The sequence below is a fragment of the Zea mays genome, chromosome 8 (assembly GCF_902167145.1).
Source record: "Zea mays cultivar B73 chromosome 8, Zm-B73-REFERENCE-NAM-5.0, whole genome shotgun sequence".
NCBI classification, from domain to species: domain Eukaryota; kingdom Viridiplantae; phylum Streptophyta; class Magnoliopsida; order Poales; family Poaceae; genus Zea; species Zea mays.
Genome location: NC_050103.1, coordinates 114,914,132 through 114,986,220, shown reverse-complemented (window position 1 = coordinate 114,986,220; position 72,089 = coordinate 114,914,132). Strand labels below are relative to the sequence as shown.

Genomic DNA, 72,089 nt, shown 5'->3' with positions numbered 1-72,089 from the left:
AGACAATAATGTTTTGCGAAGACTTCCACAGAGGGCTGCCCGCCATACGAAGTTGTCACCCATACATACTTTGCCAGGGCCACCACAACATTCGGCGTCAGCTGGTGGACCTGGACCTCGAATCTACGAAGGACCTCCACCACGAATCGATGCGCAGGCAGACGAAGGCCAGCAGCGAAAAAGGCTTCAAAGACGACCAACTCCCCTTCCGGCTCGAGGACCTCCTCCGCCCCTGGGACATGCCCCACTCCGCCGCCAAAATATCCAAGCTATTGCATGTCTTGCACGTGGACCGAGGACATCCGCGACACGCCGAATTCCACTGTGTCACCAGGATGCAACTCCTCCGCCGCCACGTTGCTCAGTGTATCCTCGGACGATGCGCCGGCCGGCGGTGTCGGCAGCAGAAGAGGACGACATGGCTACGTACCGTCGGCGGCGGCGGGCGGTCTGCTTCACACGAGCCAGATCTCCGACGAGCAGGAGCAAGGAGGGCAGGCGAGCGATCAAACGGCTTCAAAAGGAGGCTAGGGTTTTGCGGCGCGCAGAAAGAGTACCTAACCCACGCCGCACCGCCCCCTTTTATACACAGGACGCGATGCTTCGGGAAACCCGCAATCCAACAGTGTCGCGGCCGTCAACGGTCACATCAAAAACCCCCGCGGAACCACTTCGAGCGAGGGCAGCGTCTCCACCATCTAGCGACGCCTTCGGCACCAAATGACTTAGTCGAACTGGTCCCTCGGAGGGAAAATGTTGGGGCGAAGGCGAAGACGCCACCCTTCGCTCGATGCCTTCGCCGATCTCGCCGAACCAACGGAGGCAAAGCGGCCGGCAGTTTCCACCCTTCGTCCAACACGCTGCAAGACGAAGGCCTACGACGAGGTCGCTCCGCCTCGCGCCCTCGTCCGACACGAAGGCCCATGTAGAATTCGGCCCATTGTAACAGGCCCCGCGCGGTTGAGCGCGTTACGGGCCCGATTTGTGAAGGCTTTTCTGTAATGACAGTCTGTAACCCTGCTTTATGGGAATATTTCGGGGATGACCTAGGCGCCTGAGGGCACATGTGTCCTTAATCCATGGCGCTGGGTACTCAGGTACCTATAAATACCCCTGCACAGTGCCCGTGAGAGACTAGATTAACAGAGCAATTGCCTTCTTGAGCTAAAACCTTGTTTGCATTACCTTCACTCCCCCGTTGGATCATCTTGCTCGGGAGAGTAAGTTCCAACAGTTGTCTGGCTCAATCAGAAGTTTTGGGGATTTCCTATTTTCTTGTCTTCGGCCTATGACTTCAATTTGGTGAATAACTTTAGTATGTTCTTGGCCTTCAAGGTCGACAGTAGAGCTGGCAGTGCAAACTGTATCCCTATCACTTCTTAGAGGCATGATAGTGGTGGTTATTGAGTTCACCGATGGTGGACGACAAATGTTGGCTACCTATCAAAGTTCCTATAAAAACAACAACATGGAAATATAATTACATTAAAGACCCCCTCTTTTCACCTTTGAATGTTTAGCAAGGAGAGGAGAGAAAGCAAAAAAGCACGCATGGGAATCATTGCACTTGAGGTGAAAAAACATATACAAAGTGTAGATTTGGTTCACACTGGTTTGTTTGCTTCTTTTGTTTCTTTGTTAAGCACAGGGAAATTGCAAATCACAAGATGACTTGCAGGTCCTTCGAAATGTTATACATTCGAAGGCATCATAAGCTAATTTGGGGGCTGGAAGCTAGCAGATCTTTGAACGTTCTCCTGTACGAAGGTGCTATAGATAATAGACTCAAGTTCTGCTAAATGATCTACCCATGTAGTAGTGACACTATACACCTATTTATAAGGTCGTGAGGGACTACATACGTCTCTATTCGTAGCTACAAGAATGCCCTTTCCTCATACGTAGCCTCTATACAACCAAAGTTGCACACTTAAGTCTTTCTGCAATGGATATGTGTCGTGTACATGTTTTCCTCCTCCTTTGTAGCTTCCTTGTTGTTACGTCCGAAGGTGGTCTGATCCTGGTCAAGCTTCATCGTCTTCTCCTTCTCCTTAGGCTTGACCTTCGCCAATAAAAAACTAGCCAAAGCTTCCGATTCAGATAGATCGAGGGTACGTTCCTGAAAACATGCTAAAACTATAGTTTTCATTAATCATGACTAAAAGCCTTCTTATGTCAACATGCGACAAATGTGTGTTTTGCACGGAACCTGTAGCCTGTAGGTACATTGTCAAAGAGTGCAGATCCTCGTGTCCAACAGGTGCAATAATCCTCTGAAGTTTCGTGCTGATAGAGATGTATTCTTCTGCTCACTACAGGAAACGCCTAAATTTTCGTGGGCCGGGTTATTTTCATCGACCGGCCCACGAAAATACGGAAATAATTTTCGTCGGTCACTAGGCCGACGAAAATAAGACGTATTTTCGTGGGCCCACCAATATTTTCGTCGGCAGGCCCACGAAAATACGGAAATTATTTTCGTTGGTCACTAGGCCGACGAAAATAAGTGTTATTTTCGTGGGCCGAGGCCAAACCGACGAAAACACGTCATTGACCGACCACTATTTTCATCGGTCTCATTGAGGCCGACGAAAATAGTGGACCTACATCGTCGGCCTCGGTCTTCTCTCGCTCGTTTCAAACTATTTCAATCGCCGCGCCGCCGCACGCCACCCGCCGCCCGCAGAGCAGCGCTGCCCCACAGCAGCGCCCGCGCCGCCGCACGCCCGCGCCGCCGCCGAGCCCCACGTCGCACAGCAGCGCCCGTGCCCCCGCCCTTGCACGCCGCCACCGAGCCCCATGCCCACCGCCCGCCCCTCGCCCCTGCACGCCTGCCGAGCCCCACGTCGCCTCACGCCGCACGCGGCCCGCGCGCCCTCGCCCGCCCGCGAAGAAGACAGCCCGCCGTCTGCGTAGGGAGCCCGTGGCCGCCGTCGCGAAGAAGAGAGCCCGCCGTCTGTCCGTCCACGCCGCGCCCGCCGTCTGTCCACGCCGCCCTCGTTCCCCGCGGTGAGCCTCCCCGTCTATAAGATTGTTTGTAAGATTGTTATCACACCACATTTGATGCTCATGGCGGCCGTGGCGTGTTGTGCGCGTGTCGTGCGCATGCCGTGGCGGCCGTGACGAGCCTCTGTCTTATGGTTGTGCCATTGGCGTATAGGGCACTTCTCAGAGATATTTTATAATGTTTAGAGTTTAGTTTTAATCGTTAACCGTAGCGAACCGTATGCGTCACCCATTCGGGAACGGCGAACGTCACATTGGCTTGTGAGGTTCGCCGTTCCGGAATTGTCCACGTATTTTGGACAGCCTGCGAGTGTAAGCCGATGCTTGTGATTTGTGACATGTGCCTTACGATTGACGCGGAATTTCGGTTGTGTAACCCAGTTGTTCTCCAACACACCATGTTCAGGCGTGTGCTTGGAGAGCAGCGGGGTTATGCTGCCGAAATTTCGCGGCAATCGTAGGCTACACGTCACAAATCACAAGCATCGGCCTACACTCTTGGGTGGGTTTAGGGCCTTTACCTAATAGGGAGTTCACCTAAGCAACGGACGATCGTTGATGTTCTTTGTCTTTTGTTTAGCCTTTGAAATGGACGGTGATCGGAGGGTGATGTATGACGGGTGGAGAAAGGATGGGGCACATTCGAATAAATGGATGGGTGTAACAAAGGCTTTTCTTGAGCATGGTTTCAAAGATGCAACTGGTCGTCTAGTGAAGTGTCCTTGCAATCACTGCGAGAACAAGTGGCCTCAGAAGAAGGAAGAAATGGAGAAACACCTTTGCAAAAGTGGGTTTATGCCGAACTACCTTGTATGGTACCGGCATGGAGAGTCTATTAGAACGTTGACACGGAGGTGGAACTTGATGACGATCATGATAGGATGGACGACATTTTGCATGATCTTGGTAGGGATGTTGAAATGAACACTGAGGAGCCGGGGCAGCTTCCACGCGATGCTCAAGAATTCTTCCGGCTACTCGCCGCGGGAGAAGAGAGACTGCACGAGCACACTCAGATGTCAGTTCTTGGGACTCTCACAAGACTAATGGCGATAAAGTCGAAGCACAACATTTCAAACAGTGCTTACAACGACATCGTCCAACTGATGGGCGAGGTTCTCCCGGAGAATCATAAGTTGCCAAAGAATATGTACTTCGCAAAGATGATGTTGGCTGATCTTGGGATGACATATGAGAAGATCGACGTGTGTCCCAACAGTTGCATGCTATTCTTTGAGGAGGATGACAAGCTGGACCGTTGTAAGCATTGCGAAGCTTCTAGATATGTCGAGGTGACAAATGATGAGGGTGAATTGGTAGTTACGAAGGTCGCAGCTAAGCAACTTCGTCGGTTGCCCATCATTCCTCGGCTTTCAAGGTTGTTCCTCAACAAGGAAATAGCTCTGCATATGACATGGCCAAAGAATGGGGTACGTCTCGTCACTGATCCAGACATAATGGTCCATCCGTCGGACGGTGATGCGTGGAAGGCATTTGACGAGTTTGATCTCGAATTTGCAAACGACCCTTGGAGTGTACGACTTGGTCTATCGACAGACGGATTCACACCTTTCAATAGCACTGCAAGCCCTTACTCGTGTTGGCATGTCTTCATTGTGCCATATAATCTTCCTCCTGAGTTGGTCAATAAAGAAGAGTTCATGTTCCTTGCACTAGTCATCCCAGGCCCCGAGCATCCAGGGCCAAAGCTGAATGTGTTTGTTCGCCCTTTAATTGAAGAGCTGAAACAATTGTGGAGAGGTGTGAAGGCTTATGACAGCCATACTGAAAAGGAGTTTACCATGCGCGCTGCTTATTTGTGGTCAGTGCATGATCTGCTGGCATATGGAGATTGGTCTGGATGGTGTGTTCATGGTCGGTTGTGCTGTCCCATATGTATGAATGATACGGATGCATTCAGATTGAAGCATGGTGGGAAAGTGTCATTCTTTGATGCTCATCGACGTTGGACTCCATTCAAGCATGATTTCAGGAGTTCGCTTACTGCATTCAGAAGTGGAGCCAAAATCAGAAATGGGCCACCAAAGAGGCAAACTGCACCGCAGATAATGGCATGGCATGCTTGTCTGAAGCAAGGAGAAAATGATAGGTTCCAAGGCTACGGGGAGGACCACAACTGCCATATTTCATCAATATGGGAGCTTCCGTATGCAAAAGCCTTGATCATGCCGCACAACATAGACTTGATGCACCAAGAGCGTAACGTTGCTGAAAGCATCATAAGCACATGTTTCGATGTGACTGATAAAACGAAAGATAATATGAAGGCAAGAAAAGACATGGCTGAAATTTGTAAGAGGCCGATGCTCGAGTTGAAAGTAAGCGATAAAGGGCATGAGAGTAGGCCGCGAGCTGATTACTGCCTCAAGCCAGATGAAAGGAAAGAAATATTTAAGTGGTTGAAGAATATGAAATTTCCAGATCGATATGCGGCAATTCTGAAATGGGCAGTCAATCTGAAGACCGGTAAATTGATCGGTTTGAAAAGCCATGACTACCATATTATTATGGAGAGGCTGATGCCCATGATGTTTCGAGGCTATTTTAAGGATGAGCTTTGGAGCATATTTGCAGAGCTGAGTTACTTCTATAGGGAAGTATGCGCAAAGACGGTATCGAAGAGGTTGATGCAGAAATTTGAGAAAGAAATTCCAATTCTTATTTGTAAATTTGAAAAGGTTTTTTCCCGCCAGGATTCTTCAATGTGATGCAACATCTAATTGTGCATTTGCCTTGGGAAGCTTTGGTAGGCGGACCAGTGCAATTCAGGTGGATGTATCCTATAGAAAGGGCGTTGAAAAAGCTCAGGGCGTCTGTTCGCAACAAGGCTAGAGTCGAAGGGTGTATTGCGGAGGCTTTTGCCCTTAAGGAGATATCTCAATTCTCAACCAAGTATTTTGCTCGAGCCAACAATGTGTTTGCGCCTTCAATGCGACTTCATGTCGAAAATGAATCACCCCAAAGCACCCTTCAAATTTTTGCGAATCCGGGTAAAGCAGTTGGAAAAGGGAGTGTACGTCACATTGAAGCATCAGATTTGAACACGCTAATGCTATATATGTATAGCAATATTGACAGCACACATGAGGCGTTCGAGTAAGTTTTCCTCATAGTTACGTCCATTTTCTCATCTCATAATTTCTATAGTGTGTAATCTCCATGTTTCTAATATGTCCAGCATGTTTGATGAAGAATGTTGGAAATCTACTAGTAAACCTACGACCATCCAATTAGAAAATCTTCGACGTGATGGGTTGAAAGGTGGCCCAAACTTCGTGCAGTGGTTTCGTAATTATGTTAGTAATTGTCGTTCTCTCATTGTCCATACTTAATCTTTGAATTTTGGACTTGGAAGATATAACACATATACTAATTCCTTGTATAGGTTTCCAAAATCTCTGTGCACCCGGACTTGCAGCAAATGGCACATACCTCTGTGTCCGTCCGGAACTATACTCGCTATGATGTAAATGGATATCGCTTCCGAACCGCGAAATTAGAGAAGAGTCGACCATTGGCAGCCACCACCAATAGTGGTGTGTTGGCAAGTTCATTTGTTGACGATGACAAAGTAGTGGACTATTACGGTGTTCTTCAAAACATTGTAGAGTTGATTTTCGATGGCCCCAAGGAACTTAAAGTCGTGTTTTTCGAGTGCGACTGATTTGATGCTCATAGTGGGACTCGTGTCGACAAGTATGGTAATGTCGAGGTGAAGCATAGCTCTAGGATTCCGAGCAGTATGAGCGATGTTGTCCTTGCAAATCAGGCAAAACAGGTGTACTACCTGCCATATCCTCACCCAAGCCTTAGGGCTTGGTGGGTTGCAATCAAAGTCAACCCACAAGTCATCGCTCCAGAGAGTGCTGACTACGTGAGTACGAGCAGGGACAACGATGATGTTGTTTTTCAACCAGACGCGGCGTCGAATCAAGACATAGCTCACCGATTCCATGTGACCAATGGAGAAGGCCTTGAAAATCTCTGTTGCAATTCAAGCGACTTAATTGAAGAACCTAGGTCAAAGCGCAAACGACCTGTCGTCGTTAGAAGATCAGTAAGGATCCAACAAAATCAAGAGCGTATGAATAAACAACGAGCCAAAGAAGCATCATCGGATGCGGATGACTTTTGATTAGTATGTTTCTTTTAGTTAATCAATTAAGCTATGTATTCCAATTTTCACATTATTAATTTTCATATTATTTGTTTCATATACTGTGGTTTGACATTAATTTATCTACAATTGAACATGTTCAAGCATAGGAGATCAAGGAGGAGTGGGGGCAGCGCGGCCAGCGAGGACAGCTCGGGCAGTGGGCTTTTTCAGGGCACCTCACAGAGCCGACAGAGGCAGCAGCAACTTCTCGACTGTTTAGACGAAGTGCATGGTGAGGAGGGTGAGCAGGAGGCTCCTCAGCAGGATGCTCATGTGCAGGGTGAGGAGGGTGAGCAAGATGAGGAGGGTGAGCAGGATGAGGAGGTTGACCCTATGGGGGTAGGCAGCGCGAGAGACGCGTCAGATGGTTCTACGTCCTTCAGGTATTATTATGCATATTAGTTTAATTGATATTAGTTTTAAATCATTTCATCATATTGAATTTACTTGTATACTTAGGTATAAGAAGAGCAATGCGCTTGGTCCGAGACCTGCCGAGAGGAGGCTCATCCGGACGCATGGAGAATGGTGGGGCTTATTTCTGTTGTGTTAATTTTTTAATATGAACGTGATTTCACTGGTTTACTTGTTTTATTAATGTTTGTAGGTCATGGGAAGACTTGACTTAGGACGGTACAGACAGACGTCCCAAGGTGAACGCGGTGTTGGGTAGCCTCTGTCGCTTCTACTACCCTGGCATGGTGGAGCTCAATGGCGAGAGGTTCGCGGCTATGCAGTGGGCCGACTGGGGTCTGAAGGACTATGTCCAGCCAGGGGAGCCAGGGGAAAGCAGTAGCGGAGGGGGAAGTTCGGAACAAAAACGAAGGACTTGTCAGGTGGCTGTGTGGGACGAGGTCTGGGTGAGTTTACTTTCGTATATAAGCAATTCACTGAATTATTGCTTCTCCTAATCTTACTTTAACTTAACTTCTCCATTGATATGTAGGGGAGGTTCCAATTGCCGGATGACATCGAGGACGATCAGGCTCAGTGGGCACGTGTGAAGAGGCACTTTCGGAAGTGCGCTGATAAGGTCATCAAGGATGCCATGTACAATGCTCGCATCGCGGTCGTCAACTACTACTACAAGAAGATAAAGGGGCAAAAAATGAGCAAAGCATTAGGGGCCAATGAGATCTACCTCACAGAGGAGCAGTACCTGGAGAGCGTTGTGGATTGGCTGGCGAATGACATGGAAGCCTGGAGGTGGTTGGCTAAGAGATGGGCGTCACCTGAGTGGATTGCAGAGTCCAACAAGCACCGTGCCAACCGTGGCACTGAAGGACCGGGGCACAGGTACGGCACCGATGGACACCTTGGTACCGCACACTGTATGGTAAGTATATAAATCAAACTTGTATGTTACATCTATTACAATTCTATGGTTTAACTCTTCTTTTTCATGCAGGAAGCTGAAAGTGGAGTTGCTCCAAGTTTTATGGAGGCTTACGTCCGTGGTCACCGTGGCCCTGATCCGGCGAAACTTGATGAGCTATGCAGCGAGGCGGCAAGGGAGAAAATGGTAAACAAGTTTGTATTTACAAATTAAATTGCATGTTTTGTGTCTAACTCCAACTCTAACTTTCTTTGCAGAATGCATATGGGGAGGAAATGACTCAACGCCATGGGCCTGATTTCGACTGGATGCATTCAGACTTAGATGCCTCGGCGTTGTACCACAGTGGTGGGGGTAGAAAGCATGGCAGGTGAGGTGGTTGTCTTTGATTCGACAATTTCATTAACAAGAATGTGTCCACTTAATGGCTCAACTATGTGTATCATGCAGGTTTGCCTTTGGCACCGGCGTTGTGGAGTACAATAGGACAATAGGTCAAGGGAAGGCATCGTCTTCGGCAGGGAGTTCTCGCTCCTCCAAGTCTGCTCGAGAGGCTCAGCTGGAGGAGGAGACTCGGGCAGCACAGGAGCAGGCTCGAGCAGCACAGGAGCAGGCTTGAGCAGCGCAGGAGCAGGTCGGACAGCTGACGCAGTATATGACTTCTTATTTTCAGGTAATTCATCTATCTCATCACGTGTCATTGAATTCAAAGTATAATGTTGCGATTCTAACGTTTCATCCATTTGCAGGAAATGACTACTCGACTCGGCCCTGATATGAACTTGCCCGCTTTTCGCCCTCCCCAGGTAACACTATCTGAACACTTCAATTCCATAGCAAGTCTTTTTTTATTATCAAAAATGGCTCACAGGCACAAGGATGGGGACAGTGGCCAGGACAAGCTCCAGCGTCGCAGCCACAGTGGACCGGTGTTGGGTGGACGCAAGCACCTCCAGGCACTTGGACGCCTCCACCACCCCAAGGATCGCAGCCATTTCAAGCGTGGATGGCACCGCCACCGACCGGGTGGGTGCCACCACCTCAGGGGTGGCCAGCACAACAGTACCCGTGGATGCATGCACAGCCTTCTCATCACCATGGATCACAGGTGACGTTCCATGTTTAGTTTTATGCAAATAGTGACCAAACATAGCAATGTATAGGTATAGGGATAGCAAAACACAGCCTTATTTGAATGATTGATGAATTGCAGGGTTCAGCGTCACATGCTCATGGATCGGAGGGTGCTGTCAACGTCCAGGACTTCCTCGTCCATGGTTCTGGAGGGAGTGGTCACCTTCCTGGTGGCGGAGGAGGGAGTGGCCAAAACTCCCACAGCCCGCCGGAGTGAGTAGTGAGTAGTGAGTGTGTTTTGTGAATTGTGTATTTGAATGGACTATGGACTTATGGACTATGGACTTATTTGAATGGAGTATTTATATATATGTGAATGTGTTTTGTGAATTGTCTATTTTGCTTGTGAATCTGTATATGTGAATTGTGATATTGTGAATTGTGTATTTTGCTGTCAATTAAAAGGTGCAGAAAAATCTGTTTTGGGGGGTATAATGAATTTTCGTCGGCCTGGTTGGAGGCCGACGAAAATACATGCCCAGCTATTTTCGTGGGCCACCGAGACCGATGAAAATAAACGCCAGCTATTTTCGTGGGCCACCACCGTGGCCGACGAAAATAGTCAGCCGACCAACTATTTTCGTCGGCCTTGGGGAAGCCGACGAATATAGGTTGTTTTCGTCGGTACTGGCGGAAATAGTTGCCTATTTTCGTCGAACTTATTTTCGGCGGCTATTTTCGTCGGTTTAGGCTTATTTTCGTGGGTTTTTTGGCCCACGAAAATTTAGGCGTTTCCTGTAGTGGCTACTACGACGTTAGGACTATATTTGGTTAGTCTGTGGCATATTTAATTGGGAACATATCGAATGTAAACCACGTTTTGGTGTAAACCCCGTGCAAACCTACTAAAAAAGTTTCAAAATTTTTGAAAAAACATAAATGTACATCTAAGGTTACCTTATCTATATACAAAATTTCATGGTCAAATTCATTTTATTCTATCAGTTAAAAAAACAAATTTTCTGACAAACAGTAATATTTTAAATACACCAAAATTTGTCTTTTTTGTAACTGATAGAGTAAGATGAATTTGACCATGAAATTTTGTATATAGATGAGATAAGCTTAGATGTACATTCATGATTTTTAGAATTTTTTGAAACTTATTTTAATAGGTTTATATAGAGTTTACACCAAAATGTGGTTTGCATTCGATATGTTCTCTGTTTAATTTGCATATATAGTGCGTGTACTTGCGATGACGGTTTTCAGGGTCCACGGCTGTCGACCTGTCGTTATGCTAAGCAATGTACGTAGAGTGTGTATGGACCACGCAGCGTGCATGGTGTGCATATATGAGCTGTGTTGTCGTACACAAGCTGCTAGAAGGCGCAGCTGCGAAGAATATCATCTACAGTCCATGGATGCGATCGTCTGGCCCTCCAATGGCGGGCACCAGGTGCTAATGTTCTATGCTTCCCTTTTTTTTTATTCGAAGATGCATGCATCATCTGCGTGATGAATTCTTCGATCTGATCAGTGATTAGGATCCCGATTCCTGTTGATCAGGTGACATATACAGATCGGGAGCACATATATGTCAAATGATTCCTCCGTGTTTAGGAGATGTTTTCTCGGTGGATGGTGACATTGAGCGCTAGTCTTGGATTTTATAGGAATTAATAGGACCATACGAAACTAGCTGGTCTATTTTAATTAACTAGCAAATTTTCTATACCTTGCTACGATTTTCATTTATGTTTACATATGTTCTATTGGCTAGTTATGTGTGAATGTGAGTTTGAAGTCTAGCTTGTGCATAATTTTAGTTTTTTTACCATTTAAATGTAATGGAGGGAGAGGTTAACCGAAGGGAAGGAGATTTGGTGCATAAATCCATACTAGTCTGTTGCCCGTGCGTTACGACGGCTTATAACAATACCTATGTAAACTATCCACCAAAAAAATTTCAAGATTTTTTATTGATTGTCTCCGCTCTCCGTATAATATTTTTTTGATTTGGCTAACTGATGTTATTGTTTACTCTATCAAATATGTTTTGGTACAACACGGCTAATAAAGTGAGCGATTAGAAGAGAGTTCACAACGACTGATTGAACAAACAGAGATTATAAACTAACATAATTCCACCATACAAAGACCAAATAAGAGAAAATTTGTGAGCTCAAGTTTCTAAAATAAGTCATATGAACTCAAACTTATAAAAAAGATAGATCAAAATATGGTGTGATTGCTAAAGTCAGGCATCAATAAAAGCTGGATGCGCTCCATATAAATTATGTTACTTCGTAACAATTACTAACGTTTAAAACCAACAAATAACCTTTCATTTTACTGTTAGTGTGACAAATCATTATTGCTTCATCCAATTCAGCAACCTCAAACACCATTGAGTCCATTGCGCCAATGTGATCTCAGAAACGATCTAATGCTTGCAAGAGCCAAAAACGACGTACCGTGCTTGGGATGTAGCCTCAGCCCGTAGTGCTGGCCTGGCTTGACACAATTATATATTTTTATTCTAAAAAAAATGTACATACATATATACAATTTATATTCAACATTAAAAACATTTGAGCATGATGTTCTACTGCTCACACGACTTCACCTATTGTCTCCTGCCCTTTTTCCATCAAGGCATGGGTTCAAACCCCACCTTTTGCACTATTTTTTGTAAAATTTTACTCTATTTTAATCAAATGGGCCGGCCTAGCACAGTCAGCAGGTCGGAATGACATGCCTGGGTCAGAGTTGTGGCTCGCGGGCGTCTGACCCGTGCTGGACTGCCGTTTAGTCATCTATAGGCGTGCATCAGAAGGGTTATTTGTAAAAAAATGACGCGGGGCGACCGTTGAAACTGGTGCTTTAAGTATTAAATCCATATATGTTTTGTGTACCTAATATTAAGGAACCAAAACTTTATTTTTTGTCCATTTCTCGTAAGTACTAGATAGTGGAGAGCTTGTCTCATCCAGTTTATATCCATATCTGGTACGTGATCCAAAGTCATATAATTTGTACATACAACTTATATAACAACTCAAGTTACCTAGCAATCTCTACTATATAAAGTAATAGTTTCAACTGCCTAAATAGGGATTTGAACCTTGGTTGTTGGCTCCACATTCACACCCAACTAACCAATAGAACATCTATTAAAACAAAGCCAACTCATATGATATATAAAAATCGTGACAATGCACGAGCAACTGACTAGTAATATTACGAAGTTTAAGTTGGAGACATGTATTGGATCGCCTCCTCTATATCTTATATGTAACCTGGTGTCACACCCGGATTTAAGGGATAAAGCCGAGTGCGTCTCATATATGCGCCAAAGAAGAACATCACATATAATGACTAAGTGTATACAGATAAATGTCACAAGTATCATTATTACATAGCCGAAGTATTACAAAAATAAATGATAACAATAAAGCGAACTAAATATTATTCCTTGGCGCCAACAAGCTGACTGGGGGACGTCACCTAGATTAGCTCTGTTGGGGGCATAATCTTCCGAAGGTCCTCAAAAACATGATTTAACAATATCTTCCAAGTGTGACATATGAACAGGTACCTTCGGACTCGGGTTAAAAGTATATACAATGTGAAGAGCATGGTCGTGACGAAGGCTGGTGTTGCTCCGAAGCTACGTGCAAGGGAGTTTCGGCTCAATGGCGGAAAAAGGAACCAACTTAAAGGGGAAAAGGCTATCTAGTCCCCACTGGGTTGTCTATAGGTCAATAGTAAACATGAAGGGCATGAATGTAATTTCACACAGGCTGCGTCCTGTGCCTATAAATAGATGAACAGTACCCTCGTACTGTTCACGCTGACTTTTACTCGTTTATGCGTCACGCTTGTACTTTTATCTTCTATCACGTCGAAGGTACATTTGTAATTCAATATTGTTTCTATCTTTTCATGATAATATAATGAGAATGAATTGATAATGTTATATGATTGTCTATGTTGTCTTTTATATTCCGTATTGTTGGGACCATGCTTCGTCGCCGAAGGTCCTGCAGGAAGAAACAGCTTCGGCTGAAGCTGTCTGCACGTGATGACCGAAGGTTGCTGTTCATGAAGCTTCGGAATTGCAAACCGACTTAAAAGTAGAATGACCCTTTAGTCCACAAGTGTTTGAGTCATTGTTGTAAACTTTTATGAAGGGCATGATTGTAATTCCTCACAGGCTGTGTCTTGTGCCTATAAATAGTGAACAATATTTCTTTACTGTTCACGCATTCCTGTAATTGCAATCGCATCACTCGGGAATTATTCCTTGTCAAGGCAGAGGTATAAATGTATCTAATATTGTATTTGAATACATCAAGTTTATATAATATGAAAATGGTGTTGTTTTCTTATAGTTTACTTGTCTTTAATGCTTTATATCTCACATTATTTTATATAATCTTTGAGAATTTAATTATGAAGATTCAACCTTCGTAATTGTGTCATTTTAACCTTCGTCCGAAGTTCGTTAAATCCTTAAGGAAATAATGCTTCAGCGGACGAAGGATATTAACATTTAACATTTTATGTTGCCTTGTTCTTAATTCATAGCATTTGAGAACAAGTCCCCAACATTGGCGCCCACCTCCGGTGAACTCACTACCACTTTTTCTGAGCTGATGGCTTCGTTCAATATTCAAGCTGGAGCTGCTTCGGTTCCGAAGCTGGTACTCCCGATAACAGGCGGTCCATGTTCAGAACCAGCCAACAAGAAGCAGAAGAAGGAAGCACAGAGAAGGGTACAGCATGTCGGGGTGCAAGGACCCTTCATCAAGTCAAGATGGTCTCACATTCCTATTACCTTCTCCCAAGAGGATCTTCAACTCAAGGATTACCCACACAATGATGCTATGGTTATCTCTTGTGTTATCAAAGGATTTCTGGTCCACAATGTTTTGGTTGATACAGGCAGTGCAGCTGACATCATATTTGCTAAAGCCTTCAGACAGATGCAAGAGCCCGAAGATAAAATTCTTGATGCCACACATCCCCTCTGTGGCTTCGGAGGAAGGCAGATTGTAGCACTCGGCAAAATCTCAATGTCAGTGGCCTTCGGATTCATCAACAACACAAGAACTGAACAAATTATGTTTGATATCGTTGACATGGAGTACCCTTACAATGCAATCATTGGTCGTGGTACTCTTAATGCCTTCGAAGCAATTCTGCATCCAGCTTATCTTTGCATGAAGATACCTTCGGACCAAGGGCCCATTGCTATTCATGGAAGTCAAGAATCTGCCAGAAGGACCGAAGGAAATTGGACAGACTCAAAAGCAATCCATAATATAGATGGAACTGAAGCTTGTGAGCAATACAAGTTCAGAAGGGAAAAAGCTGCTTCGGCTGACCAGCCGAAACCCATGCTCTTATGTGAGGATATAGCAGAGCAGAAGGTGCTATTGGGATCTCAATTGTCCGAAGAGCAGGAGAAAACCTTGATAAGGTTTTTGTTTAACAATAAAGATGTTTTTGCTTGGTCAGCTAATGATCTTTGCGGAGTTAACAGGGATGTTATTGAGCACTCGCTCAATGTTGATCCATCCTTCAGACCCAGGAAATAGAGGCTTCGGAAGATGTCTGATGACAAGGCCGAAGGTGCTCGAAATGAAGTGAAAAGACTCCTCAGTGCCGGAGTTATTAGAGAGGTAAAATATCCAGAATGGTTGGCTAACACTGTTATGGTGAAGAAGGCCAATGGTAAATGGAGAATGTGTATCGATTTTACTGACCTTAATAAAGCCTGTCCGAAGGACGAGTTTCCATTGCCAAGGATAGATTCCTTAGTTGATGCAGCAGCTTCATCAGAGCTCATGAGTTTGTTGGATTGTTATTCAGGCTATCATCAAATATGGATGAAGAAGGAAGATGAACAAAAAACCAGCTTCATAACCCCTAGTGGGACATATTGCTACCTTCAGATGCCTGAGGGGCTTAAAAATGCTGGAGGAAGTTTCAGCAGAATGACAGCAAAGGTTCTCCATTCTCAGATAGGCAGGAATGTACTAACTTATGTTGATGATATCATTGTAAAAAGTACGAAGCAGGATAACCACATTGCTGATTTACAGGAGACCTTCGCCAATTTTAGACAGGCTGGTCTAAAGCTGAATCCAGAAAAATGTGTCTTCGGAGTAAAGAAGGGGAAATTTCTCGGTTGCTTAGTTTCAACAAAGGGAATTGAGGCCAACCCAAGTAAAATCGAAGCTATACTTTGAATGGAGCCACCAAGTACAAAAAAGGGGGCTCAAAGATTGACAGGAAGGCTAGCATCTCTCAACAGATTCATATCTAGATCAGCAGAGAGAAACTTACCATTCTTCGAAGTGCTGAAGACAGCTGAAGTCTTTCAATGGGGACCACTCCAGCAGAAGGCCTTCGAAGAACTGAAGCAGTATTTGATAGATCTAACAACATTAACTCCACCTACGCCAGGGGCTCCTTTGTTATTATATGTGGCAGCTTCGCACTCAGTGGTAAGTGCAGCACTTGTTCAGGAGAAGCTTGAAGGCCAGGTTAAGAGGCAGGCCCCAATATATTTTGTATCCGAGGTTCTTAGTTTATCAAAGAAAAATTATACAGAGTTGGAGAAGGTACTGTATGCTGTCTTGATGGCCTCCAGAAAGCTTCGGCACTATTTTCAAGCTTACAACATAATTGTTCCTTCTTCACAACCTCTGAAGGATATTATGAGGAACCGAGAAGCTACTGGAAGGATTGGAAAATGGGCTGTAGAGCTCAATGAATTTTGTATTGATTATGTTCATAGATCTTCGATTCAGTCCCAGGCATTAGCAGACTTCATTGCTGATTGGACGCCAGGGGCTCAGGAGGAAGAAACAAGTAAAGACGCCGAAGCATGGACAGTGTTTTGCGATGGGTCTTGGGGAACCTTCGGAGCAGGAGCGGCTGCTGTGTTGGTTTCACCTTCCAAAGTTAAAACTTGTTATGCGGCAAGACTTGATTTTAGTTGCACAAATAACATCGCCGAGTATGAAGCTCTGCTTTTGGGTCTTCGGAAATTAAAGGCAATGGGAATCAGAAGGGCCATTCTTAAAACTGATTCTCAAGTTATTTCTGGTCATATTGACAAAAGTTACAAAGCAAGAGACCCGAAGCTTGAAAGGTATCTAGATACAGTCCGAAGGATTGAGGCTTCCTTCGAAGATTTCTCTGTCAAAAATATTCCTCGTGGAGAAAATGAATACGCTGATCTATTGGCTAAGTCAGCAGCCCAGGGCTGCCTATACCTTCGGAAGTATTTTTTGAAACAATAAAAGCACCTTCGGTCGAGCTTCTTGAAAGAGCAATCCTCAACATATCCCCTGTTTATAGTGAAGATTGGAGAACTGAAATCATCTCTTTCCTTCAGGGTAATTTTCTTTCAGACGACGAAGCTTATAACAGGAGAATAGAAGCAAGAGCTCGACCATATGTCATAATAGAAGGGGAGTTATACAAGCGCGGGGTCTGTTCCCCATTGCTCAAGTGCTTATCCAGATCCGAAGGTATAGAATTAATGAAGGACATACATGCAGGTCTGTGTGGATCTCACATTGGATCTAGGCCCTTGCTTGGGAAAGTTTTTCGCCAAGGATTTTATTGCCCAAAGGCAGCTTCGGATGCAACGGATTTAGTTCAAAAATGCGAAGGTTGTCAGAAATGTGCAAGAGATCAAAAACACCCTTCGTCTTTAACTCAATTAATACAGCCCACTTGGCCATTGCAAAGGTGGGGTCTGGATTTGCTAGGTCCATTACCACCTGCACAGGGGAACTTAAGATATGTGGTGGTGGCAGTGGAATATTTTTCCAAATGGATTGAGGCAAAGCCCTTAGCCACAATAACCTCGTTTACTATTCAAAAGTTTTTTCTGGCAAAACATTGTTTGTCGCTTCGGAGTGCCGAAGGCTATAACTGTGGATAACGGGACACAGTTTGATTCTGAAGCCTTCAGAGAATTTTGCAATCAAATCGGCACGAAGATCCATTTTGCATCAGTCCGACACCCAGAATCTAATGGACTTGTTGAAAGAGCCAATGGGATCATAATGACAGGAATAATGAAGTCAATCTTCAATCAGCCAAGGGGAAAGTGGCCAGACGAGTTAATCAAAGTGGTGTGGAGTCATAACACAACCATCTCAAGATCAACAGACTTTACACCCTTTAAACTATTGTTTGGTGACGAAGCAATAACCCAGAAGAGGCTAAAACAGGATCGATAAGGACAGTAGCTTCGGCAGAGGGCGAAAACGAAGCTGATTGCTCTGTGGAAAAAGATGCTATTGAAGGGATTAGACTTCAAGCTGTGGAAAACATCAATAAATACCAAGCTGAAACAATAAAATGGCGTGATAGAAAGGTCAAGCTAAAGAATATTGAACCAGGACACTTGGTACTTCGAAGAGTAGCTAACCCTGAAACAGTAAGCAAATTACAGCTGAAGTGGGAAGGCCCCTTTTTGGTAGTATCTTCGTCAAGACCTAGTTCCTACAGATTGAAGGATATGGACGGCAATGACATTCCTAGATCGTGGAATGCGGATGAGCTTCGGCGATATTATGTTTAGTTTGATGTAATTTTTTATATTCTTTTTTGTGGCACCCTTTTCCTTTCCAAAGGGGGAGAAAGGTTTTTAATGGGGCCACAACATGTAATTTTTCTTTTCCTTATTTCAATTCTATAAGAGCGATATCCCCCAAAATGTAAATGTAAAAGCTGAGAACGCACCTTCGAGTGCAAAGAAAAAAGAAAAGAAAACAGGGAGAAGCTCAAAGGTCGTTCCTAAGGGAATGCAGAGCTTACAGCGAAAAAGAAACGCTGATTCCGCTGAAAGTAAAAGGCGAAGAAGCTCCTAAGGGAGGCTTACAGCGAAAAATAAACGCTGATTCCGCTGAAAGTAAAAGGCGAAGAAGCTCCTAAGGGAGGCTTACAGTGAAAAGTCAACGCTGATACACCGAAAAGTAAACGGTGAAGCCGAAAAGTAAACGACAAAAAGATTTTTATCATTCTTGAGGGGACGAAGGGCCGTGCTTATGGTTTTTTGAACATGTGTCCTAATATTCATTCGCACATAACATATCATCATGTCATTTGCATTCATAAACATCCATTTAGACATATGTAGAGTCATCATCATGCTACACAAAAAAGACAGGTGCTTCAGAAAATAAGGAAAAGATTCGAAGGAACAATTTTCTATGCTTCGTTGTGTACGAAAAGAAGGGAAGGTGTTTTTCGCCTTCGGCTCAAAAGAGAAGTTTCGTCCACAGCAAAGCAGACTGGATGCGATTATAGGAGACATAATATATTACAAGGTATGTACAAATTTACATAAGTTATTCCATATCTATATTACAAGAGTTTCTCCAAGAATTTTTGCAGGAAAGCGCATTACAAGTAATTTTAAGCTTCAGCTAAGGCTTCGTCTTCAGTTTTGTCAAACTTCAGCATTGTCAATCTTCAGCTTCGTCATCCTGTATATATCAAACAGCACAGTAAGAAAGGTACAAATTTCAAAGGAGAAGGTAAAAGTAACAAACATAAGTTTCTTACCGGCTTCAGATGGCTTCGAGCTTCGTCGCCTGCCATTTTCCGCCCGCCACTTACCCAGATCTGGGTCATGAATCTATTTCCAATGCTTCTGGCTAAGCTTGGGATATCTAACAAATCTGAAGCTGACAAGCTGAAGTTTGGTCTGTTCACGATGTTTCCATGTGTGCAGCCAGCCTTCAAAAAAGCAGCAGATGTGCCCCGAGAAGATACCAGGGCGCAGAAGTCAGCGTGCCCACCAATAACTTCGTCAAGGGCATCAACTTCGCCTTCAATATGTTCTAATGTTCTTGGCAGATTTTGAGCTGAAGGTGTAAATTTCGAAGAGCTAGCTCCGACAGAGTGAAATACGTCCTTCAGCCGCTGCACACATCGGATGCCGAAGCTTAAGCATTTCTCCTGAAGTTCTGTAAAGGATTTCTGCAAATTTGAGTATTTATCCACTTCAGCTTTCAGGCTTGTTTCAAAATATTTCTTTTCTTGCTCGAATTTTTCTGATTGACGGAGCAATTCATTCTTTAATTTGTCATTTTTAGTTTGGACTTCAGCCAAAGAGCCCTCCATGGTCTGAATAACAAAATCCTTCTTTTCTAATGCACCTTCGTGCTCTTTGACCATGATTTCAAGATCTTGGATTGCGAAGTCTTTCTTTTTCAGATTGGCTTCGTAGTTTTCAACCTTTTCAGCCAAATCTTGAATGACGGCTTTATTTTTCTCTTCCTCCAGATCTTGTTGTATTTTTAGAACCTTGCTTAATAATATGCTCTGTTGAAATGATCTTCGTTAGAACACGACCCAAAAGTTAATAATAACAGTAATAAAATAACAAAAGTATTCGTTACCTTGAAGTTAGCATAAAGCAAGCTTCCGGCGATGTGGTGTCGTTGATAACGACACAAGTCCGCTTCCACCTTCGGCAAGCCAATGCTTTTGGAAAGGGTTCTGACAATTTTGGCCTCGGTGCGATTCCGAAGGCACCTTAGTTTCCCTTCGTTTACCCCACCAAATAGCATAGCGCCTGATTTATATCCGCAAGATATGCCATATTTTTTCAACTCCTCTTTCTCAGCGTCTGTTAACTCTTGTCCAAGTAGGTCTTGAAAGTTAAAATCTTCTCCTTCAGAAATTTCACCAATTTGCTCTTTCCCCTTTTCAGTTGCCGTATTCACTGCAGCTACAGTAGCTTCTTCTTCGGCCATTTTCAGGAGAATATTGTCGATAACCTCAAGTGTAGTTTCCAGGTTCGACTCTTCGGTGGCCCCGGCTTCAGCCCCGGTGGCTTCGGTTTCGCTGGTTTCAGCTTCAGTAGTTTTCATCCCAGTAGCTTCGGCTTCGGCAGTTTCAGCAAAGGCAATTTTCGGCACCGTTGCCGGTGGCGGCGTCTGGTGGATCACATCTGTTACTTGAATAATTCTCCGTTTTTTCGGCTTCGCAGGACTTTCTGCTGCCGAAGCAGCCTTGTCCTTCTGAAAAAACTTCGTCAGTTCCAGTGCCAGTGGACTTAGCTTGATAGGCAAGGGTTCAGTCATTACCTTCATAATCTCTTCTACTTCAACAGCAGAAGGAGAAGCGGGAATATCTTCTTCTCGGACCGGCGTTTCCGGCTCCGGGGATGCACCTTTTCTCTTTCTTGAAGTGGCCACCTTCGGCTCAGGATTTAACTCTTCAGCGCTAAGATTTTCATAATCTTTCTTTTTCTTTTTGGCTACCTTGACGACCTCTTCGTTAGTAGCGCTGGCAATCCTTTTTCGCTTCGGGCCTCCGGCATCTCCGCCCAGTCGACCGTAGTCAGCGTACTCAAATCCTATGGCATCAAGCACTCTGTTCAGCCTTCGTTTCGGCCGAGTGCCGAAGGCCGCTGTCATCAGTTGGTCCTCTTTTTTAGAGTAGTTCCCAAGAATTTCATTGCTCATTATTTCAATTGTATCAAGCCATTCTTGGCAGGGTACTTTAAAATATTTCTTGAATTTATAATGATAAGGTAGCCTGACGAGTTCCCCCTCTTTTTTTTCCTCTTTAAGCTTCGGCATTGTCCACTCTTTCATCGTTGGAAAAACTCTGAAGGCCAGGAATTCTTGCACTAAATCTCTAGTGCCAATATGTTCTGCTATAATTTTGAATTCGCCCAGTGCAGCCCAAGTTGGACCTTCTACTGCCATTTTGCATCGGGGTCTTGTTTCTCCGAAGATTAATTCAAGAGGGCTCTGAACCAGCTTCTCTTTATCTTCATCAACTTTGACATAAAACCATTCTGATTTCCAGCCTGCCGGCCATTTGCTTCGGTAGCTGATCACGGGAAACTTCGTGGTTTTCCGATAAGCAAAATTATAACAGCCAAAATTTTCATGCAATCCATCTTTTCTGGCCTTAGATTGGTAATGCAACTCATGAACTCGACAGAAGTTGTCAGCAAATGGCTCTACTGCCTGGCTTCGGAGAGCCCAGATATAAACGCTGAGCCTAACAATTGCGTTGGGAGTCAGTTGGTGAAAGTAGATACCAAATCTTTGCAGCACATCAGATATCATCCTATTTAAGGGAAATCTTAATCCAGCTTTTAGAAAGCTCTTAAAAATAACTATTTCATCTTTTTCTAGCTTCGGGGTAGTTTCTTCCCCCCCGAAGCGAAGTAGCTTCTTCTAATTCTCACTGAAATAACCCGACTTCACCATCTTGGAGAAATCAGCCTTGGAGACAGTCGACTTCCCGAAGTCCAAGTGGTTGGGCTTGCTTGGCACGGCAATATGGTAATCATCATCAGAATTAGCTTCCTCAATATTTCCTTCTTCCGCTTCGGCAACAGCTTCTTCTGTCTCGGCAGCAGTCTGCCCTGTCTCGGCAGTACGGATTCCTTCCGAGGTCACCAGTCCGGATCGTTGCATCGCTTCGGAGATAGGAATAGTCTTCGCTCCTTCGGCTTCGCCTCCCTCACGCTCAACTCTAGCGGTAGAGCGCACTCTGGCCATTTAATTCTGAATTTCTTGGAAACTAAAGAACTTTTCTTCCAAAACTTTTTCTTCTGACGAAGTAGGCTTTAAAACTGGAGCTTCGTCTACTTGCGAGAGTCAAGCTTCGGCTATGGTTAAAAATTTTGGCAGCAAAACAGTGCAATAGCAATGAATGCTGTGGTAACTTCACACCTACCCGTCTGTTTATATAGTGCTGCAGGTAAGAAGGTGAATCGTCAGGATTTTTACACCAGGCAAACAGCTGCTTACACCCGCTGCGCGGTGGACCGCAGAGACCAAATAGTAACCCTGCAGGGTAGGACCGCTACGCGCTCGGAAACTGAATCGTTTCTTGACAACGAGCTCAGGAAAGGTGTTTTTCGGACCTTCGGCTTCCTGAAGCCTAAGAGACTTTTTTCACGGATCAAGCTCGTTACGAAAAACGATCTAGCACCGCGAAGGGGCTACTGTTGGGACCATGCTTCGTCGCCGAAGGTCCTGCAGGAAGAAACAGCTTCGGCTGAAGCTGTCTGCACGTGATGACCGAAGGTTGCTATTCATGAAGCTTCGGAATTGCAAACCGACTTAAAAGTAGAATGACCCTTTAGTCCACAAGTGTTTGAGTCATTGTTGTAAACTTTTATGAAGGGCATGATTGTAATTCCTCACAGGCTGTGTCTTGTGCCTATAAATAGTGAACAATATTCCTTTACTGTTCACGCATTCCTGTAATTGCAATCGCATCACTCGGGAATTGTTCCTTGTCAAGGCAGAGGTATAAATGTATCTAATATTGTATTTGAATACATCAAGTTTATATAATATGAAAATGGTGTTGTTTTCTTATAGTTTACTTGTCTTTAATGCTTTATATCTCACATTATTTTATATAATCTTTGAGAATTTAATTATGAAGATTCAACCTTCGTAATTGTGTCATTTTAACCTTCGTCCGAAGTTCGTTAAATCCTTAAGGAAATAATGCTTCAGCGGACGAAGGATATTAACATTTAACATTTTATGTTGCCTTGTTCTTAATTCATAGCATTTGAGAACAAGTCCCCAACACGTATGCTTCTTCTTTTATTAACATATACCGTGATTATGAAGGTATGTCCTTCATAACCTTCGTCTGAAGATCATTATAGCCTAAGGGAAATAATGCTTCGAAGGATGAAGGGCATTAACATTCAACATTTCGTGTTGCCTTGTTCTTAATTCATAGCATTTGAGAACAAGTCGCCAACAAGCTCGTACTCTTCATTTTAAGGCTCCTCCTGGACCACCTGTTCTTCTCCTGTGGGGGGTTTATATATCGCAAGGGTGAGCTCACAAAAGATCATAACTCAACAAGTTGTGGGGAATAATGTGCATGAACTCACCAAAGGTAGGAGTTCATGTGAAGTGTAAGGCTGATCAACAAATAAAGGGTTAAAGCTGAGTGTTGCTTTTAATAAGTTGGTCAAATTTTATTAGCAGTTACTAAATGTAAGTAGATATCAAACCAGAGTAATAATAGATCAAAATTAATAATAAATCCCAATGCGATGCAAATGACAAATTGAATTGAATTTCATAAATTAATCATGCAAGAGTCTTGAGCTGCTCATGACCACGAGCACGACTAGTATGTCAGTTTTACACTCTGCAGAGGTTGTACCCTGTACCCACAAGTCGTATATCCCATCTAGCCTAGGTTTGCAAGGCCCTTAGACACTGCCGAGGTGAATGGCTAGGGATTCACTACGAGGCCTTTACAAAATTCCACTAGCTTCAGAAAACCCGCTATAGTTTCTAGGAAGAGCAATGAAGGAATCCCTAGTTTGACTGCCATCGCAGCAAAATCAACCTGAGAACCTCCCTACACGCCTACTCCCCTACTACCCTTGCCCCTTTCAGGTAAGGTAGTACTCCACTAGCTTTTCTAGTTAGTCAGCCAAGGGCGTCCCATTCCACCCTTGTGGTGGCACGTGTTTCTCAAGTTAAGCTCGATGTTCCAATTAATATAGTAGTCCTATCATGAACAGAAATAGAACAATAATAAAGAATGATCATGTGTAATAGTTGTCTCAACACCCAAAACCATACATAGCAGTAGCAAAGACTACCCAGAAGTTCATGGATAACAAGGTATAAAGATAACCAGACTAGGGTGAACTATTGGGTCCCATCAAAATTAAGCCTATGCATGATAAAATGATTATAGAGAACATTATTGGGTAAATAAAAGTGGTGAAGGGCACAACTTTCCTTCAATGAGCTCCTGCTGAGCAACTTCTGCTTGCTGAACACCCGGATCCTCAGTCAATGGCTCGTCTACTCGCCATAATACAAACAAACATGGTACAAGGGATAAATTATCATCATACCAAACATGAATACAGAATACATAAAAATAATAATCTACACATTGAAACGAGATCGTAGGAACAAGAATCACTAAATTCAGAATTACGAATTTTAAGTTATGATTTTCCGAAGGTTTTATGTGTTTGGTACGAAGATAATTAAGTGATCAATTTTACTCTAGGTTTCATGCTAAAACAGAGACACTAGGTGATAAACAATATTAATACCAAATTATAGAAATTAGAATGGGCTAAAAAGAAATTAAAATGAATTTACTATGATTTAAATGAGTTTCTGGGATTATTTTAATACCAAAATTACTTTTTATATGGATTTCCTTCTGTTTTCTGTTCACTGTACCACGCACATGATTAACAGAAAGTTTAGGGGGTGTTTTGTAAATTTTGGACCTCGGCACAATTACTTTATAAGGGATCTGGACTGCGGGTTGTTTAGTTAAAGCACAGGGACACAGTTATAAGATGACCCGGCCGAATCGGTATGAAGAGATCTTAGTCGCCCGATCTGTATCGAAGGGCTAAGATTAAATATACACATACATCTAACCGAGACGCGTAGATAACCGTCTGATGGACGATCAACACACTAAATTTTAAAGTGCCGCAATCTAACACTGTCCACATGATCTCCTACCGTCGGTGTGATCGTCACCTCTAAATCGAATCGTAGCCGATCACTGGATCTAGATCAGACGGCTACCGTTGCATCTGACTGAATCGGTACGCCTATCTAATCACAACCGCACGAACCAGATCGGATGGCAGGCAACTCCTGAGAGCACCTAGAGGGGGTGAATAGGAGATCCTATAAAATTCAACAACTAATAGCCACAAAACTTGGTTATATAACAATCACAATGGACGATCTGGTTAACTAATAGCCAGAAAACTTGGTTATATATAAAGATGTTAGTGCACAAAAGAACCAAGTGGCTATAGAGGAGCTCTTGCGAATCACAAAGAAAGAACAATCACAAGAGACACAATGGTTTACCCCGTGGTTCGGCCAAGTACAACACTTGCCTACCTCCACGTTGTGGCGTCCTAATGGACGAGGGTTGCACTCAACCCCTTTCAAGTGATCCAATGATCAACTTGAATACCACAACTTTTCTTGCTTATATCTTTTCCCGTTTGCGAGGAATCTCCACAAGTTGGAGCCTCTCGCCCTTACAACAAAGATCACAATGAGAACACAAGAGTAAGGTTGGGAGCAACACACACAAATCCGCAGCACAACACACGCACACAAGCCAATACTTGAGCTCAAATGAAACACAGAGAGTTCACAGCTAGAACGGAGCTCAAATCACTAACACGATCAATCGAGTGCGTGGAGACGGAGTGTGGAGACTTAGAATTGCTTAGTGAATGCTTGGGTTACTCCTCCATGCGCCTAGGGGTCCCTTTTATAGCCCCAAGGCAGCTAGGAGCCGTTGGAAGCCAACAAGGAAGGCTAATCTTGCCTTCTGTCGGGTGGCGCACCGGACAGTCCGGTGCACCACCGGACAACCACTGTTCATGTTCGGTGCGTGATTTCCTTCCATTCCTGGCGCAGCCGACCGTTGCAACTCTAGGTTGGTTGGCGCACCAGACACTGTCCGGTACACACCGGACAGTCCGGTGCCCCCAGCCGACCGTTGGCTCGGGCCACGCGTCGCCCGCGGATTGTGCGGCCGACCGTTGCACTGTCGGTCTTTGGCTCACCGGACAGTCCGGTGCACCACCGGACAGTCCGGTGAATTTTAGTCATACGCCGCCAAGTTCTCCCGAGAGCGGCCAGTTCGCCGGAAGCCAGCGTGGCGCATTGGACACTGTCCGGTGCACCACCGGATAGTCCGGTGTGCCAGACCGAGCTGAGTCTTGGCTGCTCCAGCCAAGTCCTTTTCTTCTTCTCTTTTCTCTGAGCACTTAGACAATTATATTAGTACGCACAAAAACCAATGTACTAAGTCTAGAACCATACCTTTGCCTTGATTATCACTTCTTTCTTTATTTAGCACATGAGAGCTTATTTAAATGTGTTGGGCACTTAATCACCAAAACATAATAGAAATTGCCCAAAGGCACATTTCCCTTTCAATCTCCCCCTTTTTGGTGATTTATGCCAACACATCCAAAAGCAATGCAAAACATGCAACATTGATTCAAATTGAAGACCAAATTGTTTTTAACTCTAATTTGGCATATTTGGATCATTCTTTGCCACCACTTGGTTTGTTTTTGCAAATCAAATTCATTTTCCTATCTCTAAGTTAAACTCACTTGTTTGGGCATTAAGAGAGGTAATCCAAGAGTGAAAATGATCAAGATCCAAAAACTCCCCCTTTTTTCCATAATCATAAATTCTCCCACAAGAGACCAAATTTTGACAATAAGAGTATTTTGACAAATCAAAAGTTCTAACTCTATTATTTTTTAAAAAAAATCTCAAGTGGTAGCTGATCCATTTGCTTTGGCCTTAATTTCTCCCCTTTTGGCATTAAGCACCAAAACAGAATCATTTTTGGCCCTTTAACCCTATTGCCTCACCAAAAATGTCAATTAAGAGCAAAAAGGCAATAGGAGCTTAAGAATGAACTTGGAGGGTAGTACACTAATACCGGAGTGCAGTGGAAGTCTTTGCATGGTCCAAGTTCACCTTTCCCTTACAATTCACCTTTGAGACTACATCAAGTAAACTCAAGCACAAATGTTAGTCTCAAAGGGTCAAGTTGTAGCACTTCTCCCCCTAAATATGTGCATCATTCACACATGGACTTGTGAGGTCCGGGGATCCCTTGCACAACTTGAGTACCATACATAAGCAACAAATCTCATAAATGCATAAAGTAACTTGATCAAAGGCATAAAACACATGTATGCTATAAATCAATCCAAGTTACGCGAATCTAAGACATTTAGCTCACTACGCAGCCTGCAAAAGGTCTTCTCATCTAAAGGCTTTGTAAAGATATCGGCTAGCTGGTTCTCGGTGCTAATATAGAACACTTCGATATCTCCCTTTTGCTGGTAGTCTCTCAAAAAGTGATGTCGGATGTCTATGTGCTTAGTGCGGCTGTGTTCAACAGGATTTTCCGCCATGCGGATTGCACTCTCATTGTCACATAGGAGTGGGACTTTGCTCAGATTGTAGCCAAAGTCCCGGAGGGTTTGCCTCATCCAAAGTAGTTGCGCGTAACACTGTCCTGCGGCAACGTACTCGGCCTCAGCGGTGGATAGGGCAACGAAGGTTTGTTTCTTAGAACTCCAAGACACCAGGGATCTTCCTAGGAATTGGCACGTCCCTGATGTACTCTTCCTATCAACCTTGCATCCAGCATAATCGGAGTCTGAATATCCAATCAAGTCAAAGGTAGACCCCTTTGGATACCAGATCCCGAAGCAAGGTGTAGCAACTAAATATCTAAGAATTTGCTTAACGACCACAAGGTGACACTCCCTTGGATCGGATTGAAATCTAGCACACATGCATACGCTTCGCATAATATCTGGTCTACTAGCACATAAATAAAGCAAGGATCCTATCATAGACCGGTATGCCTTTTGATCAACGGACTTACCTCCTTTGTTGAGGTCGACATGCCCATCGGTTCCCATTGGCGTCTTCGCGGGCTTGGCGTCCTTCATCCCAAACCTCTTGAGAAGATCTTGAGTGTACTTCGTTTGGGAGATGAAGGTACCGTCCTTGAGTTGTTTCACTTGGAACCTAAGGAAGTAGTTCAACTCGCCCATCATTGACATCTCAAATTTCTGTGTCATCACCCTGCTAAACTCCTCATAAGACTTTTGATTAGTAGAACTAAATATTATGTCATCGACATAAATTTGGCATACAAAAAGGTCACCGTCACAAGTCTTAGTGAAAAGAGTGGGGTCGGCTTTCCCAACCTTGAACGCATTAGCAATTAAGAAATCTCTAAGGCATTCATACCATGCTCTTGGGGCTTGCTTAAGTCCATAGAGCGCCTTAGACAGCTTAAAAACATGGTCGGGATACCTGTCATCCTCAAAGCCAGGGGGTTGTTCCACGTACACCTCCTCCTTTATTGGCCCATTGAGGAAAGCGCTCTTCACGTCCATTTGAAACAACCTAAAAGAATGGTGAGCGGCATAGGCTAACAAAATGCGAATAAACTCTAGCCTAGCCACAGGAGCAAAAGTCTCCTCAAAATCCAAACCTGCGACTTGGGCATAACCTTTTGCCACAAGTCGAGCCTTGTTTCTTGTCACCACCCCGTGCTCGTCTTGCTTGTTGCGGAACACCCACTTGGTTCCCACAACGTTTTGCTTTGGACGTGGCACCAGGCTCCAAACTTCATTTCGCTTGAAGTTGTTGAGCGCCTCCTGCATGGCCAACACCTAGTCCGAATCTTGCAAGGCCTCTTCTACCCTGAAAGGCTCAATAGAAGAGAAAAACGAGTAATGCTCACAAAAATTAGCTAGTCGCGAGCGAGTAGTTACTCCCTTGCTTATGTCACCCAGAATTTGATCGACGGGGTGATTCCTTTGAATTGTCGCTCGGACTTGAGTTGGAGGGGCTGGTGGTGCTTCTTCCTCCATAACTTGTTCTTCTTACGCTCCCCCTTGATCACATGCCTCTTCTTGATGAACCTGTTCATCTTCTTGAGTTGGGGGGGTGCACCATTGTTGAGGAAGAAGGTTGATCTTGCTCTTGTTGTTCCTGTGGTCGCACGTCTCCAATCGCCATGGTGCATATTGCGACCGTCGGAACATCACCTTCATCTATATCATCAAGATCAACTTGCTCTCTTGGAGAGCCATTAGTCTCATCAAATACAACGTCGCTAAAGACTTCAACCAAACCCGATGATTTGTTGAAGACTCTATACACCTTTGTATTTGAGTCATAACCTAGTAAAAACCCTTCTACAGCTTTGGGAGCAAATTTAAAATTTCTACCTTTCTTCACTAGAATGTAACATTTGCTCCCAAATACACGAAAGTATGATACGTTGGGTTTGTTACCAGTAAGAAGTTCATACGAGGTCTTCTTGAGGAGGCGATGAAGGTAGAGCCGGTTTATGGCGTGGCAAGCTGTGTTCACAGCTTCCGACCAAAACCGCTCAGGCGTCTTGAACTCTCCAAGCATCGTACTCGCCATGTCGATAAGCGTCCTGTTCTTCCTCTCTACCACACCATTTTGCTGTGGTGTGTAGGGAGCGGAGAACTCGTGCTTGATGCCTTCCTCCTCAAGGTACTCCTCCACTTGCAGATTCTTGAACTTGGCCCCGTTGTCGCTTCTTATCGTTTTCACCTTGAGCTCAAATTCATTTTGAGCCCGCCTTAGGAAGCGCTTAAGGGTCCCTTGGGTTTCGGTTTTATCCTGCAAAAAGAATACCCAAGTGAAGCGGGAAAAATCATCAACAATTACTAAACCATACTTACTTCCCCCGATGCTAAGGTAGGCGACGGGTCCGAAGAGGTCCATGTGGAGAAGCTCCAGTGGTCTTGATGTAGTCATCACATTCTTGTTGTGATGAGTGCTTCCCACCTGTTTCCCTGCTTGACAATCTGCACAAGGTCTATCTTTTTCGAAACATACATTGGTTAGTCCTAACACATGCTCTCCCTTTAGAAGTTTGTGGAGGTTCTTCATCCCAACATGTGCTAGACGGCGATGCCACAGCCAGCCCATACTAGTCTTAGCGATTAAGCATGCATCTAGATCAGCCTCCTCTTTCGAAAAATCAACTAAGTAGAGTTTGCCATCTAGTACACCCTTAAACGCTAATGAACCATCACTCCTTCTAAAGACAGATACATCAACATTTGTAAACAAACAATTGTAGCCCATGTGGCACAATTGACTAACAGACAGGAGATTATAGCCTAGCGACTCTACTAAATATACATTAGAAATAGAGTGCTCATTTGTGATGGCTATCTTGCCCAGGCCTTTGACCTTGCCTTGGTTCCCATCTCCAAAGATAATCGTATCCTAGGAATCCTTGTTCTTGACGTAGGAGGTGAACATCTTCTTCTCCCTTGTCATGTGGTTTGTGCATCCGCTGTTGATAATCCAGCTTGAGCCCCCGGATGCATAAACCTGCAAGATAATTTACGCTTGGGTTTTACGTACCCAACTCTTGTTGGGTCCTACAAGGTTAGTTACAACAGCTTTTGGTACCCAAATGCAAGCCTTGTCTCCTTTGCATTTGGGTGTCAATTTTTCAGAAACCACTTTTTCATTTTTACATGAAAGTACAAACGCAGTGTTGCAAGCATGAAAAACAGTAGTAGGTTTATTACACATTTTCCTAGGAGCATGAGACACAAAAATTCTCCTAGGCCTACCATTAGAATTAGAACTTGAAGCAAGCATAGCATGTGAATCATAAGCATTATAATCATATCTCCTATTATGGCTAACAATTTTCCTATTATACATGAAAGCATGATTCTTTTGAACGCTACTAGCCATAGGGGCCTTCCCTTTCTCCTTAATGGAAATGGGAGCCCTTTGGCTTGTTAAGTTCTTGGCTTCCTTTCGAAAGCCAAGTCCATCCTTAATTGAGGGGTGTTTACCAATAGTGTAGGCATCCCTAGCAAATTTTAGTTTATCAAAATCAACCTTGCAAGTCTTAAGTTGAGCATTAAGACTTGCCACCTCAACATTTAATTTGGAAATAGAAGCAAGATGTTCATCACAAGCATTGATATCAAAATCCTTGCATCTATTGCAAATAACAACATGTTCAACACATGAGCTTGGTCTATTAGCTACTTCTAGCTTAGCACTTAAATCATCATTCAAAGTCTTTAAACTAGAGATAGATTCATTGCAAGTAGATAACTCAGAAGATAGTAATTCATTCCTCTTAATTTCTAAGGCAAGAGACTTTTGAACACTAACAAATTTGTCATGTTCCTCATATAAAATGTCATCTTGCCTCTCTAGTAGTCTATCTCTTTCATTTAAGGCATCAATCAATTCATTAATTTTTTCTACTTTAGCTCTATCTAATCCTTTGAACAAGCTAGTATAATCTACTTCATCATCACTAGAATCCTCATCACTAGAAGTAGAATACTTAGGGGTTTCTCGAACGTTTACCTTTTTCTCCTTTGCCATGAGGCAAGTGTGGCGTTAGTTGGGGAAGAGAGAAGATTTGTTGAAGGCCGAGGCTGCCAATCCTTCATCATCGGAGTCGGATGACGAGCAGTCCGAGTCCCATTCCTTGCCAAGATGTGCCTCGCCTTTAGCCTTCCTATAGCTTTTCTTCTTCTCCTTCTTCCCATGTCTTTCTTCCCCCTGGTCATTTTCATTATCGGGACATTGAGCAATAAAATGACCTATCTTACCACATTTGAAGCAGGAGCGCTTTCCCTTTTCTTTATTCTTGTTGGGGTACTCGTTGCGTCCCTTTAATGCGGTCTTGAAACGCTTGATGATGAGAGCCATCTCATCTTCGTTTAGCCCGGTCGCCTCAACTTGTGCCACCTTGCTTGGTAGCATCTCCCTGCTGCTGGTTGCCTTGAGGGCAATAGTTTGAGGCTCGTGGACGGGGAGTGGACCATTTAGAGCGTCGTCCACATATCGGGCCTCCTTCACCATCATGCGCCCGCTCACAAACTTTCCAAGAATCTCTTCGAGCGTCATCTTGGTGTACCTGGGATTCTCACGAACTAGGTTAACAAGATGGGGTCAATTACCGTGAATGACCTTAGCATAAGTCGGACGACGTCGTGGTCCATCCATCTTGTGCTCCCATAACTCCTAATCTTGTTGACCAGGGTCTTGAGCCTATTGTATGTTTGTGTTGGCTCTTCTCCCCTGATCATTGCGAACCTTCCCAGCTCGCCTTCCACCAACTCCATCTTGGTGATCATGGTGGCATCATTACCCTCATGAGAGATCTTGAGGGTATCCCAAATTTGCTTGGCGTTGTCCAAGCCGCTCACCTTGTTGTATTCATCCCTGCACAACGAAGCTAGCAAAACAGTGGTAGCTTGTGCATTCTTATGAATTTGCTCGTTAATAATACAGGGTTATCCGTACTATCAAATTGCATTCCACTTTCAACTATCTCCCAAATACTAGGATGGAGTGAGAATAGATGATTACGCATTTTGTGACTCCAAAAAGAGTAGTCCTCTCCATCAAAGTGTGGAGGTTTACCAAGAGGAATTGAAAGTAAATGAGCATTGGAATTAAAAGGAATACGAGAATAATCAAATGAAAAATTTGAATTAACCGGTTTCTTTTTCTCGTCGTCGTCGTCTCTTGGTGAAGAGGAAGATTCGTCGCTGTCGTAGTAGACGATCTTCTTGATGCGCCTTTTCTTCTTCCCGTCCTTCTTCTTGTGACTTGAGCCAGAGTTAGTGGGCTTGTCATCTCTAGGCTCGTTGAAGAAGGACTCCTTCTCCTTGTCGTTGACCACCATCCCCTTTCCCTTAGGATCCATCTCTTCGGGCGATTAGTCCCTTACGTGAAGAGAACGGCTCTGATACCAATTGAGAGCACCTAGAGGGGGGTGAATAGGTGATCCTGTAAAATTCAACAACTAATAGCCACAAAACTTGGTTATAAAGATGTTAGTGCTCAAAAGAACCAAGTGGCTATAGAGGAGCTCTTGCGAATCACAAAGAAAGAACAATCACAAGAGACACAGTGGTTTACCTCGTGGTTCGGCCAAGTATAACACTTGCCTACCTCCACGTTGTGGCGTCCCAATGGACGAGGGTTGCACTCAACCCCTTTCAAGTGATCCAATGATCAACTCGAATACCATGGCTTTTCTTGCTTATATCTTTTCCCGTTTGCGAGGAATCTCCACAAGTTGGAGCCTCTCGCCCTTACAACAAAGATCACAATGAGAACACAAGAGTAAGGTTGGGAGCAACACACACAAATCCGCTGCACAACACACACACACACAAGCCAAGACTTGAGCTCAAATGAAACATAGAGAGTTCACAGCTAGAACGGAGCTCAAATCACTAACACGATCAATCGAGTGCGTGGAGACGGAGTGTGGAGACTTAGAATTGCTTAGTGAATGCTTGGGTTACTCCTCCATGCGCCTAGGGGTCCCTTTTATAGCCCCAAGGCAGCTAGGAGCCATTGGAAGCCAACAAGGAAGGCTAATCTTGCCTTCTGTCGGGTGGCGCACCGGATAGTCCGGTGCACCACCGGACAACCACTGTTCATGTCCGGTGCGCGATTTCCTTCCATTCCTGGCGCAGCCGACCGTTGCAACTCTGGGCTGGTTGGCGCACCGGACACTGTCCGGTGCCCCCAGCCGACCGTTGGCGCGGGCCACGCGTCGCCCGCGGATTGCGCGGCCGACCGTTGCACTGTAGGCCGTTGGCTCACCGGACAGTCCGGTGAATTTTAGTCGTACGCCGCCAAGTTCTCCCGAGAGCGGCCAGTTTGCCGGAAGCCAGCCTGGTGCACCGGACACTGTCCGGTGTGCCAGACCGAGCTGAGTCTTGGCTGCTCCAGCCAAGTCCTTTTCTTCTTCTCTTTTCTCTGATTCTAGCACTTAGACAATTATATTAGTACACACAAAAACCAATGTACTAAGTCTAGAACCATACCTTTGCCTTGATTATCACTTCTTTGTTTATTTAGCACATGAGAGCTTATTTAAATGTGTTGGGCACTTAATCACCAAAACATAATAGAAATTGCCCAAAGGCACATTTCCCTTTCAACTCCTCTACCCTACCCGAGGCCAGGTGATGACGGTGGTCGCGCCCTCACTGTGGTGCCAACGCCAGCGATCGCCCCGAGCTCGAGTCCCGGTTCCAAACTCTAATCCGAAACAGTGGCGTGAAGCGGACGCGATACGGTATGACTAAGGATGATTATTACCGAGTTTCAGAGAGGCGCCCATAGCTTCCCACAGTGTGCGGCGGAAGACGATGTCCGGTGACGAATTCTGGATGTCTTCGTGGTCGATTCTTCCCAATCGGTCGCGAACACTTCACCAGCAACGCCACAAGCCCCCAAACTCGACCCAAGCCCCCTGCTTCCAGTCGAAGACGGGAATGGAGTTGGTGGCAGCTTTGTCCTCGGCTCTCTCTCTCTCTCCCACTCACGATCTCTACTCGACCCTGTGGTGGCTTCGATTGGCTGAGGCACGCAGAAGGGCGAGGCAACATGCAACTCTGGCTTTATGGGCAGCGCGGCAGCAACGGCCCAGTGAGGTCGACGGCGGCAACTACCAACGCCGTGATTTACGGGATGAGGAGGGGGACTGGTTGCCCGGGCCCACGTGCAGGCGAGCGGAGGAGCAAGACACTGACCACAGGGCCCGCCAGGCGGTGACTGAAACTAATTGCGCGTGCGGGATGAGGTGGTTGGGCCTGCAGGGTGAGGTGAAGTGGGCCGGGCATAGAGTTTTGGCCCATCCGAGTGTTTCTCTTTTTCTTTTAGAATTTCTGATTTCTTTTCCCTTTTCATTTTCTTGATTTCAAATTGGAATTCGAATTTTGTTATGAGTTTCACATTTAGGCTAATTGCACAAATTCAAGTCCCAGCATAAATAGTATTTATTTATATATTTTATTTTTATTTATATAGGATTTTCTTTGTTATTTCCCTTTTCCAAATTTTCAAATTAGGTATTAAATCCCCAATTTTGACACTAATTTATTTCCATTAATGTGATTACTATTATTATTAAATACACATACAAACAAAAGCCAACATGATGCACAAATTAGTAATGTGTCATTTGTTAATTATTTACTTTTAGGTGTGGGTGTTTACATGTGATAGTAAGTAGAGGTCACACAATTGAGGAGATCAACTCTATATCCTCATACTTTTACAAATTGAGTATTACAAATCCTACCCTCTTAAAAAGAATCTCGTCCACGAGATTAGGAAGGACTAGGGAAGAGGTGGGGAAATTCTATTCGAAGCTCTTCTTCTCTCTCCCAAGTAGCCTCATCTTCAGCGTGGTGACTCCATTGCACTTTGCACATCTTTATCACTTTATATCTTGTAACTCGAGTCAAAGTGTCAGTGATCTTGGTAGGATATTCCGTGTAAGTTAGGTCACCCTGCCCGAATTTTTTATATTTTAGCTCTTCCTCGGAAAAAAATTCACGTTTGGACCTTAGAAAATTTTAATGTCATTTTTGAACCCTTTGCTCGGCGCCATAGCCAATGGCGCCGAGGTAACACAGCTCGGCGCCATAGGCTATGGCGCCGAGGTGCGTGTTACGCTGGCACAAATGGACGTCGTGGCACCGACGTGGCACCGAGCTCGGCGCCATAGATTTTGGCGCCGAGCTCTGTTATGTACACAAAATTTGTTTAGCTCAGTTGGTAGAGCACAAGGCTTTTAACCTTGTGGTTGTGGGTTCAAGCCCCACGATAGGCATATTTTCATACCTTTTTTTTGTCTTTGTCACTGATTTTTTTTTTGTTCAGATTTTTCGTTTATGTCGCTGATTTGTCCGTCTAGATTTATTTCTTATCCAGATTTTTTGTTTTTGTTACTGATTTGTTTATCCGTCCATATTTTTTTCGTTTATTAAGCTTAAGGAAACGTACTTGCATTGGTTAGCGGCCACCGGTTTAGCTATGGTGCATCGTGGTTTTTTCGTTTATGCCGCTGATTTGTCCGTCCAAATTTATTTCTCATCTTGATTTGTTTTTGCTTTTGCGACTGATTTGTTTATTACATTTTGTTTAATAGTACTGAATAATCCGTATGGCCCTTGGTGCATTCTAAACCCCACATGCTTAAGCTTGATTCCGTCCTCTCGCTAATTACAAGTGATTTTAAACATTAAATAATATACTAAAAACTGAAGTACACCATTTAAAATGTTAAAAATATTTATATCATAAACAAATGATTGTGTTAATCTTACATTAGTAGTGATGTACAATGATAAATTTTAATTAATATTAAAAAGTATAATTTCGAATACATTAAATTATTGGAGTTTTAGAGTCCAAAATATAAATATACTTAATAAACAAAAAGATTATAATTAGAGTCCAAAATATAAATATACAAGGTATAAATAAACAGTGACTTGATGATTTTATAAAGTACTCCGTACTTCCATAGGGTGGGTTACTTATGTGCATGGTACTTGCGTCACGCAGTTTGAATAAACAAAAACAAAAAATATCATGAATAAATAAATCAGTCACAAAAATAAAAAAAACTAGATGAAAAATAAATCTGGACGGACAAATCAGCGGCATAAACGAAAAATATGGACAACAAAAAAACAAATTAGTGATAAAAAATACGTCCAGCATGGAGCTTGAACCCACAACCTTAAGGTTAAAAGTCTTGTACTCTACCAACTGAGCTAGACATACTTTGCTGTTACATAGCCGAGCTCGGCGCCATAGATCTTGGCGCCGAGCTCGGTACCACGTTGGCGCCACGTCGTTCAGGTTGGGCCAGCGTAGCACGCACCTCGGCGCCATAGCCTATGGCGCCGAGCTGTGTTACCTCGGCGCTATTGGCTATGGCGCCGAGTAAAGGGTCTAAAAATGACATTAAAATTTTCTAAGGTCCAAATGTGAATTTTTTTCCAAGGAAGGGCTAAAATATAAAAAATTCGGTCACCCTGCACACTAAGCTCTTCCATTGGTAATTGTTCCTCGGGGACACGGAGACACTTCTTCAGTTGAGACACGTGGAATATATCATGACATCAGATAGATGATCTGGTAGCTCAAGCTAGTAGGCCATCCCCCAACTCGCCTAAAGATTCTGAAGGGTCCAATAAAGCGAGGGGATAACTTGCCTCTAACTTTGAATCTCCTCATTCCACGAATTGGTGACACCTTTAGATACACGTGATCACCCTCCTCAAACTCCAGTGGTCTTCTTTGATTATTAGCATAGCTCTTCTGTTCTGTTTGTGCTACCCTCAACTTCTCCCAGATCACACGAACTTTGTTCTTCCGCCTCTTGAATAATCTCAGGCCCAAAGAATTGTCTTTCCCTAGTCTGATCCTAATAGAGAGGAGTCATACACTTTCTACCATATAAAGCTTCAAATGGTGACATTTTCAGACTGGCCTGGTAACTATTATTATAAGAGAACTCAACATATGGTAGGCTCTTGTCCCAACTGCCTCCATGCTTAAGGGCACAAGCTCTAAGCATATCCTCAACTACTTGGTTAGTTCTCTCAGTTTGGCCATCAGTTTGAGGATGATAGGCTGAACTGAATTTCAACTTAGTACCTATGTTCTCATGAAGGCTCTTCCAAAACCTTGAGGTAAATTGGGACCCACGATCAGAAATAATCTTCTTCGGTACACCGTGTAAGCACACAATTTGAGCCATGTATAACTCTGCCAGTTGAGAACCTTTATAAGTAGTATTGACCGGAATGAAGTGAGCCACTTTGGTCAATCTGTCCACAATCATCCATATGGAATCATAAATCTTCGGTGTGTGAGGCCACCCGGTAATGAAATCCATACCAATTTCTTCTCACTTCCATTCGAGTACCTTTAACGGGTGCAGTAGTCTAGCTGGTCTTTGATGTTCAGCTTTGACTCTTTGACATACATCACAGACAACCACGTGTGCAGCCACATCTCTTTTTAGCCCATACCACCAGCACTTTTGCTTCAGATCCTGATACATCTTAGTGCTACCAGAATGAATAGAGTAATCAGAGTCATGGGCTTCCTTCAGTATAGTCTCACGGAGGCTATCAATCTCAGGAACACATATCCGGTTCTTGAACCATATTGTGCCTTGCTCATCCTCTGTAAATTTTGGACCTCTACCTTCAGTAATCAGATCTTTGATCTCTTGAATTTTAGCATCACCGACCTGACCCTTGCGTATTTCCTGCTCCAAGGTAGGTTCCACTTCAATAGTTATCCCTTTAGTGTGTGCAACTATTCCCAGGTTGAGTCTTATAAAGTCTTCAACTAACTCATAGGGCAATTGTGCAACAATAGCTGCGTGGACATGCTCCTTCCGACTGAAGGCATCCGCAACCAAATTTGCCTTGCCCGGATGGTAATGAATCTCCAAGTCATAATCCTTGATGAGCTCCAACCAACGGTGTTGCCTAAGATTGAGATCCTTCTGAGTGAAGATGTATTTTAAGCTCTTGTGATCGATGTAGACTTGGCACTTAGTTCCCATTATATAATGCCTCCATATCTTGAGCGCATGCACTACGGCTGCCAGTTCTAAGTCATGAGTGGGTAGTTCAACTCATGTTTCCGCAACTGGCGAGACGCGTAGGTGATAACATGTCCTTCTTGCATAAGAACACATCCCAAGCCCTGGCGGCTTGCATCACAATATATATCAAAACCTTTCTGTAGATCTGGCATAATCAACACTGGGGTTGACATCAATTTAAACCTCAGTTGATTGAAACTCTCTTGGCATTCATGAGTCCACTTAAACTCTTTCCCCTTCTCCAATAATGAGGTCATAGGTTTCGCTATCTTGGAGAAGCCTTCAATAAAACACCGGTAGTAGCCTGCAAGTCCCAATAAACTCTGGACCTCTTTGACTGAACTTGATATCTTCCAACCTACTATCATTGTTACTTTAGCCGGATCCACTGAGATTCCACCCTTGGAGATGATGTGCCCAAGGAATGGCACTTCGTCAATCCAGAACTCGCACTTGCTGAACTTGGCATAGAGTTGATTATCTTGTAGCTTCTGTAGCACCACCCGTAGATGTTCCTCGTGATCACTATCATTCTTGGAATAAACAAGAATGTCGTCAATGAATACCACGACGAATCTATCAAGATACTCCATGAACACCTTATTCATCAGATTCAACAAGTAGGTTGGTGCATTAGTCAAACCAAATGACATGACTGCGAACTCGTATAGACCATATCGGGTAGAGAAAGTCGTCTTGGGAATATCATAAGGCTTAATCATCATTTGGTGGTAACCCGATCTGAGATCAATCTTCGAGAATACTCTGGCACCTCTCATTTGGTCGAATAAGTCTTCAATACGGGGTAAATGATATTTGTTCTTAATTGTGACATCATTAAGTGATCTATAATCCACACAAATTCATTGTGATCCATCCTTCTTCTATACAAACAAAACCAGCGCTCCCCAAGGTGAGGAACTCGGACGAATGTACCCAGCCTCTTGTAACTCCGTTAACTGTTTCTTAAGTTCTTTTAGTTCTTCTACTGACATCTTGTATGGCCTTTTTGAAATAGGTGTGGTTCCAGGTAAGAGGTCAATGACAAACTCAACTTCCCTATCTGGTGGCATTCCGGGTAACTCCTCTAGAAAGACATCGGGAAAATCTCTAATCACACGGATGTTGTTGCCTACAAATTTCCCATCTACTAGAAATACGGTGGGTCTAGTAGAGGCGGTTATGGTAATTTCGACTTTGAATCTTTCTCTTTTAGAGCTGGTGAGTTCTACTATTCCCCTAGCACAATGTATAACTGTCTTTGCTTTTCTTAACCATGACATATCAAGGATCATGTCTATACTGCTTTCTTTTAATACTATACAGGTAGCTTATAATTCCCTTCCTAAAATTAGTAAGGTTAATCTGTTGGTCATATAATTTGCTTCAACATGCCCTTTAGGGTAATTACTATCAGTGGCCTTTGCATATTTTGAAGTGGTAACTCATTTGTGTAGGCATAGCGAGCAGAAATAAACGAATGTGTAGCACCAGAATCAAATAGTATTGCTGCAGGAATTGAATTAATATAAAACATACCAATAGTGATGTCAGCTCCGTCTGCAGTAGTATCAGCACTAACTTGATTGACTCTGGCAATGCTGAATCCCTTGCGAGAACCTGGAGTTTGTTGCTTGTTTTGGACGGGTGTGCTAGCAATCCTCTGCGGACAAATATTGGCATAGTGCCCAACCTGACCACACTTGTAGCATGTGGTGCCAGCACTCTATCCTACGGGTCTCGCCGGGGTGCCAGTGGTGGTAGCCTGACGAGCATGTGGAATCTGTGAAGTGCCCTATGGTGCATACTAAGCTAGGCGCTGACCTCCTCCAGTACGAGTCGGTGTACCCTAGGGTGGAACATAGCAAGGACAAACACTATTGCTCCCCTGCCCCTAGGTGCTAGCCTTCCTCTTCATTTCCCCTAGCTAAACACGCTTGTGTTCAATAGCCATAGGCTTGTCTAGAAGCCTCTGAAATGATGGAAAGGTGTGAGCAACCAGTGAATACTGCAGTGGTCCATTAAGCCCTTCCATGAAGTGTTCCTGCTTTCTTTCATCGTCCACAACTTCATCTGGAGCATATCTTGATAGCTGAATAAACTTGTCACAATATTCGCTGACTGACATGTTGCCCTGCTTCAGTGACAGAAATTCCTTCTTCTTTATATTCATCAGTCCAGCAGGAATATGATAGTTTCTGAACTGTGTGGTGACTTCTGCCCATGTGATATTATTGGCAGCATCATGAGCAGCAGTGTAAGAATACCACCAATCAGCAGCGGGGCCAGTAAGACGATCAGAAGCATAAAGCACCTTCTCCCGGTCAGAACATTGAGCAATATTCAGCATCTTCTCCACTGACTTCAGCCAATCATCCATGTGCAATGGATCTGGAGAGCTGGCAAACATAGAGATCTTGTGACTCATGAACTCTCGGTGCTTGTCCCAGGGTGGAACTGGTGGTGGTGGTGGAGGCATTGGTGCTTGTTGTTGTCGTACCATCCTTTCTTGCCTCATTTCTTCTCTCATCTCCTGCCTTTCCTTGCGCATCCCTTGACGTTCTTACCACATCTGAGCTTGCATATCCGTCATAGTATTTTCCATCTGTTGCACCATTTGTATCTGAGCAGCAACCATTGGATCTGTCCCAGCTGGTGGAGGATTTGGAGGATTCATTTCTGCTTGCTGTTGTCTAACACATGGTATTGATTCCGCCTCCCTTCCTGGTATTGACCATCTGAGTTAGAAACACATGGTAAGAAAGAATTGTAGACAAGACAAGTAACTACAAGGCACAATCCTTTGGGGGTTTTATTAGCTAAGTAGATTAGTGTGTCACCTACTAATGCTAATATATTACCTTATGGTGGTACATGCTATAATGCCCTGCTATACTATTTCAGTCAATCAAAGAACCAAATCATTCATTTATCATCAGAACAATCATCCAAACACTTTAGATAGAGAAAATAATTTTAATTTTTGTCTTAGGTCTCCTATCTCTTTAAAGGGTCAAAAATGTAGGATTCCTAAGTGTGAAATCCTCCTTATATTATAATAGAAAAGATAAGAGTAGTCAGAGTAGAACAACAAAAGGTAAGTAGATAAGGGTAAGGGTTTTGTCCAGTTCTATCTAGGTTTCGTCCTACAGTCAACATTTGCTCTGATACCACTTCTGTCACACCCGGATTTATGGGATAAAGCCGGGTGCGTCTCATATGTGCGCCAAAGAAGAAAATCACATATAATGACTAAGTGTATAGATATAAATGTCACAAGTATCATTATTACATAGCGGAAGTCTTAAAAAATAAATGATAACAATAAAGCAAACTAAATATTATTCCTTTGCGCCAACAAGCTGACTGGGAGATGCCACCTAGATGAGCTCGTACTCTTCATTGTAAGGCTCCTCCTGGACCACATGTTCTTCTCCTATGGGGGGTTTATACATCGCAAGGGTGAGTTCACAAAAGATCATAGCTCAACAAGTTGTGGGGAATAATGTGCATGAACTCACCAAAGGTGGGAGTTCATGTGAAGTGTAAGGCTGATCAACAAATAAAGGGTTAAAGCTGAGTGTTGCTTTTAATAAGTTGGTCAAATTTTATTAGCAGTTACTAAATGTAAGTAGATACCAAACCAGAGTAATAATAGATCAAAATTAATAATAAATCTCAATGCGATACAAATGACAAATTGAATTTAATTTCATAAATTAATCATGCAAGAGTCTTGAGCTGCTCATGACCGCGAGCACGGCTAGTATACCGGTTTTACACTCTGCAGAGGTTGTACCATGTACCCACAAGTCATGTATCTCATCTAGCCTAGGTTTGCAAGGCCCTTAGACACTGCCGAGGTGAATGGCTAGGGATCCACTACGAGGCCTTTACAAAGTTCCACTAGCTTTAGAAAACCTGCTACAGTTTCTAGGAAGAGCAATGTAGGAATCTCCCGTCTGACCGCCGTCGTAGCTAAATCAACCCGAGAACCTCCCTACACGCCTACTCCCCTACTGCTCTTGCCCCTTTCGGGTAAGGTAGTCCTCCACTAGCTTTCCCAGTTTCTATTTAATATAGTTTGCATGCTCATATAAAACAAATTTTAGTAGGCCGCCTACTAGCCAGGTTTCCTAGGATGTTAGTTGTGACCCTTATCCATGACACATGAACTCTGATACCGGTGACCAGTGTACTCTTAGTAGACATAATCAAGATCCAGAAAGGAGACCACTTAGGTCTTAATCGGTTGCGTTTGGGTCGAAGGAGATTAAGAGAGATTAAATCCTCTTATATTCAATTTTGATTAGGGAAGGATTTAATCCCTTCCAATTTTTTCAATCCAGATGCAACCGAACAAGCCTTTAAAATGGAAAAAATGTGTCCATGTCTTCATACTCAACTCATGACACGAGATACCTTGAAGTGGAAGCTATTTTCATTTTCTTTGATTATAATAGCCAGATCTTGGTTTGCTCCATGGGTACGAAGTGTAGATGAATTATAGGAAAAACTTCCATCAAAATCCTATCTAGCTTTCTTTCCCATTTCTTATACAGCCCGTCTTCAACTAAGGATGTCAACTTCAAGCATAAGAAGGAAACTTTGAGTGTGGCATGGGACTATTTCACAGATCTAGTATCAATTACCTTTGATCTTGCTATAACTGAGCAGACATTGTTACAACACTCATACCTTGGTGTAGCAAGGGCCATGCACAATTCCTTGATGTAGTCTCTAGAGGAGCTTTTCTACACTTACATGATCTCTAATTAGAGCTAGATTTCTGACATTCAAGGATATCTTTCTGTTGGAATTATCAATGAGTTTCTCATCTTGTGGGATTTAATTGACTCAATTGTTCTAAGACCTTAAGTTGAAGACAAGCATTTTTTCGCATAGTTGCAAACAGAAAGTTCTACTCAAAGGAAGCATATAGGGGTTTCTTTATTGGATCTTCTGAGTTTGAGCCTTTCATAGAATATGGAAAACTTGGGCTCCTCCAAAAAATAAGTTTTTTATGTGGCTGGTCGCACACAGGAAGGTTTGAACAACAGATAGGCTAAGAAAAGAGGCATGGACCATCCGTAGAGATGTCCATTATGTGATCAGGATCAAGAAACCTTGGACCATATGTTGATTGGATGTGTTTTTGCTCGAGAATTTTGGTTCAAACTACTTCATCAAGTGAACCTTCAGCTTCTTGCCCCCCAATCCGAGGATAATGCTTTCCTTGAATGGTGGAGAATGTTATGCACTAAGGTCTCCAGAATCGCATGGGATGACCTCAATTCTCTAGTCATTATGGGAGTTTGGACGTTATCGAAGCAGCACAATGGCTGTGTTTTTGACAATAAGCGCCCCAGTATTACTGATGCTATTAGAAGAGTTGGGTTGGAGGTTGACCTTTAGGAGATGGCTAGTGCAAAGAAGTTCTCTTTGCCTACCGCCACTACAGGAAAACACTTAATTCCCGTCGGCCAGGAACCAACGGGAATAAGCCTTAAACCGACGGGAATAAGTTATTCCCGTCGGTTTAAGGCTTATTCCCGTCAGTTCTCAGCCGACATGCGTCAGATGTCGGGGATAAGGTTATTCCCGTCGGTGGCTGACAGGAATAATTAATTCTCGTCGGCCACTAACTAGCCGCCGGGAATTACGGCTAACTCCTGTCGGTTGTCCTGGCCGACGGGCGTTATTGATTAATCCCCATCGGTTCTCCTGGCCGACGGGCGTTATCGATTAATCCTCGTCGGTTCCCCAGGCCGACGGGAGTTAACTGGGCCGACGGGAGTTATTAATTAAGTCCCGTCGGTTTGACCATAGCCGACGGGAATTAACTGGGCCGACGAGAATTACCTTATACTGCTATAAAAATAACACTAAATTAGGTCACTATTTCTACACACATAACATAAATCAGACATAACAGCCACATTACAAACACATACATTCATAATCAAATCACGCATTACAAACATAACATCCACCAACATAGTTTACACAAACATTTCAAATATAAGTTCAAGTACGACATAGAGTCAACAAGTACGACATAGTATTGAAATATAAGTATGACATAAGTTCAAGTACGACCAAGAGTTAACGAGTTAAGAAACATGTTCAAGTGTTTAGAGATAACCACCATTTGGGTGGTTAGAGCTTTGACCGCTGCCGCCACCACCATCAGGAGGAGGGAACGCGAAGAGTGAGTCAACAAATCCAGTCCCTGCTGCGGGATCAGACCCACTACCACCCGGTTCGGGCGTAACCTATGCAAGTTAGCAAATATCAACATGTTAAATGCAAATATCAAAAATTATACAAGTGTATAAATTAATCGAGATTTATCAAACGTACCCTATCTCCAGTAGGGATGTTCCTTAAACATCCGACTTGTATCACAAATATAATATTTTAGCATAGATATACATAGAATTTAAAGTTAATTTTTGGCAATGTTATTAAGAATATTACGAAGTATTTAAATAAATTTTTGTATAATTTTTTATGTACATTATTTTCTCCCTACAACAAAAAAGGTGAAAAAACATCTGAATCCGTATTCGGATAGACATCCGAGTTTTATATGAACTATTTAAAAGATATAGAATGAATTTGATGTTTATTTTTTTTTGCGAAGATTAATAGTCTCAATGCTAAAAACAAGAATATAAATTTACATAGCAAATTCTATATGTTAGTTGTTCACAATCGAAGAAAGAAGACCAAAAAAATGACATCCGAATAAATATCCGGATCCATCCCTAATCTCCAGGTCCAGGTATATGTGTCGGAGGGGTGTTGAACTGTGGTGGCGGAACTGGTGTGTTTGCAAATTGGCTCCATTGTGGTGGCGGTGGAAAATTTCTTGCCATGCCTTGTTGCTGCATTAACTGTTAAACATATGTGTTACTACTGAAGATGTTGTATTCAAATATAATAATTTAGAGTTCGGATTATGTGTACTCACTTGATACATCGCTTGGTTATGTGCATTGCAAGCCTCCATAAATTCGCGTTGTTGTCTCATCTCTTCACGCATACTCATAATCTCCAACTCCTGTTCGTTCGATCGATGAGAGCATGAGGTACGGGAAGGCGAACCCGTCCTCTGAGATCTCACCGACGACGAGTCAATGAATCTGTCGAAGAGTGTGTATCTATAAGTGATTCAAAAAATGTGATTACTGCATAATCAATTTAGTGTCAACCATATAATTTCATAAGTTAGAGCTTATCGTCCATGCGCTTTGCCACCACCACTTGCGTACACCACCGAGGGATCCACCGGTTCATGGCGCCAGTCGAAGTCAGGGCCATGGCGACGAACCATCTCCTCCCCATATGCCGCCTATACATCATTCACAACCTTACAAATGCAGGAATTTCTATACTTTGAACGTTTGTACTTTTGGGCCAAAACTCACCAAGCGATCTGTGGCTGTCTGGCTGCAGAGCTGGTCAGGGTTGTTCGGGTCTGGTCCTTTGTGGCCCTCCTGGTAGACCTCAATGTCACTAGGCTTTTGGCCACTCGTAGCTTCCTGTATAAACAAAAAACATTCATAAGCAATCGTACTATTTGCTGATCGACATAGCTAGATCAAACTTACCATTCTTTTAGCTTTTCGTATCATGTCGTCACCGCCAAACTTGTGGTTAGGATTGGTTCCTCGACATTGTCTGTGATGCGCTGACGCTTTCTGGAAGCCTTTGGAAGCCCAATATCGACACCAAGCATAGTACGCATCAGGCACGGGCGCCATCCATGGAACCATCACCTGCACACACAATGTTACATATTATATCAATCACAACAATCAATATAAAGGGTAAAACAAATTGAATACTAACCTTACGATATTGATCCTCAGTCAAATATATCTTTGAGGACCCTTCCTTTTTATTCAAGGGGCCTGCTTCTTCCGGATGCTTTTGAAAATACAGGTTTATAGCCTAAATTCTCGCATAGTATATGGCAACCTTCACCAGCTTCTTTGCATTGTTTTGGAAGACACGTTCAGCGTGCCCCATATAATCCTCTCCGTCAGGCAACCGATATCGAAGCTACAACAAAAAGAATACAAATGCAATGGTATAAGTCATAGATTTACAATATTAAGAAACATAACAAAAATAATAAAGAATTCATACCCAAAAGTCATTACGCACAAGTCCCTGTCTATCGGTGTGGTTTCGTTCCTTTTTAAACTTGTACTTGTCCCAGGTACTGACGAGCACCTCATCCTCGGTATCACCGTTTGACACCTTCACTATACCAGGGTAGTGAAGGTGGTAAAGAGAACCCAACGTAAGGTTAACCTGAGTGTCGTGTCCCTTGCCGTCAAAGAACAGGTCCTCCCAATTCCTGCATTACACAAAAACATTAACAATACACATAATAGTTATATGAGATAAGTTAATATATTACACTCACCGATCTCCATGTGGCATGATTAAAGTCCTATCAGCCTCTCGCTCTATCGCGTGACAAGGCTTTACTGAGTGGCTTTTTCTTGAGCGACGTGTGCGTGTCGCTGAAGAGCCTCCCGAGCCATCATCCATCGGGTTGTTAGCCGGTTCGCCCTGTTGGCCCCACTGGTCCCACGCCTGTTGTTGCTCTCTCTGGTGGTCCCACTGGTCCCATGGCTGGTGATGCTGTGCGGCCTGGTCCCATGTCACGTGCTTCACCTCCTCATTGTGCTCCACCTCCTCATTGTGCTGCTCAGCCTCATTGTGCTGCTCCTCCTCAATGTGCTGCTCCTCAGTGTGCTGCTCATCCTGGTACATACAACTCAAGATTTATTTGTAAATATGTAAACAAATTTATTTGTACAAGATATGTTACCTCATCTCCATGTACCGCGCTCAATAGCTCTCGACGTCTGCTGCTGCTCGAAGAACTGCCTTGAAAAAGGCCCAGGCCCTTGAACAGCCCCTTCACTGACTTCTTTGATTTTGGCGGCATCCAGCATAAAAAATAAGAAATTATTCATTAGTGCATCAAAAATGACATAATAATTAAAAAATAGAAACAAATGAAATAACAAAACAACTTTACTTGTTAAATATCATCAAAATCAGGATCTATTTGTTCTCTTCTATGCAGAGGTCGCCATGTAACTTTTCTCCTAATAGGTTGTCTTCTCCGTCTCTCGGGAAAAGTTAAGTCGTTAACGTCTGCAACTAGTGAATCTAATGTCGGTGCAGGATCAATATGAAAACTAGTTGGCAACTCTTCTTCTTGAAACACCTCATCAACCTGCTCAAGGTGACCAATTTGATATTCGTCCTCACCAGGAGTGTATAGACATTCGCGGGGATTTACATTGTACACAATCCTCCATTTAGACAACTTTTTGCATGGATATGTCGAGAAATAAACTTGGTCTTCTTGATGGGCAAGGATATACGTGTCGTGTCCTTGAAGCAATTTTTCAGGTTGGATCTGTGTCATCCCAAATTCGGTCCTATAATACTTCGGGTCATACCATTTACACTCAAAGAAAACTAGCGCTAAAGGCTTATTTCCAGCAAATGTAATCTCAATTATATTTTTGATTTTCCCGTAATAGCAGGCTTCGTGTCCTTCCATGTCGGTTGCCCTAGTAACGACTCCACTATTTTGAGTGGCGGCCATAGGATGACTTAATTCGAAAATGCATGAACGAAAGCGATATCCATTGATGTCGTAACGTCCATAGCTTTTGGCAGTTACGCTTCCAATAGATAACTGACGTAAGTCATCATTCAAATTCATTTCCTCCCCAAACTGTCAATTATGCCACAAAGCATTAGCAAATTCTGTAATATTAGTTAACTGAAATTAGCTCTCGGAGCCACATAATTAAGACTTACATGGTCCCGAAGCCACATAATGAAATTAGGTCGCCCATGCATACCATCGCGTCGCAATTTGTTTATGTCTCTTGGTGTGGCTCGTCATATTTCTACATTTATTGCATGGACACCTAATATTATCTATTTGTGACAAAGCAGCTGCATGGTCCAAAAACATCTGCGTCTTGGCAAACCATTCACTTGTGTGACACCCACCCTTCTTGAAACCTTCATACATTCAATCACGTCTATCACCCATTATTGCGGCTGTGTGTACGAGTAAAGAGTGTGAGTGAGACAATATCACGTTTCTAAATGTAACACATACATCTATAGGTAAGTAGTAAAACTATATATATACATAAATAACTATATATATACATAAATAACATTAAATTTATCAATAGCGAAACCTTCATACAACCTAATATTATAAGTTAAATCTAATCAATATATAACATCAAATTCAACAATTTAATAGCATAAGTTAAATATATTATAATAATAGAATTAATACTTATACCTAACATCAAGGCACACATGTGATATTAAACTAACTCTGATCACACTCTAATCACATGTTATATTAAACTAACTCTAATCACACTCTAATCACACCCTAAACTAACTCTAATCACATAAAAGTTAACTCCCGTCGGCCATAAAAAACGACGAAAATAAACATTTATACACACATTTAACAATAACACTCGCATTTACATTAAATAATTCAAAACATTATATACCTCAACGGTACGGGGCGGCGGCGTTGGTGGCGGCGGCGCTCCGGGGGCGGGCGGCGCAACGGGGACGGGCGACGGGCGGCGCTCCGGGGGTGAGCAGCGGGCGGCGTTCCGGGGGCGTGGGCGGGCGGCGGGCGGCGCTCCGGGGGCGGGGGCGGCGCGGCGGATGGCGCTCCAGGGGCGGGGGCGGGCGGCGGGCGCGCTCCGAGGCCGTGGGCGGCAGGTCGGGGTGGGTGTGGGCGGCGGGCGGCTCTCCGGGGCGGCGGCAATGGCGGTGGTGGCTTGGAAAGCGAGAGGGAGAGAGGAAATGAGTCGCGCGGGATGACCGCCGGCCCATAAAGCAGTAATCCCCGTCGGCTGGTGTCAGGGCCGACGGGAGTTAACATAAAGCACGTCGGATGGCGGCTGGGCCGACGGGAGTTAACCAAATCCCGTCGGCTAGAATCAGGGCCGATGGGAATTAACGTAAGGCACGTCGGCTGCTTTTTAGCCGACGGGAATTAAAATGGTCGACGGGAATGTTCAGTATTCCTGTAGTGCGCCTCCATTCCGGGCCTCCCTACTAGTTAGCTAGCATTGTGGTAGTTCTTGTTAGTTTTTTAGTCATGGATGGGTTTCTGAATGCCTGTTATTGGTCGCCGTTGTAACACCCAAAATCCTATTTTGCAGTTATAAAAGGTTTCAAAAAGATTTGATTTAAATGGTATTTTAAAGATAGATAAAGTATATTGGCTAAAGTAAATAATAACATTTAAAAGTTTGGTCATGCAAAATTTTATCCAAAAAATTAAACTAGAGGATAGTTTGAAACCTAGAAGAATAAATAGTAGAAAAGATTATCTCCTTCATGAACTATATATTTAGAAAACTCTCTTTAAAAATATTTGAATTAAAGTAGTCCTTGATAAATATTATACTTTACTTTCTCTTAAAAATAAATAGGTTATTTGAATAAACCTCTAAAACTAGTCGCACATTTAAAATATATGCTTGAGAGGAAATATGTGTGGTGCATTTGCCTAAATAAATGAATAAATAATATAAACAAAATAAATAACTTCCAAGTTCCAACCATCCTGAAATTTATTGACCGTGCATTCTAATTGAATTGAGAATTCAAACTGTATTTGAATTTGATTTGAATTAATGTAGTTACAGTCTAAATCGGGAGCACTTGCATAATAGTCTCTTATTATACCAATAACCTGTCACTGCCATTTTCAAAATAACTTGTAGTCATGTAGCCAGCAGTAACAACTACTTTTGTAGTAGCTAATTGTGAAACTTGACGATCGATTATTCTGAATTTGGTTTGAATCATGTAAATCAGACCGAACCGATATATTATAATCTATGTACGTGAAAACCAGCACCGCTTTTGTAAAGAATGGTCATTTTTTGTCCTTTTAACGATGTAACATTTTATTTGTCTTCAGGACGAGATGCCCTACATGATTTGAAAGAAGCTATATTACATTGATAGGAATCACATTCTAGATCTAAGAAATTGGTCTTGAACGGTCATGAAGGCACCTTAGATTGTTTTGTCTCCTCAACTTTGTTTTATTCTCTTTATGCATCACTATCCAGTAACAAAAGTCAAATTCGTCTTCATCTCTTTATAGTTTATTATTAAACTAGTACAGTACCCATGTGTTCTTACATAACCAAAACTGTATCAAATCGATTTGTGTGTATGAGAATTAAGTGACTTCTTGAGAGATTTTGCTACAAAACCTTTGAGCCCTGATGAGATTTTCTTGTCGCGCGCGGGCTCACACGACAACGATTTCAAAGGCTGTAATTCGTTCTTCAATGTAAACTCATGCATCACGACAACGATTTTAAAGGCTGTAATTCATTCTTCAATGTAAACTCATGCATTACCTTAACAGCCTGTTTGGTTCCTAGGATTGGTCCAAATTAGATCAAATTACATATCTCGGCCCGTTTGGATCCCCTTAGAATTCAATTGGCCATTTCAGTCCATTTCCTGTCCCTAGAAATTTGGCCTTGACTCATTTCAGACCATCACCCATCGGAAAGCGTCAGAAAGGTGGCTAGGGTTAGCTGCTCGTCCCCGCATTGCTCACCGCTCATGCCGCTCTGCTCACTGCTCGCGCCACCACATCCCCTCTGCAGCAACAGTCTCCCTCCGAGGAATAAGGTAACAGTCACGCGCCTCCCTTCTCTGTATATCGCTCTCGTGCACGGGTTTGATCGGGTTGTCCCACCCTTGCTGCTTCACCTCTTTGATAGGGCTTTGAATGTACCGACACCGACACATGGACTTACTGCTTCAGCCCTGCCGCCGATTCATGATAGGTCTTTGATAGTTTTGTGAGTTGTTTTTTTGGTAAACAATATTTTTAAACCAGAGTCAGTTGGCAGAACCGGTGTTACCATTCCTACCGTTGCAGCTGCGAACGAGCTGTACAAGGTTGCAAAATCGCTTGGCCTTAGTGACCATGACTTGACGAGGTGCACAATTTTTGTATTTGTAAAAATAAGATAGTCGATTGATTACATGTAGCATCTCATGTGCATGATCCATAAACAAGTCTCACAGAAAAAAGGATCATACTAGCCTCACAAAACTGATGTAACAATTTATGCTACTTCATTGTATTCAAGTACACATGATATCTCATTCAGAATGTGATACAATTTATGCTATGCAGTCACTAGGAATTGTTTTCCATGTGGGGGCAAAATCGATCCTTAATTTTTTCATTGTCCTTAATTTTTTTGTTGTTTTAGGATTTATTGCACAAGTCGCCACCTCAAGTTTCATCTAGCTGTCTCCAACAAATCCTTCAATCTCCATGGCTACACAGCGGTACTTCTCCTCTTGCACCTTGTGCTACTACTAGTAGTGTTTTTTATTCTTCATTAGAGCCTTTTGCTTTCAACTAGCATGTCTAATTGCATATAAATTACATGTTCTAGATATCAAACCAATATACTAATGAGGAGGAAATTAAAAGGAAGAGAAAGAAGAGAAAGAGGGTTGTTGTATTAGTTGTTTCTATTATGGTTATAATTGCAAACCGGTATCAACGGAGAAGACCTAGACACATCGTAGATGCTAACGAAGTTCAAGAGAGAAATATTGCGGGCAGAAAACAAATGCTACACAATCTGTATCAGGGTTCAAATATCTATTGCTATGACAGTTTGTGCCTGACTAAGAGATCTTTTATTAACTTGTGTGCTACCTTATGGGAAAAGAGTGGCCTACAAGATACCCTAAATGTGTCGGTAGAAGAAAAGCTTGCAATTTTTCTGCTTATAGTGGGTCATAACACCAAAATGAGACTTACTCGTAGCACATATGGGTGGTCCCTTGAACCAATCAGTCGACACTTCACGAATTGCTTAGAGGGATTCTATCTTTAAGTCATGAGTTCATCAAGCTTCCTGATCCAGAAACCACTCTACTTGAGGATCCAAAGTGGAAATGGTTTGATAACTGCTTAGGTGCACTAGATGGCACACATATCGATGTGAATGTTCCATTGACTAACCAAGGTAGGTATAGAAATAGGAAGCAACGGTTCACCACTAATGTTTTAGGTGTTTGTGATCAACAAATGAAGTTTATGTATGTCTTGGCTGGATGGGAAGGTTTGGCTTCAGATTCACGCATACTATGTAATGCCATGTCACGAGAGGACTCATTTGTTGTTCCTAGTGGTATAAATACTATCTAGTGGATGTTGGATATACAAATGGTCCAGGATTTCTTGCCCCATACCGATCTACATGGTACCACTTGAATGAATGTGCTAGTCAAGGCAACAATCCATCTACCGTGAGAGAATTGTTCAACCTACATCATGCAACAGCTAGTAATGTGATAGAGAGAACTCTTGGGCTATTGAAGATGAGATGGGCAATCTTGAGGACTAGTTCTTATTTTGTTTTAGAAAATCAGGTATAACATAGTAGGTATTCAATTGAAATTCGATCATTAGTTTTTCATTGTGTATTGACTTATCCATATTATTCTTTGCAGATTAGGATCATACATGCTTGCTACATATTGCATAATTTTTTAAGGGATAGGCAAAGAGATATGGACAATGTTCTAATACATCAAGTTGATATTGTCATCTCTGGTGCTCCTACTAAAAATCAAGGAGAAATGAGTCTGATTACGCATGTTCAATCAACTAATGAATGGAGTGATTTTAGAGACACCAAAGCTAGTGAAATGTTTGTTGATTATCAAGCGAAACGTGTTCAAAGTTGATTACCAAAGTTGGAATCTTTGCTAATAGTTGTATGCTTTTGTTTTCTTGTTTTCTTTAAGTCTGAAATAATCTTTTGTGAAATAGTTATAGTCTGCTATATTCTGTATCTTCCTCGAGCAGTTCGAAAAGACAATGGTCACATGGTTCGTTTAACTCAATGTGGTGTGAGAAGTTTGACATGCTTACTGCTGCATTGAAAGATGATGGCCCAAAGCTACCCTCTTCTGTTGAAGTTCTTGACTCACTACAAGAGGTTGATGGACTTGATGAAGACACAAAACTTGAGCTTTATGACATCCTCACCACTAATGCATGCAAGTTCGAGTCGATGATGGCACTCCCAAAGGAAAGGAGGAAGCGATGGCTTATGATGTAGCTAAGGAAGTGAAACATCTTATGTGTGAACTTAGATGTCTTTGTGGAACTGATTATATAAACTTGTCTTTGTGGAACTATTATGTGCGAACTTGATGGCTCTGTGAAATTGTTGTCTGTGAATTTGATGGCTATGTGAAACTGTTGCGTGCAAACTTGATGTCTTTGTGCAACTTATATGTGTGAACATGATGTCTTTGTGAAACTGTTTGTGTGACTTGTCTTTGTTGAACTATTGTGTATGAACTTAATAGTTTCTGACAGTTATAAATTTTTCATGCTCATTTTTTAAAGCAGATGCAAAGTCTAGATATCCTTATTGTTTGTATTGAAAACCAAACAAAAATAATGGAATTCAATTAGTTCTAGTTGGTTGAATTCTAAGTAATTGATTTCTTGGAAAAGGTTTCATTTCTAGGCATCCAAACGAGGTGTAATGTGAATTAGTTTTTACTTTTATAAGGGCACCATGTTGCTTACTAGTTAACGATAACACTTCATTTATCTAAATGCGTCGCTTGTGCATCATTTTTTGTTGTCTCTCCTAGGCCTTCCGTTGAACAACAAATTTTTGTAGTACTTGTACTGTCGGACGATCCGTGGGCAAGCCTGGACGGTCTGGCCCCGGATAGTTTGGATTGTTAGCCCGAACTGTCCAAAATTAAATTAGTTCGAGCGAGACTCCTAATTTGTTGCGATATCTTTCCCGTTTCTTGTGATATTTTGTTGGAATTCGCTTTGGATAAGGTGCAAACCTCCTCCCCAATAAATATAAAGGAATACGACTGATTGAGAACACACATAATCCAATCAAACCAATTTATCTACATTATTTATCTTCATGCATTAGGAGTAGTTGAGCGTAGCTCTAATTATAGTTCCCTAAACCTCAACCTTCACCTCTCTTCGGCTCTACGTCGTCTGGAGGTGCTTTAGGTGGTCTGTTGAGTCCAAAGCAACCATATGATCTCTCCTCATCGACGAGGTCCCTCCCGAGACGCGATATCTAGGTTCTACATGAATCCTGTTGTGCCATCGCGGACGGTCGGATGCCTACACAAGGATAGTTTGTGCGCCTATAGAGGAGGAGTACATCTCTCTGGGAAGTCACAAATGGTTCACGCTCCCGCAGAGAGAACCCCAAGGTCCTACATGCCACGCGCAGGCCCTAGGGTTCGTTTGGTGTTTGCCCCAAAAAGGCGCCAAACACACTTTTTGGCGACACTGCTACGGATGAGTACGTTTCAGATCTATTAGGTCAGCCACGATTGCCAGATCCAATGATCACACTAATGTCTCCCCAGACAATATCCTTAGGCCGACTATGTAGAGTTTGTTGGCCGACGAGCAGCAGGAATTTGAAAATCTCATGAACCAATATCGTGAAGTGGAATAGAAGTTTATACCACACTTCATGGTTGACTAACACAAAAAGATCACCAAGCAAGAAGAGATCAACCTCGAGTCCTATTGGGAAAATGGTCCCCGGTCCCTAGGACCCACTAGTCAGAGAGCACGCTAAGGAAGAGCCCTTGGTCCCTGAGACTCGTTGGTTAGCTAGAAGAGGTGGATACGTCAACCCTAAAAGAACCCGCCCCAGTCGAGCCCCGCAGCACCTAGCCCAGGGTTGGGCATGGCGGAACCTGACAGGAGGGGTTGAGCGTTTTGGAGGTGAACCACTCAAGTGGATCCCGTGCCTGGCCCCAGAATGACCCGTCGTAATTATTCGGCCGCATTAACCATGCCTAGAATCGAGCCATGGCACGGGCATCGGTCTGCTTCCTACTCATGACCTACGAACCCCTCGGGTCGCATTGCAATCATGACTTATGTGTCCCCCAGAATGGGCCGCATTTTTGGTTTGCATGCCTCTCGTCCTACGATGCACTCATGACCTATCGGACTAAGCCTGAGTAAGCAGACAACTAGCAGGGCACAACACAACGAGCCATGTCGAGCCCTAGGCTACAAAGTCTAGGGATCGACATATCCTAAATGATGGTGCACGGGACCCACACGGCTCCACATCAACCACCACAGTAAATAAGAGACAACCAGGTGGTCCCGGGGCCCATGAGTGCACATAGTTTCACCCCAGGTAAGAACATTGGTTTTATCCTTGCCTCACGGCCCCTTCCTATGAAAGCCAATGCTGGCCGACCCCTCTCCTGGCCTATAAAAGGGAGAGGTTGGCCCCTAGGCATGGAGGAGGGATGGACAGATGAAAGACAGAGACGATGTTGGACGGAGTTGAGTTCACTTGGACACGCACTGACAAGGACGAACCCTAGACGGACTGACGAACAGGAAGAGGAGCGCCGACGAGGACCAAGAGACCGGAGTCCCGACGCCAGGCCAAGACTTAGCTAAGACACCACTCTGTAGATTCTAAGCTCCACTTGGGAGCCTCTCCTCCCTCTCTCTCTTGCTTGTAACCCCTACTACGAGTTTTGATCATTAGTGTTGTTGGTAGCGCAAGCTGCTGATGATTGGAAGTACAGACCTTCTGCCTGAACTAGTGTAAATCTTGTGCCCACCGTGCACACCCTCTCGAGCCTAGAACACACACAATAAATTTACTTGTCAGAGCAAGGTTTGAAACACCAATAGTTGACGCGCTATTTAGTGGACTTGCACATTCCGTGACGAAGTTCTCCAAACTTCAGATGGCTAGCCACGACGCCAATCGACCTCCTAGAACGACAATCCATTTCGGGAGCCTTGACTTCCCCTTCAATCGTGAAGGAGAAGTGATCAGGGCCCCAAGAGCTTGACCCCTCTACTGAGGAATCTTGGCATGACTGCGAGGGTCGGCGGCCGCCCCCGCATCGAATGCACCCCCGAAGCGTACATCCGCTTCAGGAGTCTCGATTTCACCATCAGCCAGGAGGGTGGCATGGTTAGGATGGTGCCCACCTAGCCCACTCCGCCTGAGAGCCCCGGTGTCGTATCGGCAACCCTTGATGCTCTCAGCCTCGCAGCACGCGGGCGATGTGAGGGGCCCAGACCGGCCCCGCTTTCTGAGGCTAACGAGATAAGGTGACATATCATGATTCATATGGGGCCAAACACCTCATAGGACATTCTATCAGTTTTCTTCGCATTCTATGCAAAGCTCTCTGTGTCATATGACGCGGAAACGTCGTCCTACCATGAGGACTCTAGCAGGGGCTTCAGCGCCTTTCTGCCCCGACCGCGCCACACACCGGCGGTAATCGCCACCCTCATGGCCCACGACCGCCTCCCCAGATCAAACAACCTAGAGTTCATGGGGATGGTCGGTGGCGGCAGGGACCTCATATTTGAAACACTTTGCACAGACACGGATCCAAGTCCCTCTAGGAGTAACAATGAATAACCCCTCGGCGGCGAGGAGGACAAAGGTCGCCTGGTCGATGCGGCCCTGTCGGCGATCCCTCTAAGGTGGGGCTACACACATGGTAGGGTCGAAGGAATCACCGGATGTAACGCCTACGGCAAAAGACCCTATAGTAGATGCCCGGTCGGAGCGGATCCACACCTTCGTTGTAAAACCCTCGAACGGTTATAAATAAAATGTGTTTTTGAAAACGCTCTTTACAACAAACACGGTGAGCTGGGGAGAGCCTCGGTCAAACCTTAGTTTTCTCTCTCCCTATTTCCTCTTTTTTCTTTCTTTCTTCTTGTTTCCCGTTGATGATTTTTAGGGCAGGAAATGTATCGAAAGCCAAACGAGACAGGACGAACGAACTACAGACTTGATAGAGTAGCGCGTGAGAACTCCTCTCGTGAAACCATTTATGTTACTTTTTCTCTTCTGTAACCATGTGCTTCAAGTTTTTTCTTACTTTTTATCAGAAGAGTCTTAGGCGAGATGCGACACCGCATCGCTCACGCTTCTCCAAGGCACCCTCGATGGGAAGGGGGCCTCAGGACAACGCAACTAGAGACCTCCATGACCAAACCTCAGGGAAAGTTTTGAGCGAGGTGACTTCGGCCCCGTCTTCTCTAGAAGCGAACCTATGGGGCGGACAACATGAACAAATGGACCTACCGGGGAAGCTAGCCATGACTATGAACACCTATGCCTTGAAACGAGGGATCTGAAAACTTGCGAACACCTGTCTCGGCGGAACGACCGCTAGCAAAGACGAAACAAGAAGCGCAACACCAAAGACCCTGACGACGTTTGTTAAGCATATCTTTGTTCTTACAAAAGTTCTTAGAAAATTTTAATCCTCTACCTTTCTTCTCTAGGAAATTCGAAAAATGATCGACCGTAGGATGGCCGCCGCACAACGGGTCCCACCAACGCACTCTAGTCTTCAAAGGTCGCCATGTGGCCAACCGTCGGCACATCCGAGGCATGCTCAACCCTGCTTGATGGAGTCCTCACCAAGAGGACGAGCTACAACCATGGCATGGAGGACCCCGAGCCAGAATGCAATGGCATCCAGTTCATGCATGCGACCGGATGTGAGCATCATACGGGGAGTCTGGGCGGACATCTCGCCCAAATGTGAAACCCCAAGACGATGTCACACAAGGTTGATGGCCGCAGATAGATTGGAGCGCTCAACGTTAATGGCCTAGAGGCTCTCCTTCGTACGAACGAGCTCCTCTAGCACCATTGCTAGCGAAAAATAGGAAAACCCATCAGAAAACTGTTCACCTTCTATCAAGGACCCTGGCGTAAGCCATAGCTGTGGCGACTCAACCAGATTTATAAGAGATCAAGCACGAAAACCACCCACCTGATAGTGATTTAACACACTTGAGCCCATATAAACATAGGGGTCTAATGAAATCACGAAGGATCTCAAACTTTTCCTTCGCAACCAAGATTGTAATAACTTTGCATTCACTGAATCACATGGTACAACATTTCACAGAAAATAAAGTAGATTGGAGTAAATTAGAGTTATTACAACTGAGGTGGCATGAAGGATCAAATGTAGCATAATAAGTAGCATCACCATAGTGATAAGTCTTAGCAAAAGCATTTGTTTAAGTATCGCCCACAACACCTGTGGGGTTTTCAAAATACATTGCCAACATTTGGGTTGTCAACCCACCAAAAGCATGGGAGAAGAACAGAGAAGCCATGCCCATGGACTAATCCTCACCCGTAGCAGGTATAGAAAGTGCTCACAGTAGCCATAGAACATCTAGCCATCTCCAACAACATTGGGAATAGAACCCTGAATACTAGAGTGTACTCAGCTAGACTTAACCGTCCAAAACCAGAAAATAAGAAAGTGAAAGACATCAAGGATCATGTAAGGCTTTATCTGGAGTTGGCAATTTATTTGGAAAGAGTATAGTAGTTAATATGTTTATTATAGGTAAAAGGGGTATCAAACTTATTAATCAACTTTTAGCAGTTTCATATTACCTGTTCTGCTGCAATCTAGATTACCACCTGATTAGATAAATGATCATGTTCATTTCCCTATAAGTCTAATTATGACATTAATGAAGAATCAGGTTACATCATAGTGTTGATTATTAACCAAGCAAGAGTAACCCCAAACTTTTGATTACAATTATCTGTATCATCGATACTCATAAATATCATCATCCTCATGATTATAATGGTGTAGTTCTTACTACAATGAGAAAACTCAAGTCAAGTGCTCACTATCCAGGAGTGATGGTGATTTGAATCGTTTACTAACCAGTTGGTGAAGTATTTCTAACACAAACCATACCCACAATACTTCGCATGATATGGTTACCACTATACTATTCCAGTAGCAGCCCAGCTGCACTTCGTGGGCACAACAGTAGCCACCATACACAGGGACCTTCCGACCACCAGAGGGTCAGGGCGTGCCATACACCATGGGTCATCTCGTTGAGTCCCTGTCATTCCTCAACCTCGCCAGTTAGTGCACCGCAAGGTCGAACCCGGCTAAAATAGTACTCTGGCTTCACGGTCGGAACAAATTATCCGGCTAGCTAAGTGAAAGGTTTGCATTCAACATGACTCCTGGGACCACAATAGTATGGTCCTTAATCGACATAGGCGGGATCACTATGGCCTATTATCCCCATAAGACTCTGCCCAATCTCAAGTTTAACATTCACACAAGCATTAATGTTTCCTAATGAAAATACCCAATCAAGCATAAAGTGTCCACCTATATCTCGCAGGTGACAGGAAATCACCAGACTCCTACCGTTCTAAGCCAGCCTAAGTAATTAAGCATACTTACTTAACTAGGTAACAAGGGTAGGATAACAATGGTAAATCGAGGATAATGCAACAATTGTTTTCAAACAACTCCTACAACTTAAAGCAACAAGCATAGGCAGGTAGGTGCACAAACAATTATTGTAAATCATGGGAATTAGATGTCGGGTTGCCTTTCTCGAAGGAACTAGGATGATCGTCAAGACACTCCTGAGCGTTGGCTTCAGGTTCAACTTTCTTAGTAGAAATCTCCTGCAACTCCTTGGCTCTTTCTATTAGTACTCCCTCCTGCGATCCTGTTTGATGCATGTGTGAGAGTATGAGGGTAGTGATGCATAGTGCAAAGATACAGGATGTTCATGGTTGCATGATGTTTGTAACATTATTTATGGTTTACTTTTCAGAATTTATCTACCATGGTTCTACAACATAGACTACATCGTCCAAGAACATGTAGCAATGTCTTTACTTGGTCGGTCCTAACCTTACTTAAGAAATTATACAGCCCATCCCTTTTCTTCTACAAAATAATCCTACTTTACAGGTTGATTACTCTTAAGCAAGCCATTATCCACAAAACATGATGTACTTTTTGATTACCTTAATAACTATTTACTTTCCTACACTTAGCAGGGTTGGAGGGTATAATTTTACTCCTAAGCACATTACACAAGCATTGCATATACATTCAACATATCACCTACTATTAATAGTTGGTCACCTTTTTAGGGATAACAAGTTACTAGATAAATTGGTTTATAATAATAGTAGTGTTACTTTTATTAAGTATAAGTTAATCATATCCAATCAAGAACTACCTTGAATCACTTAATTTCCTATACTTTACTTATTTGGACTTACACAACAACTACTAATTTGGCATCTCCAAAATTACCACAAAAATTACAATAAGCAATCACCAGCTACTTGAGTTCACCACAAAAATATCAACTCATTTGGACCCATATTTTTCACTATACAAAAATATTAAGCAACAAGGCAGAAAAGCACTTTAAACTACTTCACGCTACCAAATTGACCAAACAATATAGGTTACAATTTTTCCATGTATCATATAGCATAAGGACATAACACAAAAATTTGCACATACATGCTTGTCAGAAATATTTTTCTACGAATTTCTAAAGAAAACAATCATTTATGTTTTTAAATTATAACTCATTATTCTTCTATACCACTAGTAGTCCATAATGAGTCCACAGGTGACAAAATACATAACTAATACTCTCAAAAAGTTCCACATCCATACCAGAAAGTTCGCTAATTGTCTATGAATTTCTAAGAAATCAGTAACTTCAGTTTTAAATTCGAAAACCCATTTTTCATAACAGAGTATACCCATAATATAATTACCACAGAGACTACTCTCATGCCGGATCTAACAAAAATAAAATCATAATTTTCTCGGCCATTATTCTAGTAACCAAAAATTTTAGAAGGAAAACTTTGTTTATTTGTTTCAATCAAAACCCTATATAAAAGTATTAGAAACTCGACATGCAATATTTTTAAACCATAAATCTATTACAGAGAAGTACCACAAAAATTGTTTCGTAAATTTTAGTGCTATAAAACTCAAGTTATGAATTTCCAAATGTTTTATGTGGTTTAAACCAAAAGAAAGAAAATAAAAAGGAAAAACCACATTGCATGTGAGCCCTTGAGTTTAACCAAACACAGATCCTTGCTTTTTAGGTCCTCGGACACTATTCCCTTGAGTCTATGACACATCTTAGAAAACCCCTTAGACTTTATCCTATTTCTACCTATGGTCCTATTTCTTCTTCCTTCAGCTGAGAGAAAGAGATAGAGAGCACGACGAGCTCGACGACGGCTTACCAGTGATGAGACGAGCAGTGCAAGGTGGCTGGGAGAAGCGGCGGTCGAAGGCGAGCTAGATAGCGTCTTTGGCTCGCCGAGAGGTGAACAGAGGAGGCAGATCTGCAAGCGCAATCAACAGTGATGAACATCAATGTCGACTGGAGCCACTCCAGCGTGCTTGAGCTCCAGGGAAGCACACACGTCGCTCGTAGAAGCTCGAGGAAGACGACTATGGCTGAGGCTCGGACGGAGGAGGATGATGGGGGCACGTCCGTGAGCTACCCGTCGGCATCCATGGAGGCACAGTGTTAGAGTGGGAGACGAGGAGGAGGGAGTAGGCGAGCGAGGAGACACAAAGCAAGAGTAGGAGAGGGCAAGTGCATTGGCGTGCTCGATGAAATGGAGCGGGCACAGTAGAGGGCTTGCCCACACGTGGGGGGCATGGCGCGGCGCAACATCGCGACTCCAATTGGACAGAGCCTTGGACGGAACGCTCCGATCAATGTTGAGGAGCTATGGCCCCATAAAGGGCCCTTGACCAACATCTCACAAATAAAACCATCGCATGTGCCAACCCTTGTTAGACAGGGAGAGGGGAATCGGGATGTACTCATGTGACCTTCCTCTACAAAGACGGATACTGGTGGACCTGACTAGCCATGCTTCCGTTATCCTCTGCTCTATCCTTCCGCAATAGCTCGACGGACAAGAAGTGTCGCCATAAGGTGAGGTTGGGATCGATGCCTAGGTACCCCTCGCACATAGCGTTGAAGGCAGCCATGTGCTGGATCCCGTCCGGTTCAGATATTGGAGCTGCACCTGCAAATACTTGAAGAGGGTCACAACAAAAAAGTGATGGGGGAAGGTGAGACCTAGCTCGTGGAAATGAACAAACCAAACCACGTAACCGGGTGGCGAGGTCAGGGCTTCCTCGGTGCCTGCAAGACCATAGGGAGCCACTCTCCTTCATCTAGTAGACCACACCCGACAAGGGTTCGAAGGTTCTCCTGACTCATCAAGGATCAGTGCCAGTCCACCATAGGGAGTACATCGGAAGGCCAGAGCAAGAGAAGGATAGGTCGAGCGAGGAAGACGAGGGTCCAGGGAATCGAAAGCAAGATGACAAGATTGGGAGAGCATCACGATTAAATAAAAGTCGTTTAGCAAAACCCTATCACATGGCGCCAGCGGAAAAGAATCGCCAGACGAGGAAACTTGTCTGGCCGACCAATTTGTCAGGCCACACGTCACGCCACCACCTCCCGGAGAAAAACAAGAGTAAGTATTTCCCCATGCATGGTGAAAAGGAGGAACATTATGATAAAAAACTATGAATTAGAAAAAAGATCTCCCTTGGATTACATCATTCTTTACATAAAGGGGGCCCTGAGTCTCCCACAAACTACAACTCTAGACTCGGGGGCTGGGCGCGAGACCCAGCGTCCAAACGGGAAAAGTCCTGACCAGCGATTAGGGCAAGAAGGGAAGCCTGCTGCCCCCCTTCCATCCTAACACCCAGCACAACTTCAAGGGTAGCTGCCCATGTCAGGAAACTAAAAGATGAACACCAAAGAGGGGCCCTCGGGAGCCCACCGGATCAGATCCTTTGAAGACATGGTGCAGGCCACCCCGTAGGCGGCCTCGTTGTATTCCTAAATTAGGTTCTCAAAGGCCACAGGCGAGGCACCCTAAGGAAGCATCGTTGAAGCACGAAGATCCACCCTAGTGTGAAGCTGGGCAACAACCAGGACAACAACGGCCCCATGGTGAATATCGAGGTCCACGATGTTTCGAACGTGGATTGGAATGTCGAGTAGGCGCTGCAGGCGAGTTGACCCATGTGCGCGGATGCTCTAGTTCATGGAGTCAACCTCCTAGCGCAGCTCCACCAACTCGGCCTCCTGCCCTACTCAGAAACAAAAAATGAGAGCCTTAGAGCCCCCGAGAGGCAGGGGTGGATGAGAAGTGGAGTGAGTGGCGTACTCGCCACACGGGTCTCCTTGATGGCTAATCGCGCTTGGAGACCTGCAATATGAGCATCAGACGTCTGCATGACCTACTGAGATGCCTCTAGCTGGCCCTGTAGCTTGGTCTTCGTCAACAACGAAAGGGCTTAGGATTTGACCCCGCAAGACAGCGCATGAGGGGCGGGGGAGGAAGAAGAGACGACCCTCCTGCATAAGATGACACGACTAGGTTGGAGTCCAACGCCAACCAACCTTATAGCAACCACAGGGCAACCAACAATGGCCGAGGAACCAAGCGCTGGCCGGCAGAGCTGATGATGCAGGCTCGCCATCACAAGGACCGGCCCTCGATTCCCCGTCCAGAGAGCTAGAAAACAAAAGTGATATGACATCTCCTCTGACGTTCGAGCCCACTGCCCTACAAGGAAGGCTAGTCACCGGGATAACGGAGAGGCAAAAATTAGGCAAGTTCCTAGACACTACTCACCTTTCCTGTGACAAGTGGCTCTTGGATCAGCCTTGGTAAGAGCACTCTGGAGCAGGACAATTACCGTGATCCATGGCCAGCCGACAGGTCCCCAAAAGGCTAGAGGTAATGAAACCCTTCGGACTAAGTACCACTTCTGGAAATGGGGGAGCGATGACTGGGATCAATTGGGGTGTCGGGGACCATAATTAGGGGTACCCCCAAGACTCCTAATCTCAGCTGGTAACCCCCAGAAGCACAAAGGTGCAAAGGCCTGATGGGTGCGATTCAGGTCAAGGCTCCGTCCACTCAAGGGACACGATCTCGCCTCGCCCGAGCCCAGCCTCGGGCAAAGGCAGCCGACCCAGGAGGATTCACGTCTCGCCCGAGGGTCCCCTCAAGCAACGGACGCACCTTTGGCTCGCCCGAGGCCCAGGCTTCGCGGAGAAGCAACCTTGGCCAGATCGCCACGCCAACCGACCGTATCGCAGGAGCATTTAATGCAAGGATCGACTGACACCTTATCCTGACGCGCGCTCCTCAGTCGACAGGGCCGAAGTGACCGCAGTCACTTCGCCGCTCCACTGACCGAACTGACAGGAAAACAGTGTCGCCTACCCTGCTCCGACTGTTGTGCCACTCGACAGAATGAGGCTGACAGCAGCTAAGTCCAGCCTCGGGCGCCATAGGAAGCTCCGCCTCGCCCGACCCTAGAGCTCGTGCTCAACCTCGACGCCGGACGACGGACTCCGCCTCGCCCGACCCCAGGGCTCGGACTCAGCCTCGACCTCGGACGACGGACTCCGCCTCGCCCAACCCCAGGGCTCGGACTCAGCCTCGACCTCGGATGACGGACTCCACCTCGCCCGACCCCAGGGCTCGGACTCAGCCTCGACCTCGGAAGATGGACTCCGCCTCACCCGACCCCAGGGCTCGGACTCAGCCTCGACCTCGGACGACGGTCTCCGCCTCGCCCGACCCCCGAGCCCGGACTCAGCTTCGACCTCGGACGACGAACCCCGCCTCGCCTGACCACAGGGCTCAGACTCAGCCTCGACCTCGGATGACGGACTCCGCCTCGCTCGACCCCAGGGCTCGGACTCAGCCTCGACCTCGGAAGACAGACTCCGCCTCGCCCGACCCCCGGGCCCGGACTCAGCCTTGACCTCGGAGGAGCCTCCGCCTCGCCCGACCTCGGGCTCGGACCGACCACGTCATAGGAGGGGCCATCATTACCCTACTCCTAGCTAGCTCAGGCTACGGGGAACAAGACCGGCGTCCCATCTGGTTCGCCCCGGTAAACAAGTAATGATGACACCCCGCGTGCTCCATGACGACGGCGGCTCTCAGCCCCTTACGGAAGCAAGAAGACGTCAGCAAGGATCCGACAACGCCGACAGCTGTACTTCCACAGGGCTCAAGCGCTCCTCCGACGGCCACGACAACACATGAACAGGGCGCCAAAACCTCTCCGACAGCCACGACGACATGTACTTAGGGCTCTGGCTCCTCTCTGCTAGACATGTTAGCACATTGCTACACCCCCCTTTGTACACCTGGGCCCTCTCCTTACGTCTATAAAAGGAAGGCCCAGGGCTCTCGTATGAGAGGGTGGCCGCGCGGGAGAACGGGTCGACGCACAAGGCTCTCGCTCTCTCTTTCTCCCACGCGAACGCTTGTAACCCCCTACTGCAAGCGCATCCGCCCTAGGCGCAGGACAACACGAGGCCACGGTTTCCCCTTACTGTTTTCCCCCTTGTGTCCCGTCTCGCGCCGACCCATCTGGGCTGGGACACGCAGCGACAATTTACTTGTCGGTCCAGGGACCCCTGGGGTCGAAACGCCGACATGGGGGTAAGCACGAAGCGACCCTTACTTATAGAGCCCGACTGGTTCCTAAAAGTCGGTAGCAGGCCTCATGAATCTTACTTGACATCGACAAGCGACAAAAGGGGATAGGAACCGTACGACCCCTCATCAGCCCCCGGAGGGAAATACTCTCCCATCAGGGGCTTGGGGGCTAATGTCAGAGAAATCATCCCTCCTAGGACCTGCTAGTCATAGAGCACGCTAAGGAAGAGCCCCTGGTCGCTGGGACCCATTGAAAGAAACCATCCTTGATTAAGCCCCGTGGCACCGAGCCCGGGGTCGGGCATGGTGGAACCTGATAGGAGGGGAAGGGTGTGTCGGAGGGGAACCACTTGAGTGGATCCCATGGCTAGCCCAGACTGGCCCATCGTAAATACCCAACCACATTAACCATGCCTCCCATCGAGCCATGCACGGGTGCCAGTCCGCTTCCCACTCATGAACTACGAACCCCTGAAGCTGCATAGCACTCATGACGTAAAAGCCCCTCGGACTATAGCGCATTTATGGTCTAGGCGCCCCTCGGCCTACAACGCACTCATGACCAATAGTACTAGGCCTAAGTACGTAGACCACTGGCAGGGTGCAACACAACGAGCCACGTCGAGCCCTACGCTACGAAGGCCAGAGGTCAGAATAGCCTAAATGATGGCGCCTGGGACCCACGTGGCCTTTCATTGTCTGCCACAGTAAATATGAGACAACAAGGTGGCCCCGGGGCCCACAAGTACGTGTGGTTTTACCCCAGGTAAGAGCATTAGTTTTACCCTTGCCTCATGGCTCCTTCCTAAGGAAGCCATCGCTGGCCGACCCCTCTCTTGGCCTATAAAAGGGAGGGGTTGGCCATCAGGCACGGTGGAGGGATGGACGGGCAAAACACAGAGATGATGTTGGATGGAGTTAAGTTCACTTGGACATGCACCCACAAGGACGAACCGCAGACGGACCGACGAACAGGAGGAGGAGTGCCAATGAGGACCAGAGGCTGGAGCCCCGTCGCTAGGCCAAGACTTAGCTAGGACTCCACTCTGTAGCTTCTAAGTTCCCTTCCACCCCGACAAAGAGACTTGGGAGCCTCTCCACCCTCTCTCATCCGCTTGTAACCCCTACTACGAGTTTTGATCATCAATGGTGTCGGTAGCGCAAGCCGCCGATGACTGGAAGTAGGGACGCTCTGCCCAAACCAGTATAAATATTGTGCCCGTCGTGCACACCCTCTGGAGTCTGGAACGCGCACAATAAATTTATTTGTTGAAGCGAGGTTTGAAACACTGACAAATCCCTACTGCCTTCGCCTTTGACCACCAATGTAAGTAAATCCGACAGCATCCGTTTCTTTAATGTCACACCTGGATTTAAGCGTAAACACGGGCATCTCAAATGTGTGCTAGGATCAAGTCTCACACATATGATGACTCATGGTATAAAAATCGATGTCACATCTTTATTATATAATAGAGGTTCTGTACAAAATAGCTAAATAAATACATCATGTGACGACAACGATCCTCTGCAGCCATAGTTGACTGGGACACGACGGCCTAGACCTCTCCGAACTCATCATAGCATCCTTCATGGTCCTCATCTTGGTGGAATCCGTTTTTGACCTAGTGTGAGTTTAGCAAGAGTGAGCTCACATACGTCCATCGCTTAACAAGTTGTGGGGAATAATGTGCATGAGATCACTTACGGTGGGGGCTCATGTGAAGTGTAAGGCTTACCAAGGAGCTTTGCTTTTAATAAGTTGGTCAAAATTTTATTAGCAATTACTAAGTAAAAGTGTATACCAACCTAATTAAATAATTGATCACAATTAATTGCAAATCCCACAATGCAATACATATGACAGATTAAGTTTAATTCCATAAATTACTCATGTGAGGGTCCGAACCGCTCATGACCATGAGAAACAATACAGAGGTTGCACATCTTTACCCACAAGTCATGTTATCCATTTGCCAAGGGGTCTAGAAATACCATTCATCTCTACCGAGGAGACGAGGCAGGGTAGCACTACGAGGCCTTTACAAAGTTCCACTATCTTTAGAAAACCCGCTACAGTTTCTTGAGAAGGGGGCGATATAGGAATCCCTCGTCTAAAATGCCATTGCACCATGATCGACCTGAGAACCTCCCTGTACAGGTAGATCCTCATACCACCCTTGCCCCTTTTGGGTAAGGTAGTCCTCCACTAGATTTCCTAATTAGTCAACCAAGGGCGTCCCATACCACCCTTGTGGTAGCACAATTTTTCTAGGTGGTTCTCCATGTTTCAATTAACAAAATGATATTATCATGATCAATAAATAATCCATAATAATTATAAGGCATGATCATAATTCAGATGTAACATTAATGCCAAAATCTTGTAGAGCGATAATAAACTACCTAATTGTTAATTTGTTTGCAAGGTGTAGGGTAGACAATACTAGGGTAACCTATTAGGTCCCTTCAAATTAACCTGATCATGTCACGGTGATTATCGAGAACATTGTTAGGTAAAGAAAAGTGATCAAGGGCACAACTTGTCTTTTTGGTGCAACTCCAGGTACTTCTCCAATGTGGGATCTAGGTGCCTCATGACCTCGTTTTCTGTCGCAGCAATACATACAAATAAACAAATAATGTATATGATAACATTACACCAAAGTATGAGAACAAATTGTGTAATGATATTCTACACGACGGCACGAGTTCGTTGGTTTGAGAATCACTAAAATTGGAGTTAAAATGGAGTAGATATGATTTTTCTAAGTTTCTAAGATTATTTTTATCCTAAAAATTTAATTTCTGATTTAATATCATAAAATCTGTTAACCCTTTGGACGCGGGCACAAATACTAGAGGGTTCAGGGGTTGTTTTGTTTAAAATAGGACATGTCTGTAATGAATCCTAAAGTGCATGGATGGTGGGTTCTATACTTGGATTTCCCAGGGGCTAATATGCAAAACGGTTACGCTGAAGGGGTATCCCTCGCTTAGGGCCGCACGATCTGAGATGGACGACCAAGATTAAATCATCATTATCCTAGATCAATACACGACAGCAGCCGTCGGATTGCGATCCAACGGCTACGGGTTAAAATAGATGGGTCGAGAACTCGAGATCTATCCCAAACCGCCCGATCGCTGATCAAGTGTAGAGATCTAAATCACGAACGAGTATTTGCGTCTCCTAATCTCATTCATCTGTTTGAGATCCAATGGCACTCGTGTGCCATCTTCCTCATGGCTGGCCAGAGGGCGCCGCCGCCCACCGGAGATGACGACGCATTATCGGCATACGGCGAACTCGGGTCTTCTGCCACTACTTTTCCCACCGGAACGCGCTACGTGTAACGAAGCAGAACGTAACCATGGAGGAGGGAACCTTACCGACTGTGACGTTGAGGCGGAGTCGGCTCATGTCGCTAGGCAGATTGGTGACGTTGTATACACTCCGAGTCTCCGACGAGAAATTACCTCGTGACCACAGCCTCACGTGTTCCGGCAAATCCTACGTGCATGACCCACGCACGCGGGCGAACCCCCGAGAACCACGGCGACGGACGTGATGGTTTGACACTCTCCCGGCTTCACACTCTCCCAAGGTCTGCCTGTATCTCAATGTCCAACGGTCGGTGATGGTTTGACGAGCTGCGATGGCTTGGTTATATACCCAGGAAAGGATAGAGCCTAAAGGCTTGTTTGGAAGAAAGAGTATTGAAAAGGATCCAAAGGGTTATAATCCCTTGCTATTTAAAATTAAATAACAAGAGATTATAGTCCCCTCAATCCCCTCCAATACTCTTGTTTCCAAACATGCCCTGAAGGTTTGGGTTGTTACGGTGCAATTTGATTGAGGTCCAAGAATCACATTTGTTCCGAGTTCGTAGCTTCATGGTGGATAAACAAGAACGCTAACGTATAGAGCCCACGGCGGTGACTGAAGGCACTGGAGCAAGCGCGGTCGGCGACTGATGAGGTGGGTCCGCTTGTCGGCATTGGTGGGTGAAGGAGGGTGAGTTGTGCGGTGTGTGGAATGGTAAAATCGGCCGGCGGTAGGTGAGTCAGATGGGCCGAGGAGGTGCTTTCGGCCTAGCGCAAAACAAACTCTCTTTTTTCTTTTTTCTTTTTTCTAATTTCCCGATTCCTTTCAATTTCAGTTTTGAATTCCAAATTCAAATTTGATCTGAATCTCAAATTTTAAATTATATGCAACACCCAAAGATATAACATGAAATTCATAATTCAATTTTATTTATTATCTTATTTTATCCATTAATCACATGTTTTTTTAATATGAAACTCTTATACACAAAATACTATTCTAGAAAACAATTTTCAGTATATCGTATTAATGTTTTAGTGAATATTTATAAATACTAAATCATCATAAATAAATTATTTTGTGTAAGGATCTTTTATTTGGTCTCTAATAAGAGAAGGTTCCTAAACACAAAATCTATTTTAAGAATAGTTCACCAATTAAACATTTGAGGATCTTATGTTATGTTATCCTATGTTTTCTCAAATTCTAGTTTCAAAGTTTGATTCTACCAGAATTTTAATGTCACTACTTATTTACTTTTGGGAATATACTTTATAACAAAATGAAATATATTGTTAAAATAAATTTTAACTTGAATCTTTTTGAAATACTTTTATAAATCCCAAAAATAGGATTTTGGGTTTACATTTACATAGTATGCAAATTTATAAAAGGATCAATTAGAACATTGCATTGGGGGATAGAAGAATCACTTAAGAAACTCGCACGTGCATTTGAAAAATCTACTATGCCCAGCTTTCCATCACATGAGGTTACCACCAAAGATATCTATGCCTACCCCATCGTTTACAAATGGGACCTTACAAGCCCAGTCATTATATGGTATGCCGATAAACTCATACCCAGGGTGGCCATTACCCCCATAGCCCTTGTGTGATATGTCTGCACCCCTAACCATGACTAGACCGTCCAAGTATAATCTTGGACCGTCCGATGACCTACCACATACTGTCCCGTGTATAGCACTTAGATTGGTACAATATGCACAACACGCAGCCACATTCTACACCACAACAACACTACCCTCCTCCACCTTTGGCCCACTAATGACGAAGCTTTCCCACCACTAGGACCGAGTATCGCCCAACACATAAGGAGTTAGAGAGGTTCACACCACTACACGCAGATTATCCTCATATGGATAACCGACATAACAATGCCCAGCCACCTGAGCCTCACGTCTTGGGATCTAGTCCTATACCACTGGCTACCATGGATAAATTTTGAGAAGAAATAACCAAATTATTCCAAGATAGGCTAGAAATAAGTATGTCCAGTTTAGGGTCGTCATATCGAAAATCATATGATCACCGATTTGACGTCATACCATACCCACAGGGGACTAAGATACCAAATTTATCCAATTTTTTCGGTGAGTGTGGTAATAGCCCACATGAGTGTCACACCCGGTTTTAGAAGGCAAACCGAAAGCGAACCATGTACGTGCCAGGATCAGCAATACATGTACACATCAGTTACATAACATGGACATCATCACACAGTGCTCAAATAGTATTAAAAAGGGAAATAATAGTCGATTACATCATATATCTGAGACATCCACATAGTCTTTACAATAAATCAAAGTGCGGAAAAGAAACGTAGATAAACGCGGCCTTCACAGGCAGCCGACTAGGGGTTGCCGCTAACCCACGCCTAGAACTCATCATAATCTTGGAACTCCTGGTGGTCTCCTTCCACGGCTTCATCTTCTCCTGAGCAGGGGTTGCAATGCTGACAACCTGTGGATGGGGGGGGGTTGGTGTGTAGAGCAAGGGTGAGTACACATCAACATACTCAGCAAGTGTCCTGTTTGGCTGTAGTGGACTA

The 72,089-nt window shown here is 44.2% G+C and overlaps 1 long non-coding RNA gene and 1 other non-coding gene across 2 annotated transcripts; one reads left to right on the top strand and one right to left on the bottom strand.

Annotated features, from left to right (window-relative positions):
- Positions 1 to 35,801: 35,801 nt before the first annotated feature.
- TRNAK-UUU (transfer RNA lysine (anticodon UUU)) lies at positions 35,802 to 35,870 on the top strand. Its single transcript has one exon. It is a non-coding gene; the product is annotated as a tRNA-Lys (tRNA).
- A 24,083-nt stretch (positions 35,871 to 59,953) lies between these two features.
- LOC103635725 (uncharacterized) lies at positions 59,954 to 62,370 on the bottom strand. The gene is made up of 2 exons (XR_557581.2): positions 61,925 to 62,370; positions 59,954 to 60,360 (listed from the first exon to the last, which is right to left on the bottom strand). It is a non-coding gene; the product is annotated as an uncharacterized lncRNA (long non-coding RNA).
- Between the last annotated feature and the right edge of the window lie 9,719 nt (positions 62,371 to 72,089).